The 54,701-nt window shown below is 45.1% G+C and overlaps 1 protein-coding gene across 4 annotated transcripts; it reads left to right on the forward strand.

The window, feature by feature from the left end:
* Positions 1 to 22,601: 22,601 nt before the first annotated feature.
* Positions 22,602 to 54,281, forward strand: osgin1 (oxidative stress induced growth inhibitor 1). 4 transcript variants are annotated; one of them, XM_033035963.1, is made up of 7 exons: positions 22,602 to 22,613; positions 29,486 to 29,557; positions 39,613 to 39,700; positions 43,744 to 43,880; positions 44,775 to 44,966; positions 45,612 to 45,703; positions 52,103 to 54,281. In XM_033035963.1, the coding sequence occupies exons 2-7, from the start codon at positions 29,522 to 29,524 to the stop codon at positions 53,088 to 53,090; spliced, it is 1,533 nt and encodes a 510-aa protein (XP_032891854.1). In that variant the 5' UTR covers positions 22,602 to 22,613; positions 29,486 to 29,521; the 3' UTR covers positions 53,091 to 54,281. The 4 variants fall into 4 exon arrangements, with proteins under 4 accessions (XP_032891854.1, XP_032891856.1, XP_032891855.1 ...); XM_033035965.1 differs by lacking the exons at positions 22,602 to 22,613; positions 29,486 to 29,557 and adding exons at positions 24,251 to 24,528; positions 26,630 to 26,734; XM_033035964.1 differs by lacking the exons at positions 22,602 to 22,613; positions 29,486 to 29,557 and adding an exon at positions 25,620 to 26,734.
* The last annotated feature ends 420 nt before the right edge of the window (positions 54,282 to 54,701 follow it).

A 54,701-nucleotide genomic window follows, 5' to 3' on the forward strand; every position in this document is an offset into this window, starting at 1 on the left:
CTGCACTCTCATCTGCATTCATAGACTACCCCAGCCTTGACACGACCAGATCTGCACCAGTGACAACAGGGGGTACCCCCACAACAGAGACCCAGGATGCAAGTTTGCACTTGAGTCTGGGTTCTACAGGATTAATGGACACAGATCACACATAAGTGTAATCTGTCCATAAATGATCTGAAGTCCTGTATGATTTTGTACTTGTATTATGTTTGAAGTTTGAAGTTTAATTTAAAATGTTGAAGTTTATTGAAACACAATGACCCTTTTGGGGATATGGGAGTACAATTTTATGTGATTATAATATCTTTGTGTGCACAGTTGTATTATTAGATTATATTTTTATAATCTAATAATAAATCAAACTTTCTTTGTTGTTAAATTTATGATTCTTCCCAGATTTATTATAGATAATTTTAATTTTAATGTGATTATAATATTTTTGTATGGACTGTTGTATGTTCTTATCAACTTTTTTTGTTGTAAAAACTTTTGTTTGTTTCGATATCAATAAAGTAAATGCTTGACATTTTGACAGCAAATTGATGTATGGAGATATTATATTTCAGATTAGTGCCTCATGGCATTACTTTCAAATGTTTAAATCTCATATTTTTTGATCAATAAAACAAACACAAACACAAGCATTGCACTGCATTGAAAAGCAAATTATTTTCATATATTTTCATCAATAACACAAACACAAACACAAGCATTGTACTGCATTGAAAATTCTAGGAAAACTGTGGTTCCATTATTTTAGAGGCTTCAGTTGTCGCTGACAGGGTCTTAGCTTGTCGTAGCTTGTTGCAGGAGGACATGGGTTGACTTTGGTTGTCGTCTGTGTTGTCGTAGGTGTCGTCGAAGGTTGCAGTAGGTGGACGTCCTAGTCGTGGAGATTGTGCTTGTCGGTAGCTTGCCATCGACTAGGTGGTAGGTTGCTGTAGCTTGTCGTAGAGATTGTTTTGGGGTGGAGGGGGTTCAGTCGCTGGTTTCTCGGCGACCTGCTACAACTATGACAGTCACCTAAAAAATCGCCTATGTGGGACAGGCCCATTAGTGTGTAACATCCACAAAATGCATTGCAGGCATACACACAGGCCATTCCAACAGCACCTCTGATACCCGCATCATTTGAGTGATCCCTCACACACTCAGGGAATTAATGGGCAGAGAGTGTCATGTCAGTTGGAGGAAAGCTATCAAAGGGGATTCTTTGGGATAGGATTTAGTCCCATTTGGATGGCCTAATGAGGGACAGTCAGCATGTTATTGTACGCGGCAAGTCATGTCTTACTAAATTGATCAATCTTTTGAGGTGAGGAAAGTGATTGATGAGGGTAGGGTGGTGGATTTTAGTAAGGCATTTGATTAAGTCTCCGGTCCAGAGGTTGATCCAGAGCATTAAGAGGCATGGGATCCATGGTGAGTTGATCAAATGTAAGGAGGAGGTATGGGGCAGATACAGGCAGCTGGGATCAAGTGTATCCCTGGAGGAGTCTTGAGAACTGAGAAGCACATTAAAAAAAGAAATCAGGAAATTAGGACGGCAAAAAGAGAACAGGAAATAGCTCTGGCAGATAATATTAAGGATAATCCCTAGGGATTGTATAGAGAGAGTACAGAGGAGATTTACTAGAATGTTGCCTGGGTTTCAGCAACTAAGTTACAGAGAAAGGTTGAACAAGTTAAGGCTTTATTCTTTGGAGCGCAGAAGGTTAAGGGGGGACTTGATAGAAGTCTTTAAAATGATGAGAGGGATAGACAGAGTTGACGTGGATAAGCTTTTCCCACTGAGAGTAGGGAAGTTTCAAACAAGGGGACATGACTTGAGAATTAAGGTACAGAAGTTTAGGGGTAACATGAGGGGGAACTTCTTTACTCAGAGAGTGGTGGCTGTGTGGAATGAGCTTCCAGTGAAGGTGGTGGAGGCAGGTTCATTTTTATCATTTAAAAATAAATTGGATAGTTATATGGACGGGAAAGGAATGGAGGGTTATGGTCTGAGCGCTGGTATATGGGACTAGGGGAGAATACGTGTTCGGCACGGACTAGAAGGGTCGAGATGGCCTGTTTCCGTGCTGTAATTGTTATATGTTATTATATGTATGTACATTAAGGGAAAAGGGTAACCAGCAAGAGAATGGGCCCCTCACGAATCAAAGTGGTAAACTCTGCATGGAGCCACAGTAGATGGGAAAGGTCCTTGATGAGTATTTCTGCTCTGTTTTACCATGGAGAAAGATATGAGGATCGGGGAACTTAGGCCAGTCAATGGAAGTGTCTTGAGGACAGTCAATATGATGTTCGTGGAGGTGCTGAAGCTCCTAACACTTATGAAGGTAGACAAATCTCATGGGCCTGATGAGATATATCCAAGGACACTGTGGGAAGATAGTGGAAATTGCAGGTATCCTGGCTTTGATTTATGAGTCATTAAATAAGGGTTAGGTGCCGGAAGACTGGAGGGTGGCTAGTAATGTGTCTCTTTTTAAAAAGGGCTGCACAGAAAAACAGGGAATTACAGGCCAGTGAGTCGAACATCTCTGGTCAGATAGTTACTAGATTATTCTAAGGGAAAAGACATAGAGGCATCTCGATGGACAGGAGATGATTAGTAATAGTCAGCATGGTTTTGTATGTTGGAGTTCATGTTTTATGAATCTGATTGAGTTTTTTGAAGATGTGACCCAAAACGGTTGATGGGGCAGAGCTGTTGATGTTGTATATATGGATTTCAGCAAAGTATCTGACAAGGTTCCAAGTGGTAGGCTGCTCTGGCAGGTTAGCTCACATCTGAGGAGAGCTCACCGACTGGATAGAAAATTGGCTTCATGGAAGGAAGGGTGATGGTGTAAGGTTGTTATTTCAGACTTTAATTCTGTGACCAGTGGTGTGCCTCAGGGTTTAGTGCTGTTTAGTGTTGACATCCACATCAATAATCTGGATGAAAACGTACAAAACATGATTAGTAAATTTGCAGATGACATTAAAGTGCGTGGTAAAGATAGCGAAGATAGTTGTCAAAGATTGCAGCAGGATCTTCATCCGTTGAGGAGGTGGGTTGAGAAATGGTTGATGGAGTTTAATGCAGAGAAGTGCGAGGTGTTGTATTTTGGGAAGCCGAACATGGGAAGGACCTAATCAGTGAATGGCAGGGCTCTGCGGAGCGTTGAAGAGCAGTCATGAAGGCTTTCATCTCATTGGCCCTCATCTAGCAGAGTATTAATTATGGAATTTAGGAGGTCATGTTGCAGTTGTACAAGACATTGGTCAGGCCACATTTAGAATATTGTGTTCAGTTTTGATCATCGTGTTATAGGAAAGATGTTCTTAAGCTGGAAAATGTGCAGAAAATATTTACAAGAATGTTATCAGGACTCGAGAGACTGAGCTATAGGGAGAGGTTGAGCAGGCTAGGACGTTATTCTTTTGAAACCCAGGTAGATGAGGGGTGATCTTATAGAGGTGTATAAGATCATGAGCAGAGTAGATAGCATGGTAAATGCACAGATATTTTTTTTACCCTGAGTTGAGGAAACAAGAACCAGAGGGCATAGGTTTTAAGGTGATGGAGGGAAGATTTAATAGGAAGCTGAGTGGCAATTTTTTAAATGGTGGTAGGTATATGGAACAAGCTGCTTGAGAAGGTAGTTGAGGCAGGTACTATCACAATGTTTAAGAAACATTTAGACAGGTACGTGGATAGGATACGTTTAGAGGCATATGGGCCAAATGCAGACAGGTAGGATTAGTGTAGAAGGGCATGTGAAGCTATTTGGGCCAAAGGAGTTTCTTGGCTCCTTGTCTACACTTCCTATCCCATGTTCACCTGATGCCATCATCCTACAATTATCTGGTTCTATCTAAAACTTTCCGACCTCTATCTCTACCTCACTCCTCCCTACCCCTACCTTGTTCTACCTGCCAATCATCCCCCTCCCCCACCCGTTTCCACCTTACACCGACCAGCCCCAATGTTACCCCTCATTCTAACTTTATACTGGCTATATTCCCTCAAAATTCCCAGTCCTTGCTGAAGTCAACTTCTACAATATCAACAGCTCTGCCCTAATCCTCCCATGTAGGGCCTTGACCCACAACATCAACCAGTCCTTTACTTCCACAGATTCTGTCTGACCATCTGATTTCCTTTGGCAGTTTTCTTTTGCTCAAGATTCCAGCATCTGCAGTCTCTTCTGTTACCAGCTATCATTTGTTGAGCAACACTGGCCTCTGGTGGTTAACTAGCAAAGTTCAGACATTTTAATAAACGAGTGCTTCTTCTTCTTCTTGCGAATGAAACATAAACCAAAGGAATAGTTAGTTCTCAAGTTGGGTGTTGAGCAGCCAGGTTATAGCCAGTCATCAACCAGGAACGTTAACTCTGTTTTTCTACAGACGCTGTCTGACCTGCTGAGTGCTTTCAACATTTTCTATCTATATTTCAGATTTTCCTCATCTGCAGTCATTTGCCGTTCAATTACTAATTTCACTGGCTGAATTTAATTTGCCTTTGAGCCAGTCATTGGTGTGACATTGGACATTTGTTTTGTTTAAATTGATTGAAAGGTAAAGCATGGAAATAGACCCATCACTAGGTTAGTCATCACACTAACCATTCACAATAGTTCCATGTTATCCCACTTTCGCATCCACTCTATACTCAAAATTTACAGAGGCCAATTAACCTACAAACCCGCATGTCTATGGGAGGAAACTGGAGCACCTGGAGAAACCCCATCCATCACAAGAGCAACATGGAAGCTCCACATATAATGCACCTGAAGTCAGCATTTAACCAGGGTCTCTCCTGCTGTGAGGCAGCAACTCTGCTATATACATCACGGTGCCCAATTTCACTGGCATATTTAATTGTTATTTTTAGGCAGACTAAAGTCAGATTGTAAGACTGAAGTGAAATACAGAGGGGTGCTGGAATCTGAAATACACACAGGAAATGTTGCCGGTGTTGGGCAATTGTGGTTGATTACAGCAGAGGGGGGCATTTGGCCCATCATGTCCAGACCAACTCTCTACCAGAGCAACACAAGCTCCACCCTCAATTATGTCCCTCTTGCCATGCAAGCATTAAAAGTTAAAGTAGCCTTCCATCAGAACTGAAAGATGCTTTATCATGTAACGTGGCCCACTGGCCCTTCTCTGGCTTGCTGAGTGGATGCAGCATTTCCTCTTCCCAGCAGAGACATTGGGATTTCTCACTGAGGCACAGCTTGATGTCTTTACTAGTTTTATCTTCACTGAGCTCAGGTGAGACTCTGAGGACAGGCTACATATAGGGAGATGCTGGATAGAGGGAGAGACAATCTCTGGTGAGGAGGGCTTCCCATCCCCCCAGAAGTAGCAGACCTAACTCCATGTCTCCGAGAAGCAATGTACCTGGGGCTGAGTTTCCAAGCACCAAGCCATGGGCAGAGCTCCGACCATGGACTCTGTCCAGGTTGCTCTGGCCATGCAACGGAGGTCACACAGACACTGACATGCTTAGCATCACAGGGAGGCTTTACATGACATCACTGCAGATCACAAGCTACACCACATTACCTTGGCACGATGATGGAAGTAGCTTCACCCTGTGCAGAGCATGTGGCATCATGACCACGGGCACACCCAGGGAGTGAAGGTTCAGGGAGACCTGAACTGTGTGCAGGTACATGCCATTGACTGCTGAGTTATTGATTAATAGATAACTCCATCCCTCTACAAGAGTGAATGTAAAATGTGATCCTCACATTACATTCTGATGCTAAATGTCGCTTGTGTCAGAAATTCACATCAATTATACTCTGCGAAAATTATTCTCACAGAGAATTTGCCTATATGCAAATTACGTGCAAGAGATAGGTGGATCCAGGTGAGGGGAATTAAATTGGCAGATAGGTACAGAAAGTGACAATGGCCAGAGGTGAAAAGGAGACAAAAGGGTGAGGAGGAGTGAAATTTACAGCCACAGGAAGAAATGTGGATGGAAGGGGAAAGAGGAGGGGAAGGAGGGATGCTAAAAGGGAAGTGAGGACTCGGGGATGGGAGATGAGTATACAGAGGGGAATGGAGCAAGGTAACATGGGGGAGGTGGGATACAGTGGGAGAATTGGGAGCGGAGTATGATGGGGGTGAGGAACAAGGAATGAAAAAGAGTCTAAAAGGCAGTTATCACTCGAAGTTAGAAAACTCACTTCATACCATTTGATTGTAAGCTACCCATGGAATTTGTGGTGGTGTTTCTCCAGTTTGTGTACAAAGCACAAGAACTGTAGAAACATCACCACAAATGGAGACAATGTAAGAAACCAAGTTCAAAAAGGAATGTATGTACATGGGAAGGAGAGCTAAAATGGTTGGGAACAAGGAGATCCAGCAGGCCCCTAGTGCAAGTATTCAGTGAAACTGGTGACTAGTTTATGTTTGGTCTTGTCAATGTAAAGGAAGTCACACTGAGAGCACCAAATGAAGTAGACTGCAGGATATTCAAGAGTCAAGAGTGTTTTATTGTCAAATGTCCCGGATGAGACAATGAAATTCTTACTTGCTGCAGTACAACAGAAAATGTGAATATGTAAAACATAGTACATAACGGGGAAGAGAAAAAAACAGAAAAAGTTCAATAAATAACAAATGTAGTGCAATTATAATATAGTATTTTGCAGTTCAGAGCTCAGATCTTATTCGCTGTTGTCTTTAATAGCCTGATGTCTGTAGGGAAGAAGCTGTTCCTGAACGTTACAGTTCTCAGGCTCCTGTACCTTCTCCCTGATGGCAATGATGAAACAAGTGTGTGGCCTGGATGGTGTGGGTTTTTGATGATTTTGGATGCCTTTTTGAGGCAGCGACTACGATAGATCTCTTTGACGGTGGGGAGGGCAAAGCTGGTGATTGACAGGGACTCCATCCAGACCAGTTACTTTCTGCGGATTCACTCTCAGGAAGGCCGATTTTACAACTTCCAGCATTGATACAGGTGCACCCGAGACTGGCAGGGCGAATGGCATTCCAGCACTGAACTTCTGTTCAAAGCAGGAGGCTTTAAGAGGGTGCAGAAGAAGTTTATCAGAATATTGCCGGGATTAGAGAGTATTAGTTATAAACAGAGGTTGGGCAAATTTAGATTGTTTTCTTTGAATCTTTAGAAAGAATGGGGAGACCTGATAAAGGTATATAACATTATGATAGGCATAGATAGGATAGGCAGTCAGAACCTTTTTCTCGGGATGGAAATATCAAAGACTAGATGACATAGCTTTAACGTGATAGGGGTAATGTTTAAAAGGGATGTGTGGGGCAAGTATTTCACACAGAGAGTGAGGAGTATATGGAACAAACTACCAGAGATGGTAGTGGAAGCAGATATGATAGTGGCATTTAAGAGGCTTTTAGATAGGCACATGGATATGCAGGGAATGGATTTGAATCGCATGCAGGCTAAGAGGTTTAGTTTAAACTGGCATCATGTTCGGCACCGATATTGTAGGCTGAAGGGCCTGTACCTCTGATGTACTGTTCAATGTTCTGTAAAACTCAGTTGGGGCTCAGTCTCTGAGCCCCAACTATCCCCGGCTGGTATCCCTACTTCCTCCTGCTCATTTCAATCCGAGGATCTTATGACCCATCCTCGGCTCTTTGGTGCAATATTGAGTCACAGTTTGACATTTTTTGATGAAGAAGTATGAAAGACATGATTAAGGTGAGAGGGATAGATGTAATGGGAACCTCATGGGCATCTTCATCACACACAGAGTGATGGGTAAATGGCAGAAGCTGCCAGCGAAGGTAGTTTTGGCATTATACTATAGTTTACTTTGGTTTAGACATACATCACGGAAACAGGCCCTTCAGAGCACCTTATCCGCACTGACCAGCGATCACTCCGTGCACTAGCACTATCTTACAAACTTGGGATAATTTACTACTTCTTCCGGAGCAAATAACCTACAAACCTGCACATCCCGGGAATGTGGGAGGAAACCGGAGCACCCGGAGAAAACCCACGCAGTCACAGGATCCGCACAGACAGCACCCCGAGTCAGGATCGAACCTGTTTTTCTGGCACTGTAATGCAGCAGCTCTACCACTGCATCACTGTGCTGCCCCAAAAACATTTAAAAGTCATTTGGACAGATATATAGATAGAAAAGGTTTAGAAGGATATGGACCAAATGCGTGCAGGTGGGACTAGCATAGATGGGGTATCTTGGTTGGCATAGGCAATTTGAGTGGCATAGGGCATGATTCCATGTTATATTACTCTATGACTATGTTGTTTGCATGTTTGCCCAAGAGACAATGAGTATTTGTGAAGAATCTTTACTGTGATCACAAAGAAACATGTTAGTATATTGACGCACAGCAAACTTGCACAACAACAATCAGGCAAATATGCCAAAACTTCCTTTGTGCAGGTTGAGTTATTGACAGACAGACTGAAAGATTATATTTCAAAAGGGAATGCCTGCTGCTCTCTTGCACTTCCTCCTGCGGATCTTCTACGTGGTCTGTGGAGTGATGACCATTTGTTTGAACAGCTGGCTTGAATTGGCCAAAGGGCCAGGGAGTTATAATCAATGAGATCAAACTGGGACTATGTCTCAAATGTTTGCACTGGTCTAACACTGCATTCTCAACAAGCTTGTTCTTGCATTATAAATAATCCTTCAGGCATATCCCAGCTTTTGTCTCATTCTTGGAAATGTGTTATCCAATTAAATAAAGATGGTAACTAAGACCAAATAAATATTTTTACAGAGAACATTAACTGAGGACATAATATTTTTTAGCATGGACCTTCCAATTTTACCTATCTCAATCAGTAGGAGCTGCATCACTTGCTCCAATGCTTGGGGGTATTTTTATCCAATGAAGCTCAGAAATATTACTTTTCTCCATTTCACTTAATATTTTCTGTTCTTTCCAAAAATAGAAGGTGCGTGGGGTCATGTTGTTTACTCGCATAAATTGCAGAACAATGTGCAAAACTAAGAACTAATTAACCACACATCAACCAGCATTCATTTGAAACATAAATGCACGATAACAATCTGGCCTGCAAACCACAAATGTTTCCTTTGGAACAGACACTTATTGGACTAGACTCTGGCCTGTGTCTTGCAATACACCCCCACACTTTGTTACCTACCCCCCATTTCTGCAGAAAGCAGTTGCAAAACATTAATTTTAAGAACTGGCCAAACCTGTCTGTGCAACCACATCTTTGCGGCTCCAAAAGGCGCTGGTTGCCAATGGGTAATTGTATCTAGATCTGTTAGATTAAAACAAAAGCTGTCATTTCTAATGAAATAAGTTTCCATTACCTTCCCTCAGTTAATGGTCAGGTTTTGCAGAACATCTCACTGAATGAGCAAAACAACATCTTCAGTTTCTGAATTTCGTCATTGGAAATTTTTGTCCCCACTGAGGTCAGTGTTTGATACTCTGATTCTAAAGATAATCATTATTGACACAATCATGGTGCAATTAAATAGAAGAGAAAAGATTTATTAACGTGAGATGGACAAAAGCAGGCAGTGAACAATGGCCCGTTTCTATGGAATTCCATAAACAGAAGGGTTTTCCGCTGTCCAACCTCTCTCTGTCACCCTGGTCCTCATTTGATTGATGCCATTATAATTTGTTCCAATTCAAGAAGGTATAACCTGACAATTTCCACAATTTTCTGCACTTATGACCTCTGCACTCCCTCTCATCTTCCTTCCCCTCCCCAACCAGCTCTTCCCCCTTCTTCTCCTTTACACAGGGAATGGTGTTTATCTGGAATGCGCTGCCATAGCATAGGTATGGTGATAGAAGCAGGTACAACAGCGGCGATTAAGATTAATACGACAACTAGCATTGCAATTAATATTGCCTATTAACACATAAATAGTGTTACAATTAATACTTCTGAATTAATACTGCCAATTAATACTACCTATTGAAGACATGACAATTTGGTATCAAAAGCATAGCAATCTATTTGTAAAGGGTAATGTGATAAGTTACCCGATACCTGCTCCTTGGGACAATTCCCACAGTTTCCTTGATGTTGTATTACAGAAGCCTTTTTGCACTCCTGAGAGGGTAAATTTAAAGTGCTGTCCAAACTGCACTGTTTCCATTAGAGCAGCACTTCCTTATTACTGTCTGGCTAGTGCCAGATAAGATACTGGTCTGTAGGGGAATTGAAAGCACACACGGTTGACAGTGCAGAGGGAACATTGCAATGCAATGCGTGCTAATTCTTCGGTTATGAAACAAATCACTGGACGTGTTTAAAATGGCTTTCAGGGTAGAGTTCTGGCACTGAGGGATGGGAGCAACCGCTCATAACCGATAGAAGGAACCGCGCGTAACTCAGAAGAAGTTAGGCTGCGGAGGATCAGAGACACTGTGTTACAATAGTGCACAGAGAATGGAATGTGAAGAATCAAGAGGATGTAGGGGGTGGGGAGGCAATTGAAAGAGGGGGAATTCGAGAGTTGTTGGAGGGGGTGAGGGAGTGGACACTGGTCCTTGGCTGCAGCCTCCATTTCGAAGACACGAAACTGAACGAGGAGTAAATTAAAATCACCAAACAGTTCAGCGTATGAAATCAAGGAATCGTCTGAGCAGGTATTCCCATCTCTGTAGCAGTAAAGTAATGGGGTTGTCTCCCTTAGACAGTAGTCAGGGAGATGTGAGAGAGGGACTTGTTCAGTGTGGAGTGCAGTTACGACATGGTGGCACAGCAGCAGCATTGCTGCCTTACAGCATCAGTGACCCGGGTTCGATCCTGACTATGGGTACTGCCTGTACGGAGTTTGTACGTTCTCCATGTGACCACATGAGTTTTCTCCAGGTACACCGGTTTCCAACTACACTACAAAGACGTACAGGTTTGTAGGTTAATTTAGCTTCAGTAGAAATTGTAAATTGTCGCTAATGTGTGGGATGGTGTTAGTGTACGGGGATCGCTGATCAGTGCGGATTTGGTGGGCCGAAGGATCTGTTTACGCACTGTATCTCGTAACTAAACTACTGAGCTGGGCTGGGCCGAGTTCAGCTGCGGAGTTCAAACTCCGCAGCTGAATTTTTGTCTTCGCTTGGTTCGAGGAAATTTGCCATTTAAATACTTTCCCTAGAAGTCTGCCAACCTACCTTTCTCTCCTCAATCCTTTGTATTTAACACCTAAGGTACTGGAAGAGAGAAGGTGGGAGACAGTGAGAAAGGGAGGGAAGCATGGAATGCCAACGTCCCCGGGTGTTGTACCTCTTGTGAACAGGTTCACCCACTTAGAAGCTGTCGGGACAGAAGACGTTTTTACACTGAGTGGCGGACTGGCTTGCGATGCGAATAGGGCTGTTGAGCCAAAACCAAAAAGGCCTAAGTCAGGCAACGCCATTGTAGTGGGAGACTCCATTGTGAGAGGTACGGACAGGGGTTTCTGCGGCAACAGACGGGATTCGAGGAAGGTGTGCTGCCTTCCTGGTGCCAGGATCCAGGATGTCACGGACAGAGTGCAGAAAATCCTCAAGGGCGAAGGTGAACAGCCGGAAGTGGTAGTGCATGTCGGCACAAACGATGTCGGAAAGAAAGGGATGAATATTCTGCAGCGTGACTTTAGAGAGCTCGGAAAAATGCTGAAAAGCAGGGCCTCCAGGGTTGTTATCTCCGGTCTGCTTCCAGTTCCTCGTGCTGGCGAGAGCAGGAACAGGGAGATACGTGACCTGAACGTGTGGCTGAGGAACTGGTGCACGGGGCAGGGATTTAGATTCTTAGATCACTGGGATCTGCTTTGGGGTAAGGGGGAACTGTACAAAAGGGACGGATTGCATCTTAACAGGTGGGGGACCAGCATTCTGGCAGGCAGGTTTGCCACTGCTACACGGGTGGTTTTAAACTGAATAAGGGGGGTGGGGTGTCGAATGGGATAGTTGAGGATGGAGTTAAAGGGAAAAGGTTTCTTAAATGTGTGAGCGTAGAGACAGAGGGGTGTAATATGACGGTAGAAGCAATAGGTAGCAAGGTGAAATGTGGCAGGCAGACAAATCCAGGGCAAAAATCAAAAAGGGCCACTTTTCAACATAATAGTATAAGGGGTAAGAGTGTTGTAACAACAAGCTTTGTGTCTCAATGCAAGGAGCATTCGTAATAAGGTGGATGAGTTGAATGTGCAGATAGCTATTAATGACTATGATATAGTTGGGATCACAGAGACATGGCTCCAGGGTGACCAAGGCTGGGAGCTGAACATCCAGGGATATTCAATATTCAGGAGGGATAGACAGAAAGGGAAAGGAGGTGGGGTAGCGTTGCTGGTTAGAGAGCAGATTAACGCAATAGAAAGGAAGGACATTAGCTTGGAGGATGTGGAATCGTTATGGGTAGAGCTGTGAAGCACTAAGGGGCAGAAAACTCTAGTGGGAGTTGTGTACAGGCCACCTAACAGTAGTAGTGGAGTTGGGGATGGTATCAAACAGGAAATTAGAAATGCGTGCAACAAAGGTAAAAGTTATAATGGGTGACTTCAATCTACATATAGATTGGGTGAATCAAATTGCTGAGGAAGAGGATTTCTTGGAATGTATGCGGGATAGTTTTCTAAACCAACATGTAGAGACACCAACGAGAGAGCAGGCTATTCTAGATTGGGTATTGAGTAATGAGGAAGGGTTAGTTAGCAGTCTTGTTGTGCGTGGCCCCATGGGCAAGAGTGACCATAATATGGTTGAGTTCTTCATTAGGATGGAGAGTGACATTGTTAAGTCAGAAACAAGGGTCCTGAACTTAAAGAAAGGTAACTTTGAAGGTATGAGATGTGAATTGGCCAAGATAGACTGGCAATTGATTCTTAATGGGTTGCCGGTGGATATGCAATGGAAGGCATTTAAAGACTGCATGGATGAACTACAACAATTGTTCATCCCAGTTTGGCAAAAAAATAATCAGGGAAGGTAGTGCATCCGTGGATAACAAGGGAAATCAGGGATAGTATCAAAACAAAAGTTGAAGCGTACAAATTAGCCAGAAAAAGCAGCCTACCAGAGGACTGGGAGAAATTCAGAGTCCAGCAGAGGAGGACAAATGGCTTAATTAGGAAAGGGAAAATAGATTATGAAAGAAAACTGGCAGGGAACATAAAAACTGACTGCAAAAGCTTTTATAGATATGTGAAGAGAAAAAGATTAATTAAAACAAATGTAGGTCCCTTGCAGTCAGAAACAGGTGAATTGATCATGGGGAACAAGGACATGGCAGACCAATTGAATAAATACTTTGGTTCTGTCTTCACTAAGGAAGACATAAATAATCTGCCGGAAATAGCAGGGGTCAAATGAGATGGAGGAACTGAGTGAAATCCAGGTTAGCCGGGAAGTGGTGTTAGGTAAATTGAATGGATTAAAGGCCGATAAATCCCCAGGGCCAGGTAGGCTGCATCCCAGAGTACTTACGGAAGTAGCCCCAGAAATAGTGGATGCATTAGTGATAATTTTCATAATTCTTTAGATTCTGGAGTAGTTCCTGAGGATTGGAGGGTAGCTAATGCAACCCTACTTTTTAAAAAGGGAGGGAGAGAGAAAACGGGGAATTACAGTACAGTTAGTCTAACATCGGTAGTGGGGAAACTGCTAGAGTCAGTTATTAAAGATGGGATAGCAGCACATTTGGAAAGTGGTGAAATCATTGGACAAAGTCAGCATGGATTTATGAAAGGTAAATCATGTCTGATTAATCTTATAGAATTTTTCGAGGATGTAACTAGTAGAGTGGATAAGGGAGAACCAGTGGATGTGTTATATCTGGACTTTCAGAAGGCTTTCGACAAGGTCCCACATAAGAGATTAGTATACAAACTTAAAGCACACGGTATTGGGGGTTCAGTATTGATGTGGATAGAGAACTGGCTGGCAGACAGGAAGCAAAGAGTAGGAGTAAACGGGTCCTTTTCACAATGGCAGGCAGTGACTAGTGGGGTACCGCAAGGCTCAGTTCTGGGACCCCAGCTATTTACGATATATATTAATGATTTGGACGAGGGAATTGAATGCAACATCTCCAAGTTTGCGGATGACACGAAGCTGGGGGGCAGTGTTAGCTGTGAGGAGGATGCTAGGAGGCTGCAAGGTGACTTGGATAGGCTGGGTGAGTGGGAAAATGCATGGCAGATGCAGTATAATGTGGATAAATGTGAGGTTATCCACATTGGTGGCAAAAACAGGAAAGTAGACTATTATCTGAATGGTGGCCGATTAGGAAAGGGGGAGATGCAACGAGACCTGGGTGTCATGGTACACCAGTCATTAAAAGTAGGCATGCAGGTGCAGCAGGCAGTGAAGAAGGCGAATGGTATGTTAGCATTCATAGCAAAAGGATTTGAGTATAGGAGCAGGGAGGTTCTACTGCAGTTGTACAGGGTCTTGGTGAGACCACACCTGGAGTATTGCGTACAGTTTTGGTCTCCTAATCAGAGGAAAGACATTCTTGCCATAGAGGGAGTACAGAGAAGGTTCACCAGACTGATTCCTGGGATGTCAGGACTTTCATATGAAGAAAGACTGGATAGACTCGGTTTGTACTCGCTAGAATTTAGAAGATTGAAGGGGGATCTTATAGAAACTTACAAAATTCTTAAGGGGTTGGACAGGCTAGATGCAGGAAGTTTGTTTCCGATGTTGGGGAAATCCAGAACAAGGGGTCACAGTTTAAGGATAAGGGGGAAATCTTTTAGGACCGAGATGAGGAAAACATTTTTCACACAGAGAGTGGTGAATCTCTGGAATTCTCTTCCACAGAAGGTAGTTGAGGCCAGTTCGTTGGCTATATTTAAGAGGGAGTTAGATGTGGCCCTTGTGGCTAAAGGGATCAGGGGGTATGGAGAGAAGGCAGGTACAGGATACTGAGTTGGATGATCAGCCATGATCATATTGAATGGCGGTGCAGGCTCAAAGGGCCGAATGGCCTACTCCTGCACCTATTTTCTATGTTTCTATGTTTCTATGATATTTGTTTGAAAACTTATGTGAATAGGTTATATTTGTGACTAAAGGAAAAACACAAAATCTCTGCCATTTGCACAATGAGTAGTGTTGCTGGTATAGCCCCTCGCTCACAGCGCCAGGGACCTGGGTTCAATCCCGACCTCGGGCGCTGACTGTGCGGAGTGTGCACGGGCTCGCTATGTGATTCTCTGGGCACTGTGGTTTTCTACCATGTCTCAAAGACACGAGGGTTGGTAGGTTCATTGTCCACTTAAATTGATCCCCAGTGTATAGATGTGTGGTAGAATTTTGGTGAGTTTATATGAATGTGGCGAGGAACAAAAAAGTTATTCTAAGATGAGTGTAAATAGGGTTGATGGGCGGTATGGAAATCGAGAGGTATCTGGAGTTAATAGGGTTGATGAGGTAAATAAGATGATGGGTGCCCTTGAGAATAGCGATAGGTGACCATAAGGAAGGTTAGAGGAGTTGGCGAAGAGGGAAATTGGTGGGAAGAGCCAAAGATGATGGTCACTGAGGGACAGAGGTAGAAGGCATGAATTAAGGAGAGAAAGAGGGTGGTAGCCAATGAGGTTGAGGTGAGGGCAGCACTGAGGAGGGTGAGTGAAATCAGTGAGGTGAGGGCAATGCAAACGGGAAATGGGAAAGGTGAAGTGCGAGTGGATTTGAGGTAAGTGGAGATGAGGGGATAAGGGGAAAAGGGACCAGTAAGAAGGGTGGGATGTTAGTAAAGCCAGTGAGGATGTGAGTGAAGGGCTGAGGTAAGATGGCTGGATGTGAGGGGATGAGGGATTAGGGAAGTGATGAGGAAAGAGGAGAGTGGTGTGGGGAGAGAAGAGGTAAGGGGGAAGAGGCAAGTGTTCAGGATAATGGTGAGACAATCAGTGAGAGGTGACTGGTGAATGACATGGGGAGAGAAGAGGAAAGAAAGGAGTGGGGAGGCATGAGGGAAGGGGAAGAGGTGAGGAGATTGGGAGTGTCAAAGTGTGTGATGTGGGGAATGGGGAGGGCAATGATGACTGGTCTATGTAAAGGGGAGTGGGTTATGGGGAAGAGTGAAGTGAGTGGGGAGGGTTGCGGGGAGAGGGGAGTGAGGAGGAATGAGGGGTGAGATGAGGGGAGTGGAGAGTGGGAAGTGGAAGGTGGACAGGGGTGGGGAGTGAGGAGGGAAGTGGGGAATCAGGAGGGGATGGGGAGAGAGTGGTGAGTGGGCAGGGGAATGGTGAGTGGAATGGGATGGGTTGAAGTGAAAACAGTGGTGGGGATGAGGAGGGTTGAGAGGAGAGATATAAAGGTTGGGAGGATTGGGGAGTAGGACGGGGTGAAGTGAGGGAAGTGGTTAGGGGTGAGGGGATGGAAAGTGAGGAGGGATTGGTAAGGACTGTTTTGGTGGTGAAGAGAGAGGATAGTTGGAAGGAGTGGGAAGGGCTGAAGAAAGTGAGGAATGGTGAGGGGAGTGGGATGATTGAAGGGAGTGGGGGTGAGGTTTGGGGGAGTGAGAGGTTTGGTGGTTTAGAGAAACAGGGGTTGAATGGAGGAGTGAAGGGAGGGGTACTGTGTGAGGAGGGGTGAAAGGAGTGGGGAGGGGAGCGTTGAATGGTGAGGGGCGTGGAGAGTGGGGAAGGGAGTGCAGAGGGGAGCGGGTGAGGAGGGAGTAGGAGGGTGAAGGGAGTGATGATTGGGGAGGGGTGAAGAGGGTGGGGCAGGGAGTGAAGATGGGTACAGGGAGTGGAGAGTAGTGAAGGTAGTGTTGAAGAGTGAGGGGACTGCGAAGTAGTAAGGGCGGGGGGGTGGTGATCAGGCACAGGTAAGCAGAATGGGAAGGGTTAAAAGGAGTGGAGTGGGAAGCTGAAGGGAGGGGGGCATGGACGGGGTGAAGAATGAGGGGAGCGGTGAGGAGCAGTGGAGACTGGAGAAGGGGAATCGTGAGTTGGAAAGGGAATTGGGTGGAGGGTGAGGGAAGTGGGGAGTGAGGGTGTGGAGTGGGGATTGGGGAGTGTAGAGTGGCAAGTGGGGAGTCAGAAAGGGAGTTGAGTGAGGCCAGTGGGGATTGGAGAGGTGTGAGGTGAATGGGGAAGGTTAAGGGGGCGGGGGGGGGGGGGGGGAAATGGACAGGGGAGTGGGGAGGGTTGAGGTGAAGAGAGTGAAGTGGGTGAAGGGTGATTGGAGAGGTGTATGGGAAGGGGTGTTGGAAAGGGAGTGGGGTGAATGGATGGGAGTGGGAAGGAATGAGGGGAGAGGGGTAGGGAATAGAGTGGAAGTGTGGAAGGATGAATGGAGTTGAGTGGAGTGGGGAAAGGGGTGAAGTGGTGAGTGGTGTCGGGATAAGGAGAATGGAAAGCGAATGAGGGAAAATTGTGAATGAGTGAGGAGATGAAGAGAGTGGTGAGGGGTGTGGACAGTAGTGAGGGTAATGATCAAGGAACGAGTCATAGTCATACAGCATTAAAACAGGCCATTTTTCCCACACTGCCCATGCTGACTAACATGCCCCAATTATACTAGTCCCACCTGCCTGTGTTTGGCTCATATCCCTTTAAACTTGTCCTATCCATGTATGTGTCCAAATGTTTCTTATCTTTGCATTAGTACCTACCTCAACTACCTCCACCAGCAGCTTGTTCCATACACCCACCACCCTTTGTGTAAAAAAGTTATTCCTTGGGTTCTTATTAAATCTTTTCCCACCTTATACCCATGTCCTCTAGTTCTCGATTCTACTATTGTGGGCATAAGACTCTGTGCATTTACGCTGTTTATTCCTCTCATGATTTTGTACATTTCTATAAGATCACTTCTCATCCTCCTGCACTCCAAGGAATCAAGTCCTAGCCTGCCCAACCTCTCCATTTAGTTCTGGGACTCGAGTCCTGGTATAATCCTTGTAGATCTTCTCTGCACCCTTTCCAGTTTGACAACATATTTTCTGTCACATGGTGACCAAAACGGAACACAATACTCGTAATCTGGCCTCACCAAGTATATAGCTGCAACATGACCTCCCAACTTCTATACTCAATACTCAAGCCCTACCATTTACTGTGTTAGTCCTGCCCACGTTAGACTTCCCAAATTGCAACACCTCACATTTCTCTGTATTAAATTCCATCAACCATTCCTCAGCCCACGTGCCCAACCGATGAAGATCCTGCTGCAAGTTTTGACAACCATCTTCACTGTCACTCCCTTTCGTGCCATTTTCAAATTTGTTAATCATGCCATGTAAGTTCTCATGATTGAGAGAGCTGACAAACAGCACACCACTAGCCATAGGCCTTCATCAACACCTCTCCGCGACTGTGGGGAGGCGAGTGGGTGAGATGTGGTGAGGGGACAAGGGGACTGTCAAGGGGATGTAGGAGGTGGGAAAGCAACTGAAAGAGGGAGAATTCAAGAGATATTGGAGGGGGTAAGGGAGTAGACAATGGTCCCTGGGTGCAGCCTCCATTTCGATGGCAAGAAGCTGAAAGAGGACTAAATTAAAATCACCAAACAGTTCAGCGTATGAAATGAAGGAATCGTCTGAGCAGGTATTCCAACCTCTGTAGCAGTAACGTAATGGGGTTGTTTCCCTTAGACATTAGTCAGGGAGATGTGGGAGAGGGACTTGTTCAATGGGAAGCAGAAGCATGGTCTGTGGCAGCAGGACTGAGGGATGGAATGTAGTTACAACACATCTCTAAACTAAACTACTGAACAGCTGGGCCGAGAAAGGAATGCCTTTGAGTGTTAAATACAAAGGACTTAGAAGAGAAAGTTAGGTTGGCAGACTTTCAGGGAGAGTGCTTAGATGGCAAGTATTTCATCTAAACAAGCAGACAAAAAAATCAGCAGCGGAGTTCAAACAATATTTGTTTGAAAACATATGTGAATAGTTTATATTAGCGACTAAATGATAAACACGGAATCTCTGCCATTTGCACAATGAATAGTGTTGCTGGTAGAGCCCCTCGCTCACAGCGCCAGGGACCTGGGTTCAATCCCGACCTTGGGCGCTGACTGTGCGGAGTGTGCACGGACTCGCTATGTGATTATCCGGGCACTGTGGTTTCCCCCCACGTCCCAAAGAAGTGCAGGTTGGTAGGTTAATTGACCACTCGTCTATGCACTGGGGGGGGGGGGCAATTTGAGTGGAGAATTTGGGTAAGTTCATATGAATGTGGCGAGAAACTAAAAAGTTATTCTAAGATGAGTGTAAATAGGGTTGATGGTCGGTGCGGTAATGGAGAGGTCTCTGCTGTCCCCTGCTGTTGGGGATTCAGTGGCGGAAGGATGCACTGAGGCACAGAAGGCGGGCTGGTCAGTAGGGAGTTATCGGCAATAGAAGAAGTGCTTTTGGAAGCAATAAATTAGCATAGTAGGCGAGGGAGGAGGAAATAAAAGTAGCAGAACGGAAGAAAGTGGGTTGATTTCTGCCGAGGTACTTTCTGTTTAGCAGAATACTTTAATTTACAAATAAAGCCATTTTTCACAGCAATTAGGGTTGTCAAATATGGCTTTATAAAAAATCAGCATGTGTTGGATATGGGGAAAAAAACAGTAAATGCTGTAAATGCTCAGCAGGTCAGACAGCAAATGAGTTTGGAGTAACAGAGAACTATTTTTCAGCAGATATTTCTAGCATTTTCTACTTTTGTGGCTACAAACTATCCTGACAAGCAAGACCCTAGCTCCAAGGTAACACGGGCAACAGGGGCACCAGTTTCATCCAAGGGATTTGAGCTTTGTGCCCACAGACAAAAGCACTTCCCTGTCACCCTGAGGTGAATGGCAATGAGAGTGGTCAGCTTGGGCAGTAACACCTTCAAGGAATCAACAGCTGCTCAAGATCATCCATGGAAAATATCCACCCGAGTGAGATAGCAACGAGGTTACCAGCAGATTGAATGTTTCCCCCTGTCAAATTGAGAATAAGAGAAGGGAGAGAAAAGAGTACATTCAGTATTTCAGAACTATCATAGAAAATATAGAAAATAGGTGCAGGAGGAGGCCATTCGGCCCTTCAAGCCAGCACCACCATTCATTGTGATCATGGCTGATCATCCACAGCTGATGACCCGTGCCTACCTTCTCCCCATACCCCTCGATTCCACGAGCAGCAAGAGCTCTATCTAACTCTCTTTTAAATTCATCTCAGTTCTAAATGGCCTCCCCTTTATTCTTAGACTGTGGCCCCTGATTCTGGACTCCCCCAACATTGGGAACATTTTTCCTGCATCTAGCTTGTCCAGTTCTTTTACAATTTTATATGTCTCTATAAGATTCCACCGCATTCTTCTAAATTCCAGTGAATACAAGCACCGTCTTTCCAATCTTTTCTCATATGACAGTGCCGCCATCCCGGGGATTAACCTCGTGAAGCTACACTGCACTCCTCAATAACAAGAATGTCCTTCCTCAAATTAGGAGACCAAAACTGCACATAATACTCCAGGTGTGGTCTCATCAGGGCACTGTACAACTGCAGAAGGACCTCTTTACTCCTATACTCAAATCTTCTCGTTATGAAGGTCAACATGCCATTAGCTTTCTTCATTGCCTGCTGTACCTGCGTGTTTACTTTCAGAGACTGGTGTATAAGGACACCAAGGTCTCGTTGCACTTCCCTTTTTCCTAATCTGACACCACTGAGATAATAATCTGCCTCCTTTTTCTTGCCGCCAATGTGGATAACCTCACATCTATGTACATTTTATTGCATCTGCCCACTCACTCAACCTGTCCTAGTCACCCTGCAACCTCCTAGCATCCTCGTCTCAGTTCACACTGCCACCCAGCTTTGTGTCATCTGCAAATTTGCTAGTGTTACTTTTCTGACAGGGATTAGTTTACTCCTACTCTTTGTTTCCTGTCTGCCAACCAATTCTCTATCGATGTCAATACCCTACTTCCAATACCATGTGCTCTAATTTTGCCCACTAATGTCCTGTGTGGGATCTTATCAAAAGCTTTCTGAAAGTCTAGATACACTACATCCACTGGCACCCCTTCATCCAATTTACTTGTCACATCTTCAAAAAATTTGCAGAAGATTAGTCAAGCATGATTTCCTTTTCATAAATCCGTGCTGATTTGGACCAATCCTTTTACTGCTATCCAAATGTGCTATTATTACTTCTTTAATAATTGACTCCAGCATCTTCACCACCACCAATGTCAGGCTAACTGGTCTATAATTCTCCGTTTTTTCTCTCACTCCTTTCTTGAAAAGTAGGATAACATTAGCTAGACTCCATTCCACAGGAAACTATCCTATGCAGACCATCAGGCCCTGGGGATTTATCAATTCCATCAGTCTACCCAATACTATTTCTCACCTTATGCAAATTTCTTTCAGATCCTTTATCTCCCTAGATCCTCTAGTACATCTGGGAGATTGTTTGTATCTTCATTAGTGAAGACAGAACCAAAGTACCTGTTCGAAACTTCGGCCATTTCCTTGTTCCCCATAATAATTTCACCTGTTTCTGCCTTCAAGGGACCCACATTTGGCTTTACTAATCTTTTTCTCTTAACATACCTGAAGAAGCTTTAACTATTTTTCTTTATATTCTTGGCGAGCTTACCTTTGTACTTCTTCTTTTCACCCTGTATTGCCCATCAGTGAGACATATTTCAACTATCTTTGCTCCATCAGTCCTGCAATCCTTGAGTTGATCTCCGCCTGGCACCATACATTGCACTGCGGTTTTACTGAAATAGTGAGTCATAGCTTGGCCAGTGTCTACTGGAATTAAAAAAAAAAAAACATCTGTAATTAATCTTCAGTGATTTTAAGGGCTGCCGAATTAGTAATGAGTTTGAAAAAAATCCCATTATTTCAATTGGTAAACTGAAACTCTCAGACCAATACAGCTATGAGTGCCATTTAGCAAGGCAGAGGAACCTTCAGTAGGATAATTTAACATGCCTTGGCTTCCCTGAGAAGGGCAATCACCATCTTGGGCTCAACAGCAACACGTCTAGTAGAGCTGCAGCTTCACAACACTCGAGATACAGGTTCAATTCTAATTTGGACCCTGTCTATGTGGAGTTTGCACACTCTCCCTGTAATCATGTGGCTTTTCTCCTGATGCTCCAGTTTTCTCCCACATCCCAAAGATGTGGCAGCAATCGAGACTCCAGGATGGTGGTTACCTTGCCGATTGGCCGATTTGCTCCCAATTGGGCCCCGCTCTAGGATCTTTGGAGTAATCTACTCTTGGCTCGGGTAGATCTACCCCGGGTGGAGGAGGCAGAGCGGGTTGGAGAGAGAGTAGAGGGATGGAGAGAGAAGAAAGGGGTAGGCGGGGAGGGGGGTGTGAGAGGGAATGGAGAAGGGGGTGAGGGAGAGGTCCCTCGCGGTCCAAGGGCAGCGCTCCCGCCCCTCCAGTCACAGTGCTTCATGCACACAGCCCCGGCTCCACCCCTCTCTCTCCCTGGGGAGATGCGGTGAACAATACAGGGATGGATACAAAAAGTACTAAAAAAAAATAAAATTAAAAAAAGTTAAAAAAAGGGGGTCACTAATAACAATAAAGAAGTAAGTAATTAAATAAATAAGTGTGGGGAGGAATGGGGTTAAGGGGAGAGCAGCTGCAGTAGAGCCGAACAATGGTGGAGAGCACTCAGTCCTCTTCCGAGTCCGGGGACAAGTTGAGAGAGTTAACAAGTTCCAAGAAAGGGTTCCATGTATCTAGGAATGTCTTGGTAGAGCCTTTGAGAGAGAACCTAAGTTTTACAAGCTTTAAATTGTAAAGCACCTCCTTAATCCAGCGGGCGTGTGTCGGGGGACAGGTGAGCCTCCAGTTAAGCAAGATCAGTCTCCGGGCTAACAGCGGGGTAAATTCTAGATAATCTTGCATTTGTGTAGTGGACTTTGTGAAGGACTGTGCATTGGATTAGGCCATGATGGGCACATATGGAGGAAGAATGGATCAAATCCAAGGCAGAGTCCCATTGCTGGTCTGTTAGTTTTGTATTCAGCTCACCCTCCCACGCAGCTTTTAATGAGGTATGAGGTTTCAATATAACCGACCCTAACAAGTTATACAAAACAGAGATGCATTTCTTCCGGTTGGGATCTAGAGCTAAGATGGTATCTGTCAGGATTTCAGGGGGGCGATTTGGGAAATGGGGGAATGTCTTCTTCACAAAATCCCTAATCTGGAAAAAAACAAAAAAGGTGGGAGTTTGGGAGGCTATAGTTGGACGAGAGCTCCGCAAACGATGAAAAGATGCCATCCTTGTATAGGTTTTTGATACTACTGATACCGTTGCTATGCCAGGTTTTAAATGCGTGGTCTGTACTTGAAGGTTTAAAGATGTGGTTTTTAAGCAGTGGGGTCAAGATGGAAGGGCCTTGTAAACCAAAGTTTTTCCTGAGTTGACTCCATATCTTGAGCGAGAGGGACGCATTTGGGCCTGCACCCACAGATGTTATAGGAAGGGGGAGTTGGGAGCATAGGACAGACCGCAACGGGAGATGTGAACTCGCCTTTTCCATGTGTACCCAGGTCGGTAGGTGTTCGCAATCATCATTCATCCAATACAGGAGTTTTTGCAAGTTAGCTGCCCAATAGTATCGCCTAAAGTCAGGAAGTGCCAAACCGCCGTCACTCTTAGGAGACTGCAGTATCGCCTTTAGGATTCTAACCGGTTTGAAACTTGTTCTATTTGATCTTATTTGATTGTGCACGCCGGGTTGATTGTTTCCGTGGAAACAGGAGTGCAGATACAAGAGAGATGGGTTGAGCGAACTGGAGTGGAACCAATATTCTGGCAGGCAGATTTGCTAGTGTTCCGCCAGTGGGTTTAATCTCGACTGTGGGCAAGTGGCATTTGTCTGTGTTTTGTTTCATTAACACATTGCACCTGCAGATCAAAGGGTCGACCGAAAGCAGGCCAAATAAATTATATTAAATCCGGTTACTAGCCACAACTGCCGTGCAACCAGCTCGCGTGCAGGCAAGCAAGCAAGAGCAAAGACCTGCTTACGCAATGCGTGCATGTGCGGAAAATTACTAGGAGCGTGCAATGATGATTACCGCACAGAACTGCAAACAAATGTGCCTGCACACGAACAGGATGTTAATGATTCCTGTCAACGAAATGACTTGTGCACACACCCCATTGGTGGTGCGGGTACGCTTGCTTGTCTCCTCCCTTTATTGATTTGCCGTCACAATCCAGGCAGGGAACAGTGGCGGCGCTGCCTGGGCGCATGGACGCTCTTAGTCAGAGTATGAATTATAAGCACTGATTGATTGCCCCAGTTGCTTGTCGCAGGACGCTGCTTTCACAGAGGGGTGACCGCTCCACGCTAAATACAAATTAGAAAAAGACAAAAGCTCTCCCACACTAAATCCGCTTAGACCGCCAGCCTGTCCCCCGGGTCACGGGGACAGAGCGGAACTGCCTTTTGCAACCCGCCGCCTCGCCGGGACGTTCAGCACATTTGCAGTGAAACTGCCCGGGATTCCCACACGATGCCGAGCGTGGTAGAAAGCCGAATTGTATCCTAGATTGGGAAGGTCGTGTTTTAATTTGAGAGCTATTGTAAATATTCCGAAACCTGTTTAAATCTCTTCTTTAAAAAAACAATGAAAACCAGTGGAGGGCTCAGAACAGCAGGAAAATGTTGCCTTTCAAAGTCCTTTTTGAAATGCATTCAATGCGTTAAAGCTAGAAACACAGCAACTGGTTTACATATTGCAAAGTCATGGTGATGAATATGTTTAAGTTATTGACTCTGAGATAACCAGCTCAACCTGTGGTCTTGCAAATTACCCTTAGGAATTTAGAAGACGATTTATGATTAGCTCAAGGCCTCGAGCGCCGGCCATTTCAGCGGAAGAAGCAGCTTAGTTACAAAACGTAGGTACACAAAATTGCTGGGGAAACTCAGCGGGTGCAGCAGCATCTATGGAGCGAAGGAAATAGGCGACGTTTCGGGCCGAAACCCTTCTTCATACAAAACGTTATTGGTAAGAGTGTGAGGAATTAGAGTATGAGTTGTCAGGGTGTGAAGGCACTGTGTGAGGGGGCAGAGCATGTGGTCAGAGTGAGTTGTCAGAATGTGAGTTTTAAGAGTATGAGTTATCAGAGTTTGAGTGAACAGAGTGTTAGGGGTCTTCTTCTTGCGTATGGCATGCACAGCCTAAAGTTGTAGGACAACTTGTTTTATTTGATTGTGTACGCCGGGTTGATTGCCTTCGTCGAAACAGGGCAGATCACGTAAAGGTTGCAATCTTCCAGTGTGAGGGGAGAGAGTGTGAAAGGACAAATTGTGAGCGGTCAGCTTGAGTGGTGAAAATGTAAGGGGTTAGAACCTTTGGTTAGAATGAGGTCAGTACAGCGAGGGGTCAAAGGATAAGAGTGTGAGTAGTGTAACAGAACAGCAGGAATGTTTTGCCTTTCAAAGTCCTGTTTTAAATGCATTCAGATTCAGATTCAATCTTTATTGTCATTGTGCGATGTACAGTACAGAGACAACGAAATGCAGCTAGCATCTCACCCAGAAGAGCGAACACAGAGTAATGGAACAATAAAAAAAATATATATATATATATATGTACATACAGTAGCAGTAGTGCAATTTTTCTGGGGGAAGGAGTGTCCGGGGTGCGGTGACTGGCAATCACCAAGGTGCAGAGTTAAATTGTGTAACAGCCGCAGGGAAGAAGCTGTTCCTGAACCTGCCGGTCCGGCAACGGAGAGACCTGTAGCGCCTTAAAGCTAGAAACACAGCAACTAGTTTACATATTGCAAAGTCATGGTGATAAATATATGTTTAAGCAATTGTCTCGGGGATAACCAACGGCACTACCCACTCTCCACAGCACAGGCAAAACATCTGAGTATCTCAGATAATCTTGAGATTATTTTTAGGCAAATGCTTTTTTCTGACTGTGCTCTTGCAAATTACCCGTAGGGTTTTGTAAGGACAGAAGACGATTTATGATTGTCTCAAGGTCACTAGGCCTGGCCATTTCAGCGAAAGACGCAGCTTAGTTACAACATCTTCTTGGTTTAAATAAACGTAATTAAAACAAACGCTTAAAATCTTCTAATCGCTTTACTAATAACTACAATCTTCCCAAAACTATCAAGATTTCAAAAGTGCATTTTCCCTTCCATTCTCTGCATTCGGCGAGTTCAACATTCCACATCCCTTCCTGTAATTTCCCATTTTGCATATCGAGTCTCTTCTGTCATAAACCAAACTGCTGGAGGAACTCAACGGTCTGGTAGTATCCGTGGGGAGGGTTGGGGAAATAGAGATGTGTTGTTTGAATTCCTCCAGCAATTGGTTTTTAACTTGGGATTCCTACATTTACAGTCTCTTGAAATTCCTCTGCTGTTTCATATTTATTTTGGGGTGTGACTTTCCTGACAAGACCTTCCAGGGCATTTGGGAAGACAGTCATAGAGAGGCATGAGGGGATGAGGACAGCAATTTTCCTTCCTTGGACAAGGCTTCCAGATGGATCCTTGCTAGGATCAGGTGGCATTATGATCACCACTGTTGAAATTGGCTTTTTAACCCAATTTATTTTCGACTCGCACGGTATGCAACAGGCTTTTTGCCCTATTAAACCCACCAAACAGCAAGCACACATTTACAGTTGTTCTACACTAATCCAATTTTTCCTCCCAGCACATCTTTAAGAGGAAGGGGAATTATCTTTCCAGTGCCTTGTGGGCCTGCTGTACGAAATCCATGTGTTGGAGCCAACGAGGAGAGTGTGGATCAGTCTGCTAGGTAGGCCATGCATTTTATACCTGGTCTGAGCTCTTGCTTTTAAATATTTTGTACCTGGCCTGAGCTCTTGCTTTTAAATATTGATTCATCAATAGACTGAAGGCTATTCGGGCAGGAATGTGGAGACAGTAAAGTTGAGTTCAGTAAAATTACTGCTGATCTGATTGTATTCTGAAGATAGACCCAAAATCCTGGTGTCTCTGGGAAAAAGGAGTAAGTGACGTTTTGGGTCGGTACTCTTCTTCAGACTGAAAGATAGACAAGACTATATCAAACAGGGCAAGCAACAGATCACAACAGGAAGGGAGGAGTCCATTATAGCCTGTTGTTGGCTGGGGAAGTTGTGCTAATGACAGGGATACAAAATTGCAAACAGTGGAACTAGTAGGATGACAGGAGGGAGGGGGGGGGGGGGGAGAGGGGTGGACAAAATACAGAAATTACTTGAAATTAGAGGTGCTGTTCCACCAATTTGCCTGTGGCCTCACTCTGACAGTGGGGGAGGCCCAGGATAGGAAGGTCAGTATGGAAATGGGAACGCGAGTTAAAATGTTTGGCAACTAGAAGATCGCGTAGGCCAAGGCGGATTGAGCGTAAGTGTTCAGCGGAACGGTCCCCAAGTCTACGCTTGGTCTCGCCGATATTTCTGAATTTGTTCCCCTCCTCCCCCACCCTCATCATCCACTATTAGTACTGGGACTTAGTTTGTCAATGAGGTGGATAAGGCTGAGGGAACTACAATCAAAAGGATATGGATTAGCATAGAATGGGCAAATAATTAGTGGGAGGTGTTTGAAGATTACATTATTCGGGAACTGTGCCTGAATAGGGTAAAGAATCAGGAATAGAGTTCTAATGAACCCATCGTGATACGTTAGCAAGGCTATGCAAAAAGCAAACCAAATACTTGGGTTTATTTTGAAAGGAGTAGAAATGAAAAGTAAATAAGTTGTGCTAAACCTGTATAAAAACTTTGGTTGGACCACTCAGTGGAGCTCTGCATGATGTGCCATAGAAAAAATGCAGAAGCGCATGAGAGAATGTGGACGTGGTTCACAAGGATGTTGGAGATGTGAGTGTTTATGCATTGGGGGGGGGGGGGACGGGTACTGGTAGGGCATAATGGTCGGTTTCTGGTCTTGTGTATAGGATTAGAGTCTAAGGTGACATTGATTATCCTACAACTTTAAGCTGTTCACGCCATGTGCAAGATGAAGAAGATGAATTGGGGAACGATGGACCCACTGGACTTGGTTTCTCTTTGGAAATTGAAGCTGGAGGCTGAACAGGGAACACTGAAATGCTAACTTTCTTTATCTCAGTGGTACCATTGTGGGGAAAAGCATCACCAAAGGCTGTCAGTGATTGGGGGTCTCCAGGATACCGATAGGAATTTCAGAGGAAACGTCTTTACCAACAGAGGGGTGAGGCTGTGGAACTCATGCCCAGAGTAACTGATGGAAGTGAAGAATGGGGGAGGCATGGGATGGGAATAAAGGGTCACGCCGAGGCCTGGGGATTAGAGAGGGAGGGAATCGTTCAAGTAGAGCCACGTGGACTGACAGGGCATAATGGTCGGTTTCTGGTCTTGTGTATAGGATTAGAGTCTAAGGTGACATTGATTATCAGTGCGATGGCTGAGTCTGTATGTGTGAAGGATGTTTGAATGGGAGCAACAAACTCTGAGGTGAGGGGTCAGTCTCAAGGTTGACAGGTCAGACTGGCCACTGAATGTGGGGTCAGCCTTTCAATATGATGACATGAATACAGCAATTGTTTGCCAAGAGAGCACAAATTGTGTGCTTTGGTAAATACCTGAAGGGTTGGAGTGACTTTGGTTCAGGGTGTGAGGTTCAAAGTATGCTTTGGCCAGGGCTGCAGAATGAAAGGTCAGCGCATTAAAATTCGGTGTGAAGGGGTGAACGTGAAGGCTCACAGAAGAAGGGATCAGAGTGTGAGAGAAATGAGCGAGGAATTAGAGTTGTCAGAGTGTGAAGGCACTGAATGCGAGGGGTCAGTGTGAGAAGGGACAGGGTATGTGGGGTCAGAGTGTGAGTTGTCAGACTGAGTTATCAGAGTGTGAACAGTCAGAGTGTGAGGGGTGAGAGTGTGAAAGGACAAAGTGTGAGCGATCAGTTTCAATGGTGAAAGTGAGGGGTTAGAATGAGGTCAAGATGGTGAGGGGTCAAACTGTGAGTGGTGAAAGTGTAAGGGGTAAGGGTGTGAGGAGTGTAAAGAAACAGATCGTGATGGTCCAGAGTGTGAGGGGTCAGTGTGAGGGAACAGTGCATGTGTTCAGAGTGCAGGGGATCAGAGTGAAGGGACAAAGTGTGAGGGGTCAGAGAGAGGGGTGTGAATGTGAAGAGTCAGAGTGTAAAGAGACAGAGTGTGAGACGGAAATGTAAAACATCAAGAATGTAAGGGGTTAAAGATTGCCTGTTGTCAGAGTGTGAGAGGACAGGGCGTGAGTGCCAAGTCATGTGAGGTCAGAGTATGTGGCGACAGACTGAATGGTCAGAGTGTGCAGGGTTAATGTTCAGGCATGTGTCCCATTCTTTTCTGTCAGCCTGCGGGGCTGCTTTTGCCCTCTGATACTCTGATACTCTCCTGACACTGCAGGCTCCCGGCTCATTTGTGCTGAGTCACGCTCGCTCAGCAGCTTTGCCCGGCCCACCCCCCTGCTCGGGCTCCTCCCTGCTCCTGAAGCCTATGTTAACTCCAGTGACTGTCACGAATCCCGGGAGTGAGCAGTGTGGTGCCAGACTGTGAGCTGGGGAGCCCAGCCTTATGCACAGCAGCTGTCTCGGTGCCCGGCCCCAGCAGGTAAGGTCTTGTTCTGCCGAGCCTCCAGCTACAACATCGCCCTTTCCCACCGGAATGTTGAAGGGTAGAGGGGAGGTGTTGTCAGTCCTCGCCCCCTACAGGAGCCACTGGGTAGTGGTTGGGAAACAATACCACCTCCTATAGCACATCCCACCCACCAAGGCATCTCCATAGAAACCCTGTTCAAACTGGGGTCCAGCGGAGACCCATGAACCCCTGACCTGAAGAATCAGGGTGGAAGGGAGCTTTGGAATGACGTGCAGGGTAAGAGCTACCCTTCTAACAGGAGGCACTCGGCTGACTCCACCACTGCGCTCCCAGGAGAATGAGCAAGGATGAGACAGCCACAGTTCTGTGGGAACCCCGACACTTGCTCGCCATCGTTTCACCACGGGCACACGAGGTTGCGGGCAGCCACAGCTAAGGCTCAGTAAGAAGGTTTCATACCTACTGCTGTGTGTTGGCACAACAGGCTGAGCCGCAGTCAGCTGAGGAATGAAGCCAAGGGCCCTCAAATCAGGGTTGTTAACTTCCCTGGTGGGTTAATCCCCATTCTTGGCTCTCGGTGGGGATGGGCTTGGCAGTCCTGAAGGACCTGTGCATGTCATGTCTGTGCATCAGCTGCCTTGCCTCCAGGTTCTTCCACCATGTCCACCATGTGCTCTGCAGTTCGCAGGTTCTTTACCTTCAGGAATATGTGGAGATGTTCCTCTTCCTTTGAAATTCATGATTACTTTGCTGCTGTACTACCTGGTTCAAAGAAACATAGAAACTAGGTGCAGGCCATTCAGCCCTTCAAGCTAGCACCACCATTCAATATGATCATGGCTGATCACCCAAAATCGGTCTATGCCCTGACCAAGGAAGGCAAGAACACCAAACGCCTTCCCCCCCCCATCCTGATTTCCTGTTTCACCGCTTTCAAGGAACTATCTACCTGTACCCACTGGTGCCTTACTCTGTTTGGGTAACAAAGTTTTACCCTGACTGAATTCACAAATAACTACCAAAATATCTGAGACACGGAATATAAATTGGCTGCCAAGGAATTTTGTTGTATTTTCATTTCACATTTCTTGATTCATGGTATGGGCGCATTTTGGAAAGTTACATCAAGGCAAGCCCAGTGGTGCAGCGGTAGCATTGCTGTCTTACAGCATCAGAGACTCAGGTTCGATCCCGACTATGGGTGATGTCTGTGCAGAGTTTGTACTTTCTCCCTGTGACCTGTGTGGGGTTTCTCTGGGAGCTCGGGTTTTGTCCCACATTCCAAAGATGTGCAGATTTGTAGGTTATTTGGCTTCTGTAAATTGTTACGAGTGTGTAGGGTGGAACTAGTGTACGGTTGATTACTGGTCAGCGTGCACTTGGTGGACCGAGGGCCCTGTTTCCACGATATATGCATCCCTTCTGCCCCATAACATGTGGTTTGCTTGTATTAAGAAATAAGAATGGGGACAGGGTTTACAAGTTAAATGGTACCATTTTAAAGGTGTCCAGGCAGAGTGCACGGGTCCAAGTTTCAGAATACGTGTTGGGCTGAAGGGCCTGTTTCTGCGCTGAAGGGTCTGTTTCCGCGCTGTAGAAAGTGGAAATTAATCTGAATAATTCACTTTACAATCTTTGGTTTCTGCTGAAAGACAAAAGACATGGACTTAATTTCTAATTATTAATCAGATGAGGCTTTCAGCTGCGACTGGCAAAGGTAGATGTGGGTGCTTAACAGAAAGAGATGGGAGAATTTATAATGGAGAAGGGGTGGAACAGTGGTGCAATGGTATTGATGCCTTACAGCACTAGGGACCCAGGTTAGATGCTGATTACGGGTGCTGGCTGTACGAAGTTTGTGCGTTCTCCTGTGACTGGGTGTATTTTCTCTGGGTGCTCCGATTTCCTCCCACACTCCAAAGACATATAGGTTTGTAGGTTCATTGGCTTTGGTAAGTTGGAAAGTTGTCCCTCGTGTGTGTGTGTAGGCTAGTTTAAAGGGTGATCGCTGGTCAGTGTGGACTCAGTGGGTCTGTTTGTGCATTGTATTTCTAAAGGAACAAGAAAAAGGCAGAGAAATTAAACAAATGCATTGTGTTTGTCTTCATGGAAGAAACCGCAAAAGATCTGTAAGAAACACCAATAGCTCATGAAACCATTCCTGGCGGCTTCCTCTCCTCAGTGGTGCCAGCGACAGTGAACCTCAGGGCAGCCCCAACATCGTAGATCCCTGCCGGCTGGGAGTTAATACGCAGCCAGTCATTCTCTGTCTAAGAAGAACAATCGTTGAAGTGCCAATGAAATCGTCATTACTTTCCTGTGATAAGGCTGCTTCTGATGCTGGTGTTTTGAGGCCAGGTTGATGGAGATAAAAGATGGGTGGTCAATTCAGATGTAGTTGGTTACTGTTATGGCGTGGGAGATGTGGACGATCCTTTGCTTAGATGAAGATATCATCTAATGTGCCTTTACTGGTAATGTTGCCATGACCGAGGATTTCTTCAGAAGAGGGACGGTGATGGAGTTGACCTTTCATATTCCTTGCTCCTGGATTTTTTTGTGAATCGCTACATTCAAGAGGCATTCAGACAGACAGGTAGTCAAGGTGTGGAAGGATATGGAACAAGAGCAGGCAAATGGGATTGGTATCTGGATGGACTCGGTGGGCCACACAGCTTGTTTCCATGCTGTAAGACTCTATCATTCAATAATCTGCCAAACCCACCTTGCTGAACGGCTGACTCGATGATATTGACATTTCTCCCAGTGGGTTACATGCCAGGATCTATCTTGCAAACTTACAGGCCTGAAAGAGCTGGCGTGCCAATGGGGCATTAGCAACAGTGCGATCTACGAATGAGGCGCCACATGGAGACCTCCCTCGTTTGTCCCACTGGCAAGAATGATCCAGTACCCTCCCAGTGGCTGAAAATCTATCTCCTGATCACAGTACAGATTCTGTCCTTCAGGAAAAAGAGTGGGCATGATCTTCACCACACTGCAACACCACGAGAGATGCAGAGAGCAGCACCAAGCACCATGGTAAAAGATAAAGTGCTGGAATAACTCAGCGGGTCAGGCAGCATCTTTGGAGAACATGCACAAGTGGCATTTTGGGTCAGGACCTGCAGGAGGGTCGGCTGCAGAGTTTTCGTACACAGACAACACCTTATGTGCACGATCATATGCCAAGCTCCAAATCATCGTCGCCTTGCTCTCTGAAGCAGGTGACAAGATGGCCTTACACTCAGCATTCTGACAACAATGTCCCTCAATATCTGGTCCCCACCGTACAAGCAGCACGTCCCATATCTTGGGAGCTATCTATCCATGAAGGCAGACAATGGATCATAAAATTCACGGCTGCCTTCAATACATAAGATTGCATATGGATATTGGAAGATTAAAAGGTTAAACCTGGCACCGAGCTAATGATCTACTGGGCAGCAATGAGCAGCAGTGATCCCTACCGTGCTCTGTTTCTGGATTTCCCACAGCAAACATCTCTATGCACCAGAACAATAATATTTTGCTTGCACAGAATGCTCCACAGGGAAGGATCAGCAAACTGAGTCTACTGGCCAGCACCCCAGCACTGAAAAACCCGTTACTCTCAGTTGATTACCTTCGGCTGGCCATGTCATTTGCAGGTCAGCCATCCCGCTTGGAGCTCCATCGTGGGAAGAGGTGGATAGAGGAATAAAGTCCACGGATTTATATAAAATTTCCGTGAATAAATGTGACATCCTGATTGACTCCTGGGAATCGATGACCCACGGTCACTCAAAATGAAGGGGAGGCATTAGTGAGAACCTCAGGCTCATGTATTAGGAGAACGCAGAATCCCAGCATAAATCAAGGTGGGATGGCACCATCTCCCACATTATCCACTGGCCCCATCAGACGCCATCTACTTGGCCATGGAAGAGTGCAGTTCCCATAATGTCTTCAACAGACACTTCAAAATCACTGCACCTGAGAGGAAGCAGGTCACCCTCACTGTCGAGGAACTGCCTCAGATAATGAACACAATAACCAGATCAGTTGTTACTGGTGCTGGAACCCTTCCTCACAATCTTTGGAAATGCTTGCATGGAGGGGTGTGACATTTTACTTGTGCAGGTTTGCTGATGATATCAAGCTAGGCAGTTGTATGGACTCTAAACAAAATACAAAGCAGCTTCCTGAAGTTGGAGCGAGGCTGAGTTACTGGGGAAATCACCTGCCAGATGGGCCAGGTGACGTGGAAACATGAAGTCATCCACTTTGATGGGGAATAATAAAAAAAAGAGATCGAAAGGCATTGGCATTCAGAGAGATTTGGATATTCTTGCAGGTGCAGCAAGCAACTGAGAAGACATGCCACATGTTGGACTTCATTGCAAGACTTGAGTAGAGACATCTTACTCCAAATATACAGGGTGCTGATGAGACCAAATCTGGAGTTTGACGTATTGGTCTTATCTCCCTACCTAAGGATGTGAAGTGTATACAATGCAAGTTTGCCACATTGATTACAGGGTTGGTCCAATGAGTAAATATGCTGAGCCTGTTTCCTCTGAATTAAAATTAAAGATAATGTAGGTAAATCAGTCAGAATTCCGTTATGTTCTTAAGTCCACTACCTTCATCCTTCATTATGAAGTCAATGTAGCTTTATGGGATATTGGCCAGGCGGCTTTTGGAGTATCATGTGCAGTTCTGTTCATCCCATTACTGGAAAGATGTGGAAGCATTGGAAAGAGCATGGAGGAGGTTTACAAGAATGATGCTGGATTAGGGGATATTGCCTGCAGATTTGGATTGCTTTCTCTGGAATGTCGGAGATTGCAGGGAGACCTGATACAAGTACATAAAATTAAGAGAGGCATGGGTAGAGTAGATAGTCTGAATCTTTTCCCCATGTGGAAAAATCCAAAACTGCACAGCATAATTTTAAAGTGAGAGGAGCAAAGTTTAAAGGAGATTTGAAGGGCAAGTCTTATACACTGAGGTGCCTGGAACGCCCTACCTGTCGTGGTGGTTAAGGCAGATATGATAGTGGCATTTAAGAGACTTTTGGATAGACATATGGTTATGCAGGGAATGGCGGGATATGGATTACGTGCAGGCAGCTAAGATATGGTCTTGGCACCATGTTCGGCACAGACATTATGGGCAGGACTGTTCCTGTGCTGTGCTATGTTCATCTTTTCAATGTTTCTATTGAAAAGTTATGCCAAGATAAACCGAGTTATTACACTCATTGATAGGGACACTTTTCCAGCTGCTGTCCATGAGAAATATTCCAGCGGCTGTTTGTGAGAGGGTGTTGTTCCAGCTGTTTGTGAGTGCTGCTGTTCCTGTTGCTGTCAGTAAGGGGAGTTGTTCCAGCTGTTTGTGAGGGATACTGTTCAAGCTCTTGCCAGAGGGGCACTGTTCCAGATGTAGTTAGAGGGGCACTGTTCCATCTGTTGTCGGAGGGATGCTGTTGCAGATGTTGACAGAATACTGTGCACTTAATTTAGCTCTGTGGCGACTCTCATGTGACTGAGGTTTATTGCTCTGGCGACTCAGTGCTGCTACCCTGTGTCAGCAGGTCTCAGTACAGGTAGCTCATGGAATGTTTGGCTGTGAGCTATGTAAAGTTGAGACTCTCATGCATTGGGGTTTTGTGGTGAACTGTTGCATTGTAAGAGCCAGCAGTGACCACACTGGGGAACAACATCATCTTTCACCTGCCGCTACCACCACTATCTGCCTACTTCTTGAATTATTTCCTATCTGTATAGCTTCTGGTCATTTAACTTTGGGTGAGGTCACTGCTGGCTTTTAAAATGCCACCGTTTACTCCAAAATGAACAATTCTCCTCATTCATGGGCCAAAGCGTCACCAACCTGCCTTCTGTCTCGTGTTGTCTGAAAGTCCAGCTTTGTGACATTTACTCTATTCCTTTCATCAACCTTGTCAATTACCTCACCAAAGAAAGAATTCGGTCAGGTTAGGTAAAACGACTTCCCTTTCACAAACTCACACCGACTCGCATTTATCAGCTCAAGCTCTCTTTTCCCCTGTGTAGTTTCTAAAAGTTGTCCCAGATCCAAGGTTAAACTGACCGGCCCTCAGTTACTGGTCAAATCTCATCACACTTCCATCCCACTCCCTCCTTCATGCGTATACCCTGACCTGAAGCTGACTCATTAACTGGCCTTTCCACTACTCTTTTATCACCTCCACTGACTCTCCTTCCCCTGGGGCACAGGCAGTATCAGAGATCAGCGCATTAGCAGAGATCAGGGTGAACTACTCATCTGCTATTCCTGCCTGTGTACAGAGATCACCTTCCTTTTCTGTAATCAACCCACCTCTCCCTCCAGCTGCTCATTGTTTAACTCCTGTGGGAAATTGCTTTTAATGTTGATTACAGTGATATTAATAAGACTCTGCTATTCTTAGAAATTGCTCAGAAAGAATACAGTGATGGGTTAATCAGGCTCAGTACACAGAGGAGGAAGGAAACACACGGAACAGGCCAATGGATTAATCTAACAGAAGATTTGAGGAGTTATCAGACACAATAGGTGTTCACATGTCACTGTGTGGTGGATGGTCAGTCGAGACCAGCAGCAGCAAGGGGACATCAAATTGTGTGGGTTATAAATAGAAGAAACATCAATGAAACAACTGCAGCTTATCCAAAATGCCGCTGCCAGAGTCTTGACCAACAACAAGAAAATGGACCACATTACACCTGTCCTTAAATCTTTGCACTGGCTCCCTGTGTGTAAGAGGATAGATTTTAAAATTCTGTTACTGACCTACAAGGCACTGAATGGTCTAGGTCCAAAATACATCTCTGACCTACTTGTTGTATATGAGGCGCCTAGACTCCTCAGGTCTTCAGGGACAGGTTTACTCTGTGTTCCCAGGGTCAGAACTAAAAAGGCTGAAGCAGCATTCGGTTCTTATGCTCCACACCTGTGGAACAAGCTCCCTGAACACCTGAGGTGTGCACAGACTGTAAGCGCATTTAAATCAGGCCTAAAAACACTGTTGTTTACTATAGCTTTTTCATAACCAGACATGCAGGTAATCTTAACCGTCTAATTTTAACCCTTTTATGTGCTTTTTAAAATCGTTTTATTGTTTCATTGACGTTGTTTTATTACTCATACATTTGTCGTATTGCTTATTTTGCAATTTTTAATTATTGACTATTTTATTTTTTCTTTCCTGTAAAGCACCTTGAATTGCTGTTTGCACGAATGGTGCTATACAAATAAATTTGCCTTTGCCTTTGCCTTTGCCTTAGACACAAAAAGCTGGACAAACTGTGGGACAGGCAGCATCTCTGGAGAGAAGATATGGGTGACGTTTCGGGTTGAGACTCTTCAGATTCTGAAGAAGTGTCTCGACCTGAAACATCACCCATTCCTCCTCTCCAGAGATGCTGCCTGTCCCACTGAGTTACTCCAGCTTTTTGTGTCCATCTTTGGTTTAAACCAGCATCTGCAGTTCCTTCCTGTACACAGGGTGTGCTGTGGGAGGTCCTGCATCAGAAGCGGATGAAACTAGGGAACATAGATTGAGGGGAAGGGGGAAATAATTTTGGTGGGGATCTGATGGATATTTGTTTCACTCAGAGTGCTCAGTATCTGGAATATGCTGCATTAGAGAGTGGTGGAGGTAGTCACTGACAGCATTTAATAAATGTTCAGATGAGCCCATGAATCTCTTAGCCTTAAAGTACAGTGCTAGGTGATGGAATTAACATGGAGGAGTGCTCATTCATAGGTGTGGATTTTGTAGGCCAAATGGCCTGTTTTCATGCAATGCTAGTCCATGAATAGTTTAGTTTAAATTAGTGATTTATTGTTACGTGTACTCATGTACAGTGAAATGCTTTTTTCTGCTTGATAACCAGTCAGCGGAAAGATTATAAATGATTACAATCGAGCTGTCCATAGTCTACAGATACATGATAGGGGTGGAAGATTGCAACCTTCACGTGGTCCGCCCTGTTTCGATGAATGCCATCAACCCGGCGTGCACAATCAAATAAGATTAAATAGAACAAGTTGTCATACAACTTTAGGCTGTGCACGCTGTACTCTAGAAGAAGAAGATGCATGATAAAGGAAATAAACTTTAGTACAAGGTAAAGCCAGTAAGGTCTGATCAAAGATAGTCCGAGGGTCTTCAATGAGGTAGATGATAGCTCAGAGCCACTCTCCAGTTGTTGATAGGATGGTTCATTTGCCTCATAACAGCTGGGAAGAATCTGTCCCTGAATCTGGAGGTTTGCGTTTTCACATTTCTATACCTCTTGCCTGATGGGAGAGGGGAGAGGAAGGGGTGATTGCTGTGAGTCTCGTCCTTGATTATCCTGGTGGCCTTGCAGAGGCCGCATGAAGTATAGATGGAGTCATTGGAAGGGAGGTTGGTTTGTGTGATGGTCTGGGCTGCATCCACAATTCTCTTCAATTTCTTGCGGTCTTGGATGGAGGTGTTCCGCTGTGATGCATCCCGAGAAAATGCTTTCCAATGCACATATGCAGAGGTTGGTGAGAGTTATTGGGGACATGCCGAACTTCTTAAGCCTTCTAAGGAAGTAGAGGTGTTAGTGTGCTTTGGAAACATAGAAAATAGGTGCAGGAGTAGGCCATTCGGCCCTTCGAGCCTGCACCGCCATTCAATATGATCATGGCTGATCATCCAACTCAGTATCCTGTACCTGCCTTCTCTCCATACCCCCTGATCCTTTTAGCCACAAGGGCCACATCTAATTCCCTCTTAAATATAGCCAATGAACTGGCCTCAACTACCTTCTGTGGCAGAGAATTCCAGAGATTCACCACTCTCTGTGTGAAAAATGTTTTCCTCATCTCGGTCCTAAAAGATTTCCCCCTTATCCTTAAACTGTGACCCCTTGTTCTGGACTTCCCCAACATCGGGAACAATCTTCCTGCATCTAGCCTGTCCAACCACTTAAGAATTTTGTAAGTTTCTATAAGATCCCCCCTCAATCTTCTAAATTCTAGCGAGTACAAACCGAGTCTATCCAGTCTTTCTTCATATGAAAGTCCTGACATCCCAGGAATCTGTCTGGTGAACCTTCTCTGTACTCTATGGCAAGAATGTCTTTCAAAGCAATGTTATTGGCCATTGCTTTGATATGACTGGTTCAGGACAGTTACTGATGATATTTACTTCTAGGAACTTAAAGCTTTCAACCATCTCTACTTCTGTGCCGTCAGTGTATACTGGGGTATGTGTACCACTTTGCTTCCTGAAGTCGATCATTATCTTCTTGATCTTAGGTAGACAAAAATGCTGGAGAAACTCAGCGAGTGAGGCAGCATCTATGGAGTGAAGGAAATAGGCGATGTTTTGGGTCGAGACCCTTCAGACCTGAAACGTCGCCTATTTCCTTCGCTCCACAGATGCTGCCTCACCCGCTGAGTTTCTCCAGGATTTTTGTCTATCTTCGATTTTACAGCATCTGCAGTTCTTTCTCCTTTATCTTGCTCTCAATGATAGAAAAATTGTGCCTTAACACCAGGTCTCATAGTTTTCAATCTCCTTTCTATTCTCTGTCTCGTCATTATTTGATATCCGTCCCACCACGTTGGTGTCATCCAGGAATTTGTAAATGGAATTGGATTTATATTTGGCTGCACAGTCGTGTAAGGAGTAAAGAGTGGGCTAAGAATGCATCCTTGTGGAGCACCAGTGGTGAGGATTATTGTAGAGGATGGTTTGTCCCCTATCATCACTGATTGTGGTCTGTTGGATTGGAAGTCCAGGATCCAGTGGCAGAGATGAGTGCTGACTTCAATTTTGATGAGTTTGGTGATGACCTTGGATGGGATAATGGTATTAAAAGCAGAAAAAAAAATCTCACATAGGTGTTTCTCTTCTCCAGGTGTTCCAGGGATGAGTGTAGGGCCAGGGAGACAGCATCAGCCTGTTATGGCAGTTATGCATTCCATAACTAGCCTCTCAAAACATTTAATCTAGATGGGAAAGACAGCCTCTAGGGTTAATCCTGTTGCTGATATTAACTCCTAACCTTCTGTTTTGGCAGATTGAGAACTCCGGAATCATTGGAAGCAGTGTGTGGACAATGGACCAGACCATGAAAGAACTTACTCCCATCCCTGTCGTTATAATCGGTAAGCGAGCTCTACTAACCATCATCCCCATCACCCCCTTCTACCAAGTCACTCCAACTATTGTCCAAGTAACATCGCTGTGCTGGAGGAAGGAATCCCGACAACACTTCTTTGTGAGATCTGCTCACTGTAAGGGCTCAGGATGTAAAATCGCCTGGCGCCCTCAACCCTCTCTTTCAATGTTAAATTAAATATTGTAATAATTTTGTATCTCCAAGCACATTATCTCCTCCTTCCATCTCTGTTTGAATATTGTAGTGCAGTTTCAATTCCTTAGGCCTAATCTATTGTTTGCAAGTGTGCAAATGATTGTATAATCTTATGTGTACACCTGGATTAATGACCTGCAGTTTATATTAATGCAATCCCAGGAGGTATTTGTGTGGTTTTACTAGGTGGAAACTCATTGGCTGAGCTCCACCAAGTATTTTAAAGGGACTGTAGAATCACGGAAAGGTTTCAGCACAGAAGGATGCCACTCAGCCCATCAAATCTATACTGTTCTGATGTAAGAATATGCCAGTAAGTTCCACTCTCCCACACCTGAAACTTCCTCCCTGATTTGGACATGCAGTGAAATGTGTTGTGCTGCATGTTTTGCTGGCTAATGCAGGATAACTGACCATGATTTATTTTAAATTCACTTTACTGGTGAGTGTTTTATTTAAAATTTTCCTGCCTGATCATTTAGCGCACATTTTCAAATGACATCAAGAGTCGAGAGAGTATAATTGTCAAATGCACCAGGAACAGAACAATGAAATTCTTGCTTGCTGCAGCTTATAGACACCGGAGGTCATGGGGCCATTGAGTCTATGTCCACTCCCAGATCAATCCAGTCGGTCCTAGTCACCCACATTTTCTGTAGCCTGTTCATTTGTGCGGTATTTGCAGCAGCCAATTTACCTCCCAACCTGCAAATCGTTGGGATGTGCGAAACTAGAGCACTTGGGGGAAACCTGGCTCACAGGGAGAGCATGCAACACCACACTGTGAGGGCCGAAGGCTGTAATCAAACCCGAGTCACTGAGCTGTGAGGTTGCAGTACCTGCTGCTTCCCCACTGTGCTGCCCTTTGATCCTGCAATTTGTTGAGATCCAAGTAACAGAGGCACATATGGTATTCAGTGGCAATTGATGACAAGAGGGCTCGATATAACTGTCGAGTTAGACCCTGACCATTCCGACCTTCACTCCACTCCTGCTCTTGTCCAATCATTTCCAACATAGGTACAGAGCTTTACTGCAGTCCTCCAGTTAAAGTTTCTTCAAGTAGAATATCCAGATCTTAATTGTTGAAATAAACTGCATGGTTTACTTGCACAATTCTACTCTCAGTTTAATTTAAAGTGAATATTGCAAACTTTTTACAAACTTGTTCCATCCTGACAATGAGCTCACCAATCAGGATCTCTGATGAAGGAACTAATTGCCTCTCCCTATATTATAACACCACTGGACACTGTGTGCAAACACCAACTGGTAATCTAACACCTGCTCCTGCATTAAGTGTTTTGACCCGAGACATGTTTTCCCGTTGTGGAAGCTGTCTGCCCTACTGTGTTTCTCCAGCAGTTTGTTTTTTCTTGTCCAGCATCTGGTGTCTCTTGTTTCTCCACCTGAGACGGTTGACAATAACAAGACACATCCCCTAAAGGGAACGTGTCTCTGAAAACATTGCCATACCGATAATTCTGAAGTCATGATCATTTACTGGTTGCCCTACTCGTACTGGAGGTGGGGGCCAATTAATTCAAGGCAGGTGGGATGGTTTGGGGACGAGGCTGTGCTCGGTTCATTAATTTCACCCAGTAGTCTGCACTAAGCAATGCACAGCTGCTGGAATAGTGTAGTGGTGGACAAACAGTGTACTGGCATGAAACTTCTGTGGCCGCTGGGGAGTGGACCATTAGAGCTGAGATAAGCTCAGTCATACAGCACAGAAACGGACCCTTTGCCCCACCATGTCCATGCCAGGGGTTATTCCTATTTGCCTGGATTAAAATTCCATGCCCATTTAAATGTCTGTCTAAATGCCTTTAACACAGTGATTGTATTAGATTCCACTACCTCCCCTGGCAGTAACATCCAGATATTGCCACTCTATGTGGTAAAAGCATCCCACATACCTCTTTTAAAGCTCCTTCCTCTCACCTTGAACCTATCCCCCATTGTTTTTGATATCCCCACCAAGGGGAAAAAGGATTGTGACGACCTGTTCTATTAATGTCTCCCATAATGTTACAAACCTCTATCAGGTCACCCCTCAGTCTCCTTAGCTCCAGGGAAAACAAACCCAGCCTGTTTAATTTCTCCCCATAGGATGACATCCTAAATGAATCTAAGTGAATCTCCCTTGCCTTCTCTCCAGCACAACCCCATCCTCCGTATAGTGGCAATGAGAACTGCAGACAATATTGTAAGTGTAGCCTAACTAGAGTCTTGCAATATAACATCCCAATGCGTGTATTCTATTTCCCGACTTCTGAAGGCAAACATGCTACATGGCTCCTTCACTGGCCTATACACCTATGTTGCCACTTTAAAAGAAATGTCAACTTGGACTCGATCTCCCTGTTCTTCAACATTCATTGTGCCCCTCCATTAACTGTACATGCCCAACTCCTGCCTCCTTTTCCCTTCGTACAATGCAGGCAGGGCTTGAAACTGGAGACTTAGTATCTGCATGGGTGTATGTCTCGACAGAGTGATGCGGTTCCCATTGTACCTCAAAAGGATTGGTGTGTATGGTCTGTGATAGCTGATGTTGGTGATATAAGATATCAGAGGCAACTTCTGGTCTATTTCCATGCTGTTTCACACTGTGATGAAACATTTTTCTGAGGCAGCCTTTCACTCTCGCCAGCCATAATCTGTTGCCAGCAACTCCACTTACTCTGGGAAACACAGGCAGTATCACAAGATGCAAGTTGCATCTGGGAGAGCTGCTCCTGTCGGTTCTCAACCAGCTCCCTCCACCAGTGATTGGTAGAGAATGGTTGGAATTTTATCCATATTTACCTCTTTCCCATTCCCGCACCACACCACCACGCCCCTCCATGACTGCCAAAAACTGCTTACTATTTTCATCCACTATCATCTAGGCAAGGAATTCCTTAATATGTAGGAAGGAACTGCAGATACTGGTTTATACTGAAGATAGAAACAAAATGCTGGAGTAACTCAGTCGATCAGGCAGCATCTCTGGAGAAAAGAAATAGGTGACATTTTGGGTCTGATCCCTTCTTCAGACCGAAAGATTGCAAAGCCCAGAACAAAACAGGGCCGGCAACAGATGACCTCAGGAAGGGGAAGGCCACAATGGCCCATTGTTGGCTGGGGAAGATGTGCTAACGACAGGGATACAGGCATGCAAACAGTGGAACAAGTAGGATGATCTGAAGAAGCGTTTCGGCCCGAAACGTTGCCTATTTCCTTCGCTCCATAGATGCTGCTGCACCCGCTGAGTTTCTCCAGCATTTTTGTGTACCTAGGATGATTAGGGTGGGGGAAGGGGGAGAGGGGGTAGAAAAAATGCAGGTTACTTGAAAATAGAGAGATTAACGTTCATACCACTGCATTGTAAGCTGCCCAAGTGAAATATAAGGTGCTGTTCCTCCAAGAAAAGAATGGAGGGATGGAGGAGAGTGGATGTGTAGTGAAGAGAGAGTAGTTGCAGAGGGAAGAGTGAGCCTGGAATGGGAAGGAGGATCGGGGAAAGACGAGTTGCTGATGTGCATCCTGTGAACATCACTCACTGCGGTCTCAGTGACTGATGGTAGGAGGGTAAGGTGCTGTCTGGACTGGATGATGCCTCAAGTAAGAGTTGGATCCATCTTCCTCCCAATCCAGCACTATCATGCCCTTTGCTTCTGAGCAGTGTTCAGTGTGAGTTTCCATGTTTCTTTAATTGCAGACACCTCAAGCAGCTGAATTAACTAGAGAGGCCAACTCATCCCTATCACCTGGAGCAGACTCCATTAACGACACAAAGTGTATAGTGACTTCACACCCCTTAACATTTTTTTAATTTATTTCAAACAGGGAATGGTCCTTCAGCCATTTGTCTGTCATTCTTCCTGTCAGGATATAGACCTTACTTCAAGGAATCTTCGGTCCATCCCAATCCTATTCTTCAACGGAAATTGGAGGCAAATCGGGGAAAATCCATTGTAAATCAGGTAATCAAGAGTGACTGAGCTTAACAGCAAATAGTTTCTGGCTTTTGCTCTTTCGCTCCCTTTTGAACTACTTTGCTACTTACTACTTAGCTTTTGGACTACATATTTATAGAATCATGGAAATTTCTAGCGCAGTAGAAGTCATAAGAATCAGTGAGAGACACAGCATGGGCCCAGGCTCTTCAGTCCACCTGGTCCATTCCGACCATCAACCACACATTTACACTGATCCTACACTAATCTTAATTTTTATACTTCTTGCAATCTCACCAACAGCCCTGATTCCACCCACTCACCTACACATGAGGAGAAATTTATAGCAACCAATTATCTTTCAATGTGCATATTGAGGAGAACATGCAAATGCAGCACAGACAGCAATAGAGGTCAGAAATGCACCCAGGCCTCTCGCACTATAGAGCTAGCAGCTCTATCCATTGCACAGCTGTGCTGCCATTTACTTAATCTTTGTCCATTCAGCCATGAACAATTCCGGTGGCACTGTGGCTCAGCAGTAGAGTTGCTGCCTTACAGCGCCATGTATTGTATTCATGTATAGTTTTTACTTTGACAGGACAGCGGGTAAACAAATTTTTTTCACTGTACCTTGGTACATGTGATAATAATAAACTAAACTAAGCTAAAGCTTCTCTGTACAAAATGAAAGATGGGCAGAACTAAAGATGGGGAGCTGAGACAGAAGGTCTAGAGACACCAGTTTCACAAATGGTTCAGAGGGATTTGAGAAGTTGGAATGAACAGGCTTGCTTTGCACTAAGCTAGGGAGCTAATTGTCTGCAGTGCTACATGTGGGGGCTCCTTGTTCAGCATCTCTCCATCATACACCTGCTCATCGATATTTTTACACCTCTTTGTCTCCCCTGCCATTCCTAGGACCTGCAGTTCCTGTCTGAGGGATTGGAAGGCCGTTCACACAGCCCGGTTGGCATCCTGTTTGATTCTCTTCTTCGTCCTGATGCTGATTTGGGTGTATCTGTGGATTCAGTGCTCAGCTGGAGGCTTGAACCTGACCAATATATTCCTCACCTGGCCCTGGGCAAAGGACCACTGGGAGGAGCTTGGCACGTAAGTGTGGAAGCATTTAAGTTCAGTTCCTGATTATGCACTAGTGGCTGTGTTTGACTGTGGATGGTGGCATATTTTTGTGTTTATATATGGCTTTGTATTACATCCTTAATAACGTGCAATAAACAATATGAAAACTATTGAAATAATCAATGGTTCTAATCACATTTATAATCCATTGGATCAAACACCCCTCCACTCTGTGTAGGAAGGAACTGCAGATGCTGGTTTAAACCAAAGATAGACATAAAATAGTCATAAAATGCTGAAGGCGTCTATCTTTTCTGGAGAGTCGACTTGAAATGTCACCCATTCCTTCTATCCAGAGATGCTGTCTGTCCCGCTGAGTTACTCCAGTATTTTGTGTCACCCTTCCACCCTCTGTCTCATTATGCACCTATTCACTCCTAGTTTGACCCATGGCTGTGTGATCCAGTGGGACAGAGCTATAAATCATAACCTACACTTTCTCCTTGTGTCATCTCATTCCAAGTACCAATGGTGAATTACCCAATGACTCAACATCCTGCAACCGTGACGTTTATCTTCCTATCAATGACCTCTCAGCTAAGTAGCTTTCATTAACTTTGGAAAAGCACAATAATATTCAGGATTAACCCTTGGTTGATTTTGTTCCATTGGCAGTCTATAGAGGGTTCCGTCTTCACCCTCAGTCTTGGGGACTGGATGGAGCTGCCCGACCTCCCTTTCAGGGACTGGATGAGGGACAAGAGAAGGTAAAGGCTTTACCAGATTTAATATGCCTACACTGACCTGCCTGATTTTGTTCCCACATCTTTTCAATCCTTACCAGCCAATATTACAATGATACCACAAACACGTGCCAATTGAGATCACATTGAGGGAAGATTTGGATTTGAGCTAAATGTGGTGCAGAGAGTTGCACGGTACAGCTGCAATTAGAGCTAATGTCTCTGTGCCAGACATGGGGTTCAATCGTTACCTCAGATACTGTCAGTGTGAAGTTTTAATATTCTCCCTGTGACTGAGTTTTCTTCATGTGTCACCAACTCTTACAGCATGGATACAGGCCATTCTTTAGAGTGCCTAACATACAGATAAGATGGTCATCATCCTATTATCCATGGGGCAAAATTAACTGCAATTTCACCATTTTCCAGCACTGGTACAAGTTCTTGAAGGTAGCAGAGCATGTAGATAACATGGCTTTGAAGGCATATGGGTTATTAGTCGTTACTCCGGCAATGAATTCAAGAGCAGTGAGGTTATAATCCAACTTTATAATGCATTGATTGGATCTTAGCTGGAGTAGTACATAAAGTTCTGGTCACCAAGGTGGAAAAAGGATGATATAGCACAGGAGAGGGTGCAAAAGAGATTCACCAGGATAAGCATGGGATGAACTATGTCAGCAATGTGGACAGACTGAACAGCATGGGTCTGTCACCCTGGAATGGAGGAGGTTAAGAAAGGGACTTGATTGTGATACCTAAAATGCTGATGGATATAGATCAGATAGACTGCAGGAAATTTTTTCCCATATCAAAGATAGATAAAAATATAGGACATGGCTTTGGATATAGAAGAAGAGATTTAGAGAGAATCTATCGGGGACCTTTTATACCCAGATTGCAGCGAGTACCTTAAATACACAGAAAAAGAGAGTAGTGCAAGCTGCATGACTCCATAACTTTTAGTGTACTGGGCAAGTTATAATTTAGAGAACATTTTGAAAACTGAATTCTATAACAAAAGAGTTGGTATCTGTAAATTGGTAAAACTCCAGTAATCGGTAAGTGGACAGGAAACCAGGTATCCTCAGTCCATCAGCTATGTATTTGCCTGCCGACAGGGAATAAACCCTGGCCTGGTCAACATGCAAACTCATGGAGAACATGGAATAAAATAAAAAACAGTCAAATTTTAAAGTGTCATTGAGTCATCAATTCACAGGATCATGCAACACAGGCCCTTCGGCCCACCATGTCCATGCCCACCCACACTAATTCTATTTGCCCACTTTGGAACCTCATTCTTGTCTATTCGCGTGTCTGCGTAAATATCTTTTATCCTAGTAATTGTATCTAATTCTACCACCTCCTTTAGGAAACTTTTCCCCATATTGAAGGTAACTAACACTATATGACATAGTCTAAAAGATCTACCCCTAAAATCCCCCCCATGCGCTCCTGATTTGAAACCCCTCCCATGGATAAAAAAATCCTGATTATCTCTCCTCTCGTACTCTTGGATACTTCTTTCAGCTCTTCCCTCGGCCAGCTTAATTCCAGGGAAAACAAGCCTATCATGACCAATCTATTTCAAATGATCTTTTCAGGCACCAATTGAAAGGCGTTTCGACAGGTACTTGGGTTGAGAAGGAATGGAGTGACATGCATCTAATGGTAGCAAATGGGATCAATGTAAAACGGGACCTATTCTCGCTCTCTTTGAAAGAGGCGCTGCACGCCCCAGTGAGTGTGCAAACGTGGAGCCAACCCGTAATATGTGTGGGAGCATTTTCTCAGTCAGACTTTGTCAACAGTTGGGGTGGGGGATCTGGGAGAGAGAGATAGAGCTGGCGATGCTGCACAGACGGAAAAGTTTGATAACGACCTATTAAAATCCACCCTTCGGCCATTCGGCAACCTGGGATGATCTGATCTGACAGCCCTCTCCCTAGCTCGCTGCGTGCCCGATCCTATGCAGAACCTCCACAAAACGTTTGGGCTTCGGGTAACACCTGCACAAAGAGCCACTGCTAACAATGGCTGGCGAACTGTGCTGGTCAAAGTGCACTGGGCGAGATAGCTGGGGGAAACACACCGCAACCACCACAAACTTGGAACAGCACAGACCCTCTAATCAATCTATCCAATACTAAAGGACAGGCATTTCGCAATTAAATGTCTTATATCCAGGGGAGCAGTACTGCCGGAGCACACCGGAGCGCCGCTCTGGCACCTCTGTAAAATCTTACAGGGATCCTGGATAAAGTGAACGCACTATGTTCTTATCCCAGATTGGAGGATATTAAAACTGGAGAATATAGGCTTCAAGTGAGAGGGGTGAGATTTAGGAAGGGGTTCAAGGATAATAATTTCACTGAGAAATTTCACTTAAGAATCTAGAGGGTTGTATGCCATATCCAGGAAAAAGGGGCTGCTGCAGAATGCTACCTTGGTCAGCAAAGACTGGTGCACCGACTCACCCGTTGCCGTGCAGTCTATAACTGCATAACTCCACAGGTTGTATTAGGTCTCATTGAAAGCTACTGTCTGAACGATCGCGAACAGAGGTCCATCCTACAACGTCCCCAGCGCAAGACTTGCAGGATGATATCAAGGAGCTCGGCTCCAACTGCAGTAGACAAACGATAATATTTCAAGTGGAATGAAGTTCGAGTGGAATAAATAGTGTGACCACAATCGCTTTGGCAGTGGATAGTCTTGCTGCCTAAAGGGCACACCCACCACGATCTAATCAAATGAACGACAGCCAAATTGTAACTGTAAAGGTTTGTCTGCATCTGGCAGATTGTTTCCCGACATGGCATCAGAGACATGAGATGCAATTGCTTACGTTTCCCATAGTCTCGCTTGTCGCAGTGTGAACACTTGCAAAGGTGGTGGCTTGTTCTTTCAGTGAAAATAAAGATATAACGATTTAACGTTATTAAACCTCTGTTTGACCCTCATGGGAGTCTAGCTTGCCTTCCCCTGCCTGCATCAGATAAAATATTTTTACACACAAATTATGAATAAAGATAAGAAAATGTTTCAAACACATGTAATATTTTCTTATTCCAGTAGCAAACACATTAAGGATTAAATGAAGATAATAAATTCGTTAACTTTTTGAATATCTCATAATTGCAGATTAATGAACTGAACTAGAACTGGGACTATGTAAGTAGTGTATGAATAGCAGAACATGAAAGGAAGCTATTGAGTTGACAGAATGCTAGATTAATTAATTGGTAGACTAGTTAACAATTTATACACAGTTTATACAGCGCTGCGCTCGCTTTTTTTCCCCCGAATGACGTTTGACAAATCCCATGCGTTTTTATCGGAATACCGAACTCGCTTATTGTCGGTGCAACGGCACCCCCTCCTGTGATAACCAGAACTGCAAGCAATACTCTAAGTGCAACCTAACCAGTGTTTTGTAAAGTTGAAAGAATGTAGTTGCTGGAATCTCTGAACCATGAATCACTTCACTGGATGTTGACAACTCATCTTGCCACTGGTCCACCACATCATTTGTAGTGTCTGGTTTGCTTTCTCTGTGATGCTATAAATAAGCTTGGGCCAGCCAGCTTGCATCTGGAATTGAAGGGCACTTTTCTAATCCAAGTGCTAACTTAGAAAACAGGTTGAGTTACCACAATATTTACCTTCAAGATAAAATGTTCTGTTTCCGAGCAAATCACATCTGGCAACCTCCCTTCCACAGACTCCAACTTTATAGTTTCCCAACCTCACCCTGCCCATTTCTATCCCCTTTCCAAAATCCACAAACAGGACTGCCCTGGCAAACCATTGTTTCTGCTAGCTCTATCCCAACATACAGTAACTGATCTCCAAATACGATTCTTTCCTATCCTCTCCTTGTCCAGTCCCTTCCGACCTACATCTGAGACACCTCGCATGTCCTTGAACTCTTCAATAACTTGCAATTTCTAAGCTCCCATTGCCTCATCTATACCAGTCCATTTACACCTCCATTCCCACCAGGAAGGTTTTCCGGTTCTTCCTTGAACAGCGACCCAATCAGTTTTCTACTAACACTCTCCTCTATCTGGCTTAATGTCCTCACTCTCAACAACTTATCTTTTGATTCCTCTCGCTTTCTTCATTAATGGGTAGCCATGGGCACCTGCATAGGCCCAGCTAAGCATACCTTTATGTTGGTTACGTCGAACAGTCTTTGGTCCAATTGTACACTGGCATTATCTGCTCACACTTTCTCTGCTACATCAATGACTGTATTGGGGGTGCCTGCTGCACCTGTTCAGAACTTGCTAATTTAATTAACATCTTTATTTAGTACACTTGGATACTCCCCCGGTCCTCACATTTCATGCCGTCAGCCACCACATCCAACCCATTATTCTCCAACATTTCAGTGTGATCCCACTACCAGTAACATCTTCCCACAGCCACCCATTTCTGCCTTCTGCGGAGACCACTCCCCCCGCAACTCCTTGGTCCACATCCCTTTGCACATAAACCACTCCCTCCCCAGATACTTTCTCCTGCAACCCCAAGAGATGCAACATATGTCCTCTTCCTCCTCCCTCACATCCATCCAGTGACCCTAGCAATCCTTCCAGGTGAGACTAAGGTTCACGTGCACATCCTCTAACCTCATCTACTGCATCCAATGTTCCCGATGTGTCCTCCTTTACCTTGGCGAGACTAAGTATAGACTCGGCGACCAGTTCCCTGAACACTTGCACACAGTGCACCGAGGCCCACTGGATCTACCGGCTGCTAATCATTTTAACTCCCCATCCTACCGTCTTACTGACCTTTCTGTCCTGGGCCCCCTCCATTTCCAGAGGCCACATGTAAACTGGAGGAATAGCACCTTATATACCACTTGGGTAGCTTGCAACCTAATTGTATGAACACTTGAATTCTCCAATGTTAGGTAGCTGATTGCAAACGCCACCTACCCCTTCTTTCCCTACCTTCCCTCCCTCTTCTCATCCCTGTGACCAACCTGGATTTGGTCATGTCATAAGTGATAGGAGCATATTTAGACCATTCTGCCCATCAAGTCTACTCCACCATTCAATCATGGTTGATCTATCTCTCCCTCCTAAGCCCATTTTCCTGCCTTCTCCCCATAACCCCTGACACCCATACCAATTAAGCATCTATCTCTGCCTTAAAAATATACATTGACCTGGCATCCCCACCCTTGAGTGGCGAAGAATTCCACAGATTCACCACCCTCTGACTAAAGCAATTCCTCCTCGTCACCTTCTTAAAGGTACGTCCTTTAATTCTAAGGCTATGACCTCAAGTCCTAGACTCTCCCACCAGTGGAAACATCCTCTCCACATCCACTCTATCCAAGCCTTTCACTACTTGATAAGTTTCAATGCAGTCACCCCTCATCCTTCTAAACTCCAGCGAGTACAGGCCCAAGTGCCATCAAATGCTCATCATATGTTGACCCACTCATTCCTGGGATCAATCTTGTAAACCTCCTCTCGACCCTCTCCAGTGCCAACACATCCTTCCTCGCAAATTTACTCTTTGAGAATCCTGCACCAGCTCTCCCAGTCCCTTTGCACCTTTGATTTCTGATTCTCTCCCCATTTAGAAAATAGGCGACACCATTATTCCTACTACCTAAATGCATGACTCCACACTTTGCTGCACTATATTTCATCTGCCACTCTGCCCACATTCCTAACCTGTCCAGGTCCTTCTGTAGAGTCCCTGCTTTCTCTACACTACCTGCCCGTCCGTCCATTTTCGTATCATCTGTAAACTTGGCCACAAAGCTTTCAATCCCCTCATCCAAATCATTAATATACAACGTGAAGAGCAGCAGCCACAGCACCGACCCTTGCGGAACTCCGCTAGTCATTGGCAGCCATTTGCATTATGATTTGGATTTCTTCCCTTCCACCTATATTCCTGCCTCAGGGTTCACAATTTGCACTTCTATCCTTATCTCACACCTCTTGTCTTTTCATCTTTGGCTTCTGTGCAGCTGTTTGCTTATCTCCCCCCCCACCCCCCTCACCAGTATTCACCTATATCAAGCCAGGCTTTGTCTCGCCTCTCTGTCTTTCCAGCCCTCAATCTGTGTGAAGGAGGGGCCCTACCCAAGACGTCTTTGTCCAGAGATGCTGAGTTCCTTGAGCACTTTCTTTTCTTTTGTAAACCAGCGTCTGTATTTGTCTGTATTTCCTTGTTCCTCTATCAGTAGCATGTTGAGTTGCAGAGTAAAGGATAATAATCTCGCTGAGGGGTTTGGTCACTTCTCGAGTGGTTACAGAACTTCGTGGTTCTAACAAATACAAGTTGTGGGAGAGACTGATGACTTAACACCCTGCCTTTGGCAATGTCGGCAGTCATTTTCAATGGTTCCCCAACAGACCACCACTGATGCGTCTGCTTACTTTGCAGGTGCCTACGGAACGACAGAGCCACGACGGCGGACATTGCCCAGTACTACCAGCACTACGTCCATGCTAAAGGGCTGCAGGGCAACTTCGTGTGCGGGACCGTTGTCACCTCGGTGAGGCGGTTCAGTGGGCCTTCTGACCGGGAAGAGGAGCCATGCATGGCCCAAGCGGCCGGAGCTCAAACCGCCGACACCTCCACTCGCGCCGGCCTGTTCGAGGTGTCCGGTTATAGTCAAATGAAGGACGGCTCGAAAGAGACCTTCTGTATCTATGCGGAAAACATTGTCCTGGCCACGGGCACTTACGATAGCCCCGCTCGACTTGGTGTGGACGGAGAAGATCTTCCATTCATTTACCACACGACTTCGGACGTGGAAACGGCCATCAGGGAGCATCGAAGGGGAACGAGCAGTGACCCTATTTTGGTAGTGGGGGCTGGTCTGACTGCTGCCGACGCTATCATCGCCGCTCGCCACAGCAATGCCCCAGTGGTCCACGTGTTCCGCAGGGAGGTGAACGACCCATCTCTGATCTTCAACCAACTCCCCAAAGTGATGTATCCGGAATACCACAAGGTTCATCAGATGATGGTGCGGCAGGTCTGTGTCAGCACCGGCCCGTACGACGACTACCTCAGCCTTCCGAGGCACCAAGTGATCGGTTTCACCCCCGACAGCAAGTGCATCCTTCGGGACTTGGAGTCGAGAGAAAACAGGATAGTCAACTTCTCCACAGCCCTCGTCCTGATCGGTTCAGACCCCAACCTGACGTTCCTGCCTGACTGTGGAAGGTCGCTGGCAGTCAATGTGGGGATGCCGGTGCACGCCAAACGCAACCCCATCGAGGTGGAGTGCTACACGTACGAGTGCGTGCAGGAGAGTGGCGTCTATGCCCTCGGGCCGCTGGTGGCCGACAACTTTGTCCGCTTCCTGCAAGGAGGTGCTCTGGCCGTCATCAGTGCTCTGCTCAAGGACCGGGCCGATGCCTAAACTCCAATCCAGAGCCAGCCTTCAAGCAGCCGAACACTCAAACTTAACATTAACATGGTGGTTGAAGGCCAGCGAGGGGTCTCCTTTGGGATCCCGCCTTCATTTTGCGCCACTGAGTGATGCAAATGAATCCCTCCTTCATTTTGGTTACACTGAGTGACATGAGGTGCGAAGGGCAGCTCACCGGCAAAAAACGTACTTTGTGGGGAAAAGCACAGGCGCCTGTCAAGCCAAGTGAAGTGGGTGATATAAACACAATGATAAGATGTGGTGTGTACCTGGTTTAAAGCCTATTGTCTGAGAAGATCTGTCACAATTTTCCCACTCACCAGCACACGTTAGATAAGCTCAAGCAAGGGATAGGGACCTCTCTCGACATAGCTTTTGTGTGTGTCAGCGAATCCGACAGAAATTCTGTGAATCCAGATTTCCTGGAAAAACACGTTCAGGCCCGTATTTATTCCAGGAAAGCCCACTTGGACTCTGGGACCATGCAGATTCATTGGGAACCACAAATTGAGGGCCAGGCACTTAATCAGCCCCCCTGACAATTCCGGACAGACGCTGCTTTGTAAATTTTCTGTGTTGGCGGACAGCCCAGGCCAACAGAGTAAAGTGCCTGTGCGAGCGAAGGTCTCGGTCATGGGACCATGGAGCACAGAAACGGGCCATTCGGCCCACCACATCCACATTAACACATCTGATTCCATTTGCCAGCACCCGGTCCACTGCTCTCTATGTTTGAGAGATTCAAGTGTTCCTCATGTACCTCATGTTAGAGTCTCTGCCTCCACTACCCCTCGGGCAGTGTATTCCACAATCCAACCACCTCCCTGGGAAAAGATCCTCTCAAAGCCTCTTCCCCTAACCAGGATCATTTGCCTATAGTTTTATACATCTCTGCAATGGGGAATTGTCTTTCCTACTATCTCTATCACACCCTCATTCAAGCCTGCTCGGATTAATAATTCAGCCTGACAGTTAGTTCTACATGTGGACAGAGGTTGATGGATGGTTGTCTTAAAGCTTCAGTTATCTCTCCCATTACCTCTCCCGGTGTGGGCCAATGTTGCAATTAATCTCAGGGTATACGGCAATTTCTCTACTGAACATAATTTATTTTCTACCTGTATATCTAAAGTTTGTAAAGACTGACATTGTTCTAATAAAGTAATATGTTTTACTGTAAAACGTGCAATGTTGCATTTGTTTTTCTAAAAGATTTAATTTAAAAAAATAGCTTCACAATAAAGTTGCTGGCAATTTTCTGAAATATTATGGAGGTAGTATTAACAGCTTTAACGGGAGGGAGTATGTGGAATATTGGCAAAAGAGACAAATAAAACTAAGGAGGCATGTTAAAAGGATATTCAAATGAGATTATATGGATGAAGAACAAAAGAAGAGGCAACGACTTTGGGGAGTATACTGTGGACCTATGTGGGAAATGGAAGATTTGTAGCCAAATTTATATCAAATGCATTAATAACATAGTCATTATTTCACGGAGTCTCACAGCATTGAAAGAGTCCATTTGACCTACTATGTCCAGGCCAACCAGTGGACTCCCATTTTATTAATCCGATCATCCAGCACCTAGCCCATAGTCTT

This window comes from Amblyraja radiata, chromosome 17, assembly GCF_010909765.2.
Source record: "Amblyraja radiata isolate CabotCenter1 chromosome 17, sAmbRad1.1.pri, whole genome shotgun sequence".
NCBI lineage: Eukaryota > Metazoa > Chordata > Chondrichthyes > Rajiformes > Rajidae > Amblyraja > Amblyraja radiata.

Excerpts from the sequence above, each read along its gene's own strand:
- osgin1 (XM_033035963.1), top strand. The coding sequence starts at position 29,522 with ATGCACAGCAGCTGTCTCGGTGCCCGGCCCCAGCAG. Across the intron at positions 39,701-43,743 it reads CATCCCTGTCGTTATAATCG|GGAATGGTCCTTCAGCCATT; the intron begins GTAAGCGAGCTC and ends TATTTCAAACAG. Across the intron at positions 44,967-45,611 it reads CACTGGGAGGAGCTTGGCAC|TCTATAGAGGGTTCCGTCTT; the intron begins GTAAGTGTGGAA and ends TTCCATTGGCAG.